Source organism: Harpia harpyja, chromosome Z (genome assembly GCF_026419915.1).
Source record: "Harpia harpyja isolate bHarHar1 chromosome Z, bHarHar1 primary haplotype, whole genome shotgun sequence".
NCBI classification, from domain to species: Eukaryota; Metazoa; Chordata; class Aves; order Accipitriformes; family Accipitridae; genus Harpia; species Harpia harpyja.
This window is the reverse complement of record NC_068969.1, coordinates 21,679,763-21,751,851: the sequence shown is the minus strand read 5'-3', so window position 1 is coordinate 21,751,851 and position 72,089 is coordinate 21,679,763.

Below are 72,089 nucleotides of genomic sequence, written 5' to 3'. Positions count from 1 at the left end.
CACCAGTCCTTTTGTTTACAACACATACGTGTCCTGTTTTGTTTTAATTATATCGTTGTTTTTCCACCCAGGCTATTCACTTAAAAAAACCAACAAAAACAAACCCCACCACCACTGCGTTTATGTCAGCAAAGCTAATAAGCAATCCTCAAACTGGAACTGTGTAAGCAAATGCTCATGAATATTGAGAACTTTCCGATAGATGTGGTGTCTGCCTGTGTTGTTTGGATCCATCTCGATGTGCCTTATGAAGTCAAAGGAAGCAAGAAACAAAATCATCTTCAATAGCTGTCTGGCCAGGAGCTCAGTGCTTCTCTGAATATTTTTATGTTACGCTTTGTTAAATCCACTTAAGAGTCTTACGTGCATGAGGCTGAAATATATGAGGAGGGGAAAAAACCAAACGTGTTCCTTCTTGTCAAAGGCTGTAGGTTTAAGACAGGATTTAACCAGTTTCTAACTCTTTTATTGTCTCGTATACTTTACACTGTAAATGGCAACATTTAATTACAGGTAATAAACACGGCAGCCGCTAATAGGATTATCAACACCAGCTTTCAGTGCCTTGTGCCGTCTGGTAGAGAAGGGAAAGGTGTAATATGTCACCGCAGCCTCAGCAGAGGGCCACGGCCACGCAAAAACAATCGCGGGGGGACCCGAAGGATGCCGACGGGTAAGGAAGAACTCGCTCTTCACCGCCTTCGGAGCCCCGCTTGGAAGAACCTCCCGCCTCTTCCCACGGCTGTCACTCCCTCTAGTGGCACCGAGCCCACCAGCAGCAGCCCGGGGACCCCCCGGGACCGGGACTCGCCCCCCCGGGACCGGGACTCGCCCTCCCCGGGGCTACCGCCAGGCAAAACTGCGGCCGGTGGCATTGGGTGAGGAGGGAATGCTCGGGGCGGGGGGGGGTCTGAGCGGAGTTTGAGGTCTGGAAAAGGAAGGTAAGGGAATACCATCAGCACGCGAACACTTGCAGTAAGTTTGGGAATAAGTGGGGTGAAAACCATAGCTTTGCAGAACATTAGTTTTCCTTTTTTTATCTTTTTTTTTTTCTTAATATAGTGTTCAGTTCAGAAAAATAGTATCAGTCAGTAGTTAATTTCTAACATTGCTCAGTGCTTCGTACTAAACCCCTGAGCTGTTCCAGCCTAGAAATACCCAAATTATAATAGACCTGCATCTCAGCTGTCAGCTGTTAATACTGTTCAGTCAGTCGGTATTAAGCAAGGTTTAACAACCTACTCTTACATAAAAAACCAAAGCAAATATGACTAGTTACGTTTGACTTACTTAAACCAACATCCTTACTGGAACAAAAATTTGAAGTCACCAGCATTCTTATGATGATAAATTCCTTTTGGTATGTTATGTATTACTTACATTAAAATAATGTTTCAGAGAAGCACTCAGAGCCTGCAAACTTTCAGAAGTCTTTACTGTCAGCATTACTGTCAGCAGTATATACACGGTACCTTGTGCATACACTGTATTTCATGCTGGGCTTCTGCTTCATTCAGTGAACACAAGGGACAGAGCCCGTAAAATTAACAGCTACTCACTCTAATCCATGGCTCCAGGCCTCGTATACGTTGTAATCTAACTCCAAATGCAAAATTACTTGGGTTTTGTCATCTTTCTGACTGCTTTGTTGTAATCTGGGGTAGTACAAATCCTCACACGGCTGAGGAAAGGTGTGGGTGGAGGGGATGCCGTATTGTTCCCTTTTGCAGTTCAGAAACTGAGGCACAGTATTTTGACATCAATGGCAAAAATATACTCTAATTCAGATGGCCAGTGTAGACGGTCTATGGAATGATTTTTTTCACAGTACTTAGCATTTCCCAGGGCTGTGGGAATAATTTTAGTCTGCTTCAGTTGCTCTGTTTTTCTGAAATATGACCTCAGAGATCAAGCTGGGAGCACATACAATATAGAATATGTAATCGGAGGCCATCTTTCAAAACTTAGTTTCAGTGATTTACTTGTCATCACACAGTTAATCTGTGTTCCTTCAGCTGCCTTTCTCACAGAAGCAGCCTTCCTCCTCCTAAAATACTCTGCTTCATCCTCTTAATTTCTGCTAACTTCATCAAAAAAATCAGTGAAGGGGTCTAGACACTCTAAGGCCTTCACTACACAGCCTGAGATGAGTTTTGTAGTTCCTTTACGCATGTGCTTGAAGACTTGGAGGAAAAGAAAGAGAAGAGTGTCATTGCAGATGATAGCGTTGTATGTCCAGCATAGCTGGGCTGACAGCCTGAGATCTGCCTTTCCTGTCTTCTAAGGATGTTGGATTGAAGCCTTCTTTCTGTTAGCCTTTTAACAGTGCTGTGTCTAGCTTCTGTGTGTGTGTGTAATGTAAATTCTCAGGTTTTTAGGAGAAAAGCAAGACAAAAAAAGACATCGTGCAAAACCAGTTATTTGCTCTATTTTCCCATCCTCAGCTATTCATTTCTCTTCACTCTCCTGTGCCTGGAGTCCACCACTGGAGCATTTCAGTTATTTCCCTGAAAGTGAAGTTTAAGCAGAAACATTAACTTTTAGAAGAATTCTTTAGTGCATAAATGGGACAGAGGGCTAGATGGACAGAACAGGTTTTTAAACCATTAAATTTAAGATATCATTAAGCTTGAGAAGTTATCAGCCTGATAGCACTACACATATTTTAGTTCATTTCTATTACATAGGAAGCTTGAATGATATGTCTTATTCTGGTATTTTGGTTCTTGGTCTTACTATCAAATTTACTAAGCAATCTCTTTTTTAATACTGTTACCCTCAATTCAGAAAACAGAAGCATTAGTAAATACTCAAGGCTCGTTCTGTGCTGCCTAGTGCTGTACTCTGATGGAAGATACTTGGTTCCTCATAACCACTGTGCAATCTCTTCAAACTCATGGGGTAAAGACCAGATTCTTTTTGCCATTGCTCTCTCAGGATATTCTGGTTTGCCTCTGCAAGGATTTAGGGTTTGTTCTTAGTGATCATGGCCAAGCTCATGTATTTCTAAAATCTTTGGGTTTGGTCAATTGCAAGCCATCAGTCTTTGACAGTGATTTAAACTACTCTACATTGTGTTAGACTGACTGTATGTACACAGCTGTAGGGGAAAGTTGTTGCTTTACCTCTATACTCTCTTAACTATCAGGCCATTTGAGGTGTAGGACAGTGCAGGCTCTAAGACATGGTAAACTGGTCAAGCTGAAGACAAAGATTTTCCTTTATCCATTTTGCAAACAGATTCCTGCCATAACAAGAAGACTTCAAGATTAGCTCACTTGTAGATTACTCCAAAATGTAAGAAATGGATCATTCATAAAGCTTACTTGTGGTCCATATGTTTACTAGCCTTTTGGGAAAAAAACCCCAAGTTGCTCTTTATGTTGCAATATCCCTTAAAATTTTCACCAACTTGTGAAAAAAAGGTTTGGTCGTGAATATCAATGACAGAAAGCTGAATTTTTATGTCAATGACTTTCAGCGGAGAATGGGGGATACACAACTTATTTCTGCAGGGCAAGTCACCCATAGGGGAACTAACAGAAAGCATTCTTCATCAAAAGAACTATCTTTCATTGCAGCTCAGCCAGTTATGTGATTCAATCATTCCCTTGGCACTCCCCACAGAAAAAACTTGAAATGACCCTTAAGCTTTCTCCCTTTGGCTCTCAAAGCCTTTTCAGACTGCCAGGCTGCTGTTGTTTTCGGCATCAGATAGGGAAAACTGGAGCTTTGGTAAAGTTCTCTCTCATTAAAGTACTGTTTTTCAGTCGAAGGCATGAACACTTGACCTGCTTTATTCTTTCAGTTTCTGACTTTACTCTTGTGCTTCGGTGAACTTGCGTGAAGCCATTCCATGTAGTTTTCTAAGAGCGAACCAACCTAGGAGATCTCTATCAAAAATACCAGTAACTTCTATTAAAAGGCTGCTTAGCTGTATCTCTCCACAACAACTAGCATCATAGGCCAAGCCTACTGCTGTTCTCAATCAATTTTTTCTCAAAATGTGGAAACTGTGTTTTCTTCTTGCCCATCTGCCTTTGTAGACCCTTATATTCCTGTCTCTGATCCTGGAGCACGACAGCATTAGGTTTCAGCTAAGACTGTTAAAAAGCTTCTGCTTTGTTAGCCAAACACGATAAGTAATTTTAGGTTTAGTACCCAGGTACTCAGCATGCCTCAAAAAATCCAGTTCAGACTGACCTTTTAGATTTCACTGTGGTCTTGCATACCTCCTCCCAAATGACAGGCGAGCAGCTCGGGTTTTACAGGTTGGGGTAGCCGGGGAACTGCTGCAAACCCCTTCATCCCTGGCAGCAGCTCAGTTCCTCTGCGGTGGGAGCCTGACTGTTTTACAGCTGCAGCCAGTCGCTGTGGTCTGGTCTCAGTCCCCTGCCCTGAAGGGGAAGAGGACAGCAAACTACAGATGGTAAAAACTGTCTCGCAACACTCCTGCGATCACTAGAGCAGTTGGGAGGCATGAGAAATACTGTCCTAAATGAACCAAATGAGGAAAATGTCATTACATTTGATGACACATCCCTGGTTCCATCTCAGCTGCTTAAAATATCTGGATGAAGCATGAATTAGCAGATAAATAAGATAAAATATTCAGTATTTTTAAAGCTTGCATTAAAAAAATGAAGAAAAAAGATTACTGTTTTCCAGTGTGGCACGACGGCTGTGGGATTAAGTGTGATTTTTGATTCTTTGACATTTGCATAAAACTGTACTAACAGTTGGCTGGGTTAAGCCGTATAACTATATTGGTATTGCTAAAGACACCATATTCTGTATGTAGATGAAACCATTTTGTTAGAGAAGTGCTTAACCTGCTATAGCCTATTCTGATTTGGTGAATTGAAACAAACTGAAGAGGCACTGGATAATGATAAAATAGTTATGGTAGGGCATAAGTTGGCACTGGTGTATTGATGCATGCCTCTATTGGCATAATAATGCCGGTAAAGTATTAAGTATATCGATCAGGCCTCAAAATATTACTAACTTGAAAGGTAATGTGTTAAAACAGTGTCAAATGTTCATTACAGTATGAAGTGAAAGCTTAGGGTCTGACAGTATCTTGTGAAATAACACCAGGCAGTGTAGCACTCTCATGGCTATGGAGATTTCAACTCGGGGTTTTTTTCTGGTGGAATTTAGAGCCCAACAAATAGCGAAGCTGAAGAGAGATTTTTGAATTAATAAAAATGGGATCAGATTCTGAGGAGACAGAGTGGATTAGCTGAAGGGAAAGCACAACATTTTGTTATAAATTACACCAACACAAGTTTTCTGACACTTCTGGAAAAAAATCAGCCTACAATAGTGATGGGTAGTGTTTTCCTAGTGGTGTTATCTGTTGTTGGCATGTATCCTTACTTCCATAGCCACTCCCACATGAATAACTTTGCATTCATACCCTTCTAGATGATAGTAAAAGCACATTAATGCATCTTTTTTACCCTGTGAAAAATACAGACTGTCAAAGAAGACTCAGACAATTTATTTTCATAAATGCATTTTTTGCTGTAGAAATGTAACGTTATGAAAAGCCTCAATTTTCTCACCAGTCACAAGTAGTAAATAACTTAACTGTGTCACATTATAGCCATTTAACAAATATTCCCAAACCAGCAACAACATTTAGCTCTGTGAAATAGATTTGTTCTGGATATAAACCAAGGAGAGTAGAATACGTATTTCTTGGCCCTTGTGGATATATGTGATGGAGTCGTGCTAGATGACTTGAATTAAGATGGAGCATGTGTATAACGAGTATCCCCTGGACAGAGATGTTTATATACATTTCCTCCCAACCTCCCCTTTTCCCTCCCTCCCAAATGCTGCTTATTATGGCTTCCCCCCCCCCACTGATAAGTGAATTTTAAAGTTATGTTGCAGTGTTCTCAATACCGGATAAATGTGTGTAATATATCTCTCATAAAATGTTACTACACAGATGGGACTGAGAAAACTTTTTTCAGTTTATGAAGCCATCGTTAGTAATATCTACCACTTATGAATAATAAAAGAAAATGGCCTTTGGCAAATTTTAGAGTTTTGTTTTGCTTTCTGTGGAAATCCTTGAAGAAAACGAAAGCTCAGAAATCAAATGATCAAAGCTTGTGGTATAAAATCTCCTCAGGTGCAGTCATATACAGTCTCTGTGATTCACATGGGTGATACCTTTTGCACATGCAGCAATTCCTTTTGTCGTCTCTTTTTTTTTTTTTTTGCCACCACTCTTATACCAACAGGCAAATCTCAGTCACAGTCAGTTCTCATTCTGTATTTTTAATGAGTAAACAAGGATGAGCTTGGGTACTACTTCCTTTTTATTTGTTTTGATTAATGTGCCATATATACTTGTATATCTTTGTGATGGCAAATGAAAGAAGATATTAATAATAAATGGACATAAACAGCTAGTAAACACAATCTGGAGTAAAGATTGACCAGAGGAGGAAAAGTAGATGATAAAACTCTACAGTTTCACTTTATTAGGAAATAAATGGTGGTGAAGGGTAATTGTTTGCCTTGTACCTGGAGCTGTAAACAAATGGGAAAATCTGGCTGATTCTGGGCTATCAGTGCCTCGGGGAGCTGCCAGGAGGCTGTTCTGAGTGTATAGTGTACTGCCTTGTTCAAAATAGATAGGAAGCTTTGGAGGCAGAGGGGAATAGGAGCAAGTTCTTGGTCTGCTGTCATTTACGTGCTCCCACTGCTGGGTTTTAAAGAGCTCTCATCTGCCCAGTGCAGGGCATGGCGTCTGTAGGAAGGAACTCATGATTTGGAGCTATCTGCCAGGAGTTCCCAGCAGATGAGGCTGGTGTAATGACAGAAAAATGGGAGAAAAGTAACTGGAAGAGTAGGTGAAGTTTGCTGTTTCTCATTTATGAATCCACAGGTGACAAAGAGCTTCTTAGCTCCAAGGTAGTTCTGAGCATGCAGAGTTGATGGAGTTAAGAGATGTCAGTGGGAACATTTCTTCGGCATGTGAATCCTGCTGCACTTTGCCATGCCTGAGGTGCTGCAATCTGCATGGGGTTGCATGGACCATTTTGTATTTGTGAGAATTCAGGGGTATTGGCAAGGAGGAAAAAACAATAAACCTACTGTGGCTCATCCAGAGGTACCAATGGAAATACCAAAGAGGAACTTGTCACGGTCAATGAAAAACTACAACAGGGATATATTGACAGGTGCTGTATGATGAAAGAGTCAGTAAATGAATACTTTGACTTGGAATGTGTGAAGGCTGAGGAGAAAGCATCCTTGGATATCAAACACTAAGCATTAATGTTTCAGTAGGAAGGAAAATAAGAAGTGTCTGAGGTTTGCATCATTATTCACTGGTAATTCTCAAGAAATGGAAAATGATGAAAGGGAATTTTACGAAGAATGCAAACATGCATTGTTGCCTTAGATGTAAGAGAGCCAGGAATTTCCTGCAGACTTTGGAGATTTAAGCAAGTTTGGGATTTGACCCAGAGTCTTTGGTTTCTAAAAGAAAAATGCAATATATGCCTCATTCTGTCTTTGGCAGTGCACAAAGTTGCTTTTGTTCATGTTTTGATTTACAGAGCTAGTCTCTATCAGACATCTGTTGCTGGATGGATTAACAACACACAGTATTTATTTCTCAGCATGGCTGTGCAAACTTCTCAGTAAAAGGAGAGAAAATATCAGTGACTATAAATTGATGCAGTATTTCAAGTAAGAAAAAAACCAAATTCACTAATCATACAGTAAATTATTAAAACATTCCTTTCATTTATCCTGACAACAAAGGACAAGAGGCAAAATGATATATATTTCTAAAAAAAATACATATTTATGTCTATATTTATATTGACATGTTCTGCTTCTATTTTACTGGGTATTATGGTGGAACCTATGATAAAACCAAAGTCATGACTCTGCGAAGCCAAGGATCTGTACCTAATTTTAAGCATATGAGTAATATGACTGACTCACGTAGGCTTACCTGGAGGTCTAAAATTGTGTTGCAAATTCTTGTCATATCTGGAGCCTTATTTTCTTGCTGATCCACAAGTATATAAAATATCAAGCTTTCATCTTATTTGTTTTAATTAGTGAGAAGTGAAATGAATAGTGTCAATACGTGAGGTAAGAGGGGGGGGAGAGGTTAAAAATATGGCACTCGAGACAGATACCTAAGTGTTCTGGCTGAAAATTCAGAGTGATTTGAAACTGTACAGCATGTCACTGTTGACTTCTGATTTATGTCTTGTCTGAAATGGACTTTTAGGACCAGGTTTTACTCAGTTTTATCCAAAGAGTAAATAATTCTTAAGATCCTGTTAATTGAATGCAAACAGATAAAATGAATACCACAGATTATATGACTTTTGCAAACTTCGGATGCTTACTGCTAAAAGCTATCTTTTTATGTAAAGACAATACAATCCACTTGTTTATATCATTTTTCTTCCTATAAAAGGAAACATTTGTGCATGCTTGTGTGTAAATTTCTACAAAAAAGATCCAACATAAATAAAACTAAAAATACTAATATGTATACAGTGACTGATGATGCAAAAATTCAGATGTATGTACGTACAGGATGGGTACAGGCAAGCCTCAGCACTTCATTCTGAGCTGGTTAGACATCACACAGTTCCAGTCTGAAAACAATACACTAATGTAAATGGAGTGAATTAAAGCCTTATCAGCCCAGGGACAGTAATGTGCTCATACAAACAAAAGACTTTCACGAGATCTGAAGAGGGTAGGCAGGCTGGGCCACCTGTGTAAATAATCCTTAAAATTTTTAATCATGAATGATACAAAAATGGGGTTAAAACTTTAGTGTCAAGCTTTTGTAGATTGTAACACTCCAGATCTTGAATGACAGTAAAATACCTTCATGGTGGTGGCAGAGTTTGGTTCCTGAAAGGGTAATGGGCATATTTTTTTCTCACTTGCAGTTTTCCACTCTGTTTTAAAAATCTTGGTTATGAAATTGGCCAAGTACAAAGCCCCCTCTTCTTTACTAGCAAAGCTTTGGAAAAAATCACTGCCACTTACTTAGTGGTTCATAAATAACTTTTTATTGAAGATTCAGGACTACAGTCTGTTTCATTGTTGTTTTAAATATTTAAAACAACATCAAGCACAGTACTGTGTTGACCCTTTTTTAACCATTCACTAGTACACAGGGCATAATCTTGTTTGATGCATAATCTTTCTAAGTCATACTGGTGTCTGGGCATGTTCTTAACTATTGATCCATCAGAAACCCAAGGAGGATTCTACCATCAGCTAAATCAAAGGAGTTAACTGCGTTCACAAGAGAGCTAATTGTATTGCTTTATTCTTTCTGTATAGAGAAATGGGCAGAGTAGCATGACTTTTTACGTCAGGATTTCTCGTAAACCACCTTCTCTATTCTGATATGAATGATTTGTAATAAAACAAAATTACTTTCAAGAAGGGCTACTTACATTGTTTCTAGTCAGTATTTAATCACTGTTAGGTTTTCCTGTATGTCTTGATATAAATTTTCAGTACTGAGAAGATTTATATACTAAAGGTATGGAGATTCTTGTATAATGAATTCCCATGTTCTTTAAAACTACTGATCAATGAAGATACATTTTCAAAATTACTTCCCATAACATAAGTTGTATGCTGCTTGCTTTAGAGAGATTCTTGAGATTTACCTGAAACATAATTTTCAGACTTCACTAACTTCAAAAGTTACAGATTGCCTTTAGAGAGAGTTTTTTTTACCCCAGTTGCACTGCAGTCGTACACTGCACAGTTGTATGTAGACAATCTTATGTCTTATTTACGTATAAACATGAGCAGAAGCCAGGATGTATTATACCTGGCTTTGATAAATTCTGTTCAAATTGAACAGCGGTGAAAAGAACATAAAATTATTACTTACTTTATTAATTTCTAGTCCAGCTAATAAGAAACAAATCTTCCTAGAGCCCACATTATTTTGTTACCACAATAGTATTTTAACAAATTCCTCTGAAACATTAAACCAAAATTGAACACCCTATTGACACATTAGTTTTTAATTTCAGTTCAATTTTAAATTCCAACCCACAGTTTCATTATTTTTTGAAGTAAGTCCATTCCTCTATGTAAGTATTTATGGAATAAATTAGTTGCTTCTTACAAGCATGTTTAAAGATATACACATATGTATGAATATAGAAATGTAGACTGAAATAAAAATTAAAAGGTAAAGAAAAGCACTGGGAAGAAGATGGAATAACCACAGATTCAGCACTGCAATTACAGGAATATTAGGATGTATTTCCCACATCCTATGACTATCCAGCCCCATGTTTAGAGCTGAGATACAATGGCCCCACTGAAAATTCTTCTTCATAAAGAATAGCAGGTTTCGTTTCAGGATTTTCCAATATGTTGAGTAATGCTGGCAATATACGTTGACCAGTAATGCTGATAAAATGTATTTGGAAGCTAAGGTGATTCAACTCCCCTGAAAAAAAAATCCATTATCTCATTAGAAACAGGATGTCAAGGAGAGTATAATAAACATAGCTACCATGTCACATCTGTGCTACATCAGGGTAGGGTACAGTCCTGGAGGTAGAGAAATACATATTATGGGAATATGAGTTACCTCTACATATTTCTTATCCTCTTACTGAGAAACTAGCCTACATTTCCCAGCAATCCAAAAGTTCTACCAGGAGATATAATGTGTAAGTCACATTGACCGTGTATGAAAAGTAGCATGTCATATGCCATAAAGGCAGCTGACTTTTAATATGGAAACTTTTCTTTGACCTTGTATGTCAGCAGTCTTTGTTTTAATGAAATTCATCATTATGATGCCTCATTTTGATGATTCTTATTCAATTGAAAAGGCAATTTTCTTTGATGATGCATATTATTTATTCACTACAGAAAAGAAAGAAAACAACTATTTTGGGAAGCAGGTAGTTTTCCAAGAAACTGGGCATGAGGGATTCATTTACATTAGGAAAACAAGTCTACTTTTGAAAGAGAAATAAGGGTAACTTTACATAATTTTCTCAAAGCAATGCTGCTAAATTTAGATCTGGTCTCAGGGTACATTCTGAAGATTTTCAAATTTCTCTACCAGAGAGTAGAGATCAGTGCACGGGTCTTGCCAGTGCAAATAGTAGTGAGCTAAAAATGTTTGGAAAAACCACTTTTTTGGGGAGGAACTTATTTGTTGGTCAAAGTTCAAGAGTTTTATACAGACACATTTTTATCAAAGTTTCTCTAAACTATATTGAAGCCTTGCAGGCTTTTGACTCCTCTGCAGTTGGAATCCCAACTGCATGGCCAGCACAGCTAGACCTTTCAAGGATGCAGTCAGGGAGCCACTGGTACAGCTCCAATTCCTTTTGCAGAGAGCCAGTGGTTTTACTTTTAATTGGAAGAAAACCAGCACTGCAGTATTACATTGTAGATTACCCAGCTCTAATGAAAGTAGAGTATGCAACAGAATCACTCTACTGGCATAATAAAAGATATTAACTGAAGAAAATGACCCTGCGGGATATACTAATTCTCACTCACTGTTTCACACTGCCAGTTTCTTTTCCTCACTCTTTCCATATGATTAGATAGCTTCTGCAGCATATGCTGGAGATAACAGAACGATTTTGGACCATTTAAAAACAGTAGGTTTTTAATCTTAGCCTATGAACAAAAACTTCAATGGCTAAAGCAAGTGAACCTGAACTACACAGAACTGAAATACTGAAATCAGTGTATGCTACTTTGAAATACATTTCATGATTTCGGGGACTTGAATCCTGCATTCGAGGAGTTGGCAACACTGCAGATCCCATAACCTTCCTTCACCGCTCCTCCCTCTGGTCTCCATACATGTGTACTAACGGCAGTAGCAGTCAAACAAAGCTTTTCCTCCCATCCTGGAAAGTACCTGCCTATGGAAGAGGAAAGCTTCTGTCTTACCCTCTTGCATTACCTCAAAGAAATGGTTACATTCAAACTTGTAGTATCAATATTAAAAGATCTAATTTGATCTCACAGGAGCTTCTTGCAGAGGATTAGTCTTCTCTGTGAATACGGGTAGCAGAATTGAGCCCAAAGGAAATGCTGTGATCAAACTCTTCTTATGTTTTCATAAGCAGTTTAAGTTTTACCACGGGTAAAGGCAGGTGAAGACTTTCCTCCAAAACGCTCTCTCCCACAACGCACATGACTGACAGCTCTGAAGTGCACTATCTGTCACAACAAGCCTAACTCGCAGCTGTTACATGGATAAGCTGGGACACACAAGTGGAAGTAAGTAGGTCATGTTTCATTGAGAAAAGTATAGACTATGTATAGTGTAAAAATATATTAGCAGTCAGGTCAGGCAATGAGTTTAAAAGCATAGGCAGTGAGATGGAAGTGGGATGCCAGTAACAGCAACAACAGTTCTTTTTCCATTTGTTGAAACCACACTACACGTATCACTAGAAAAAGAATTTTATGCGTGGAGAATTTGATGCAACAAGAATATTACTGGGAAAAGTACTTCTAGAAATACATCAGACAATGTAATGCTATGGCTGAATTTGGCAGGTTAAACCTGTATGCAATTTTTGGCATTCTGAGTATGTCACAAGTTTTAGAGTTAGGCGTAGACTCACCAAATCTTGGTGGGGTAACTACCTACCATTATTATTGTCTACATCTCTTTAAAAATCTATTTGTTATTTCTCTGTGCTGAAGCTGTAGCTTAAATGTTTTATTTTTGTCCAATTTTCTTGGAATTTTGTAGATCCTACTGCTATGGAAAATGGTATATAGGAGCATGTAGAAAAGCAATCACTATAAAGCATTGGAAAAGAGTGCCCTGATTACAGACATCATCTAGACATTCCTCAGTGCAGATTTGAAGAAAGCTTTATTGAGTTTTAAAATTATTTATTGGTATCATTTTTCATCATTCCAGCTATTTTACATTTAGCTAGACAAACAGTGGGATTCTTAATTACAACTGTTAATTAAATTCTTAATAAAAAAATGTGGCATATGTGGAAATACGCTGCTGCTTCAGCAGTTTGTACTGGAATGTAAAAAAATACTGGCATTTCATAATTTCCTGCTGAATAGAAATTCTGATTTTTAGCTCTAATCAATATTTGCATATTTTAAACATACTTCTTAAATGTATCTTAAACAATTGTTATTTTTTTTCTAGGTAAAACAGTTAAATATTCAACATCTAAAGTTTTCAGCTTTCTTGCGTTGGATCTGGTGCCATTTAAGGTATTTTCATTTTGAAAAAATTTCTATTAACTATAAAAATGTACTCAATTCTAGCAAGTGCTGTTATGTCAAGGATTTAAATGGGATTAATCGAGATTTATGACAATGAAGGTGAAAGAAGAACCAAGTCCCAATGTGAATCATTGTAAAAGGATGTAACACACTGAATTTCGTAGATGGGAAGCCCTGCTCTATTCAACAGTCAAGCATTTTAACAGCACAGATCCTCTCTCCATCTTAGGGTAGGAAAGATCACTCTGGAGGGTTTATTCCTATCTTCACCCATGACAGAAGACTTTTCACACTATGGAGGAAGCACATATGAGTAATTAAAGCTCGAAACTTGTAAATGGATGAAGTTAGGTTAAATGAATTCAAACCCATCAGTCTTTAGCCCAGTATTTGCTATTGCGTTGTTTCAGGAATAGACTATTGTAATTCACAGAAAAACCTCAAAGTTTCCGTTTCTACTGAGTCAGTTGTTTACGTCACCCTATTGCAAATAAATTTTTGGCAGAATGCCCATAAAAGCAAGTTTATGTGAATCAGAGATCTCACTGGCTTGATCTGAGTGCTTTTTCTTTACTCGATTTGAGAAGAAGCATATGCAGCAGGGGATGAAATCTGAAGACTACGTAATATCACATTCTAGAAATGTTACCCATCACGGTATCACAAGTCTACATGGAAGGTGTTAATGTATTGCTTCAGCTATGTCACTGGTGAAATACATGTTTCGTAGTTAACACTATAAGCATGTAACTGAATCATGAAAGCCTTATAAAGTGGCTTTTAGAGGAAGATTAAAGCTTTTAGGCAGGAATTTGTGTTTTGTTGAATAATAAATTAGTCTGTCATTTCAAACTTTGCATTGCTCACACTGGTCCTGCCTCCATGCACAAAGACAGTGGAACCAAATCCTACCAACGAGTAGGAGGCTGCTCTTACTCCCTTGATTTCAAGAGGTTTACTCCTAATCTACATCATGACCCGTGAGAAGGAATCCAATTCCAGAAATGCACGTTTCTAGCAGACCTTTCATCTGCTAAATCTGACCTTTAGCTTCAGTTTTTCCACACTCTAATATCTCTGTGTTGAATGACAGGTTTATGATTAGGGGACAACAGAAATGTTCAGGGAAATATAAGAGTTGGCTCTAACCTTTGGTATTCTGGTACCAAGAGGTTTTTAGACCTTCAGACATTCTGTGACCCAGTTTAGAGGAAAAGTCCTATCTAAAATTCTTAATAAAGTTTGAATAAGCATTGAGTTTGAAAAAAAAATCTTCAAAATGTCTGGACCCTGGGAAATCTTCCCATCCCTAATTGTGATTCAGTAGTTCCTTCACTGTCAAACGTGTGATAAATGCCAAAGCAGCAAAAGCACGTTCTGCTCAGTATGAAGTTAAAGGCATGTTTGCCTTTAGACCTGTGAATTTAATATACAAGTTTCTAAGTGAGCCCTATTCTTTCTGCCTTAACGTCATTGGTCTGAGTGGAAAATTAAATGCTTTTTTTTTTTTTCCCTTTTCCCCCCCATACACTATTAGCTTGTCTGCTGGGAACAAAGGCACAGCTTGTATGTGAAAGAAAAAAAAAAAACTTCTTTTGCTACCCTAAAGTGTGGGATTTTTAATAACACAGTATTGAAAGTTCAATGTCAGTAGCACTTACTCTCAAGATGATCAAGAATTCAAACAATTTATTGCACCCATTTGCATATGTAACTGACAAAATGTCATTTCATCTGTCCCAACAAAGGAAATGAAAGATTTGAACATTAATTTGTATTTTTTTGAAAATGAAAGGTCTTCTGTGGTGCTTCCATTAATGCATGGAATATGAAGAACTGAAGTTTTCTAGTCTTTTATTCACCTTTTTACTTTCCTTTTTAAATCAAAGAATATTGTGAAAATAAAATGAGAACATCAGAGGCTGATCTCTAGATACTTAAACTTTTCTTATCCCTTATTCACCTTGTTAAAGGCAGCGAGAAGTAAAGAGAAAGACACAGATTCTCTTGGTGTGAACACTGTTTCTGAAGGAAGAATACCCCTTTCCTGCAGCTATTTTTCTGGGCATTTATCAACCTGGAGTAGAACCTCTGGTCAAAGACGGAGAGTCCTCCCAAAATATTCAGGAACAAAAGGTTACCGAAGAACCAAGTTCAAATACAGGCTCTGTTACAGGTGGAAGAGATTTGACCTTGAGTATTCCACATCTCAGGTAAGAAAAGCATCAGGCTTTCAGAATCCTCTGTGCATCTAGGCTGAGAGAGAGAAAAAAAACCCCAAACAACCAAAACACAGGCCTTGCTGATGTAGGCCTATCTATTCCTTTTCTGTCCCTTTCCCCCCATATTTTAAAAACATTTGCAAAAGAACTTCTTATTCCACTGGAAATTGGGGTGTACTTCAAAGCTGCCAACACTTTATAACCACAGCCAATTCTGTAACGCTTGCCTTGAAACATAGAGACATATAGTTTGAGAAACAAAAAAAAAAAATGTTTTTCTGCTATTTTGAGTTTGAAAAAATCTCACAGTAGCAGCCTCCTAAGAAGATGTTATGTGGTACTTGCATTTAGTATTGATCAGTCATTGTCAACGTTGCCTGTATCACCCCGGAGCGTGGTCCCAGTTAAACAACCCGCGTCAAACAAGGCTGGGAAGCCTCAGACAAGGTGTTCCCTCAGTGCAGTGTAGCCAAGAAACCTCCTTTTAATGCAAGCTAAGAATGAAGACTGACTTCTAAGTACTTGCAGCAATTCAATATTTAGTTGAGTTCTTGACTGGCCCCAGCCACAGTAGTTGTGTGTTTTTAACCCTGGTAATCCACCCCTTTCCCTTTTTTTGTCCTCGTTTGCTCTGTAATTTGCCAGAGGAAGATGTTTTCACCTTGAATTGTGGTGTGATGCAGTAGTTGGCAACTATTATTTTTGCCTGGATTTCACCCTTGAAACGTTCAGTGATTAAAGAAGTTACATGTTACGCAGTGGTTTGTATAGTGTTTTGGAGATAAGAATGAGATTAAGTTGCTAACTACTGACCAGATTAATAGCCTGAGCTCTTGGAAGAACAGATATTCTACAAACTGCCAGCTGATTTGCAGGTAATCTTGGTTCCATGCTCTGTTTTAAAGTGTTTAGGAAATTTACTAGTTAAAAGCAAGTGAGAGCCAATGTAGCTCCTCTAGTTTATGTGCAAAGAACATTCTTACTCTTTCTTGATATATTTTGCAAAGATTTAGGAAAAAAAAAAAGTTATTTTAGTGTTGTTCTTTTTTTTTTTTTCTCCTTTTAGAGGCCTGAATGTATTTTGGGTTGCACTAGTCCGTGTCACATACATCCTGACATGCGGTGATGTTTTGACCAAGGGTGATTACTGGATCTGTCCTCAGGAAGCTGCTGCTGCAGAGGTTCGCCCCAGGGAGAGCTGTGAGCCCTGACCCTGCCTCAACAGTCCATCCCTGAGTCTTCCCGCTGGGATTTCTTTTCTTTTTCCCTTCCAGAGAAGTTTTCTTGCCTGTCTGAGCTGTCTCCCTAGAAGCTTAACCCAGCTGCAGACCAAAATCCATTCAGATACTCAATAATACAGCATGGACCATTTAGTAAACAGGCACACACTTGAACATACGCTTAGATGAGCCCCAAAACCTGATTTTGCTGTGGTTTTTCCTCCATCCCAATAGTTAGAGTATAAAAGCCTAAGAAGAGCGATCAGATGAAGAAGAGGCTGCTGAAAGTGAAAAGCTCGATAGAAAAAGAAATGCAAGTTGTTAGAGGAAGGGAAAGGGCTGATACCAATTTCCCCCAAAGGTCTCACCTTTGGCACCGGTGTGTCTCCGCGGGCCGTTTGTTGGGGTAAACAGGCTGATAAAAGCAGATACGTGCTCTGCTCTTGCTAAATGAAAAGCAAGGAATGGGAAAGGTTTGTCTCCTCCGATTACCTGAGAAACTCTATCGAGTAATGTTTGTTTTCAGAAGAGACTGCTAGACGCAAGTTTAGAAATAATCTGCAGAGAGGTTAAGCATCCTGACAGCGGGGGACGGGCATTTTCCTTGCCCAGTCTTCTGAGTTTTCTGTTCTTTTCCACAAAGCTGTACAGTTTTGACAACGGAGAAGCAAGATTACTACTAACAGCACCTCCATATATCTGTTAAATTGTTTATTAGGATGTGCTCTGGGAGGGAGGTATTTGAATCTTCTTAGGCAAATAAACTTTTGTAAATACTGAGAAGTTTTGTAAATGGGAGACATAAACTTGGCTGTTGTTTAAATGGAAACAGCCCCTTTCTTTTATATTTGTGTGCTCAGAAGTGCCTGGTTCATGCTAGGAAACCCTCAGGCTGCAGCAGGGGTAGGGGAGGGTCAGGCCTCCCGCCCTCGGCACCCACTAATTAAAACCTCCCAGCTCCCCACATTAATAAAGGAGGCTCTCACAAAATGTCCGCTCCCCTGGCCTGGACTGCCACTGACCAGTGTCACAGGGTGAGTACCCCCCCTTTCAGTCCCCCTTCAGGTGCCTAAAACAGTTTGCGGGCTGCAGGAGAGGGTCAGAAAATGTTTTAGGCGCTTTCTCTAGGTTTTAAAGAAAACTCGAGGTCATTTGGGGCTCGCTGGGGCAGAGGGACGGCGGCAGCCACTAGGCCCAGCCCAGGCGCTGGGGCAAGGCCTCAACCTGCCGGCCTCGTTGTTTTGCTGCCGAGGGAGCCCTTGCTATTTCCCTTCTTCCAAGGACGCGCGATTTGCCGTTTGTTTGCCATGGCTGTGTGCGATGGGAAGGCGGGTGGCAGGAGCCGGAGGGCACTGTGCTATTTGTGTAAGCCGCCATGTAACTCGCTACTGACTGGTGTTGGCATGCGTGTGTGTTTTAGGTTACTCTATGGGGCATCGGAGAGAAATCCCTCCTCACCCGGGCAGCCCTGGCCTGCCTTTCTCTTCAAAAACTTCAGCAGTGAGCTCCCAGATATGAATGCAGGGACAGGAGGGGTATGTAGGCACTCCAGGAAAAAATAAAACCCCCTTTCTGCTGTAACGAGGTGTTCCACTAACCCAGCTCTGCCTGAGGAGCACTGCACATGGAGCCAGTTCTTATAATTTTTACCAATACCCTGCAGCTCAACCCTCTGTATTATCTTCTGTCTTCCCAGCTCTCACCTGCAGCTCAAGGTATATGGCTGAGCAGTGGCCCCAGACTTCATTAACAAATAAAAAAGGAGCTAGTTTTATTTTAGTTTCAAGAAAAGAAAAAAAAAAAAACCCAAACCTTCCACAGCTTGCTCTCTTGCAGACAAAACTTCCTTAAGTGATGTGGAAACTTGAGACAGGTAGGGTTCTTGAACCTTCATTTTTCCTTTGGCCTCAAAAGATAATAATGGTAGTAGGAAGGCACATAACAGTGTAATTGCACAAAGGTGTGTTTTATAGCCATTTGCAACAGCAGGTTGAGATCTCTGAGGAAAGGGAGGATTAACCAACTCCCTGGGAAGAGACCCCCACTTTATCCCACAGAGTTAGTACAGCTGTCAATTAAGGGCAAAAAAGAAGTTCAACCCTATTAAATGTTAGGAAAGAGGATGGATGGTGGGGGTTGGGTTTCTTAAGTACTTGATTGTTTTCATTTGCAGCTTGAGGTGTCCCTGAAAGGGAGATGGTTTTGGTTTTCCTGCTGAGAAGAGGAGTGTTGATGGGTGAGTAGCTTGCCTGGATTTTTGTTTGACCTTTGGGGAGCTGTTTTAAGAAGACTTTCAGCTTTGGGTTAGTAGACCTGCTTGTTGTTAAATTGGAGGCTGTATGATGTTTTGTATTCCTGCCTGCTTTTTATGTGCTACTCTCAAAGTGATTGGGTAACAATTCTGATTCTCCTGAGGTTAAAAACTATAACATTCTCCTTTACAAGGTAATGAGAGAAAATGTAGCCACAGGAAACACCATCCTGGTTATTTTCTTTTGGGATTAATGACCCTGATGACAATAACTGGAAAGGTAAAGCAGGCAGGAATTAGAATTGTATAAGCAATGAAGCCTTGGGTTACCTTTACCTCTGAATACATGCCTTCCCTGGCACTGCCTTCTTGCATACCATTCCTAATATTTTCACTATGTACTCCAAGTTTTGTCACTCGCATATTCACAAACACAAAGTGACAATTATGTAGATTCTGCACTGCCTTGTACCCTCTGCATGTTTAAGCAAACTGGATTAAGTTGTTCTTTATCTCTGGCTTCTGTGACTAGTTGATACTACCTGACCTAGATGACACAAGCACAAAAGACTATGGGAAGCAGCTACTGAAAAAATGGGATGCTTGCTAAAGAGCGTTCACTTTGGAACACAACAGCCTGAAAATAATTTTGTGTGTGTGGTTCTCTTGGATGTACATTTCTATGGACCTGAAGGGGTGCTGCAAACCTTGATGCTATGAGTTGTTTGTATTTCGCAGCCACTTGCTCTCTGCCTTGCTTTGCTCATTGTAAGACAGGGAGCTCCGGTACTTTAAGTTTGTTGATTTTGCCATGAAAACTTGCACCTTTGCTTTCTGATATCATATTGTTTCTTTCCCTGTGGTGTCTGAGTGGCATTGTGAAGCAGAAATTATTAGAAGGGATTTTTACCCTTGTATCGAGGAGAGCTCAGAGGCTCTTCTGATCTTGTAATGAAATGATGATCCAAAAAGACAGGTCCCTGTTGCTCTGAAACGGTGAGCTTGTTTTGAAGCCTCTGGTGAGTAAAAGGGTTGCCAACAGAGCTGAGCCCATAGCAGTTCACCCAGAGCATTCAGTTAGATGGTGTCTGTCATGATGGGTCACAGAGGATAAGTCATCTCTGAGGTTGTCAGAAGCTGCCCCAACATGGAGTTTGTACACAAGGACTGAGCAGCCTTGCTGCCTCCTAGAGTAAGCTGCTCTCTGTTCACACCAAACTGGGTCTAGACTTGCTCAAAAGTCTGTGAAAAACCCTTTTTGTGTCAGTAAATCAAGTTTCAATTTGCAAAGAAACCTGATGACAGCTAAATTTTATCTCGTTCTGTATTTGATTTCATCTTAACTTCAAGATTCTGGTTGCTACACCATTCATTTTTGAAAGAACCATCAAATACCTCTTGCAAATAATTCAATAGAGCATAGCCACATGTGAAAAGATCTCAGTAGACATATTTAACCTTGTGAATCAGTTTCATTTCCTACATGTTTAGTGCTTTATGAAAATTCATGTTTTTATCTGCATCTTGCAAATTCTTCATTGTATTGAGGTTTTTCACTGAAAAAAGTTCAAAAAACTTGACTGATATTCTAATGAGTTCTTCTCCTGAATGCTGATCAGCTCAGCATTAATGGGCAGACATTCTTTGTAGCTGCTGTTTAACTTGAAAGCTGTCAAAATAATAGTGGTTGCTACTCATGCACCTCCAATTTACTCTCGTTAATGGTGCTTTAGTTGTTTCTGAAATCATCCTTCAAAGATGATTTTAAGTGACATCTGTGTAGGCCTAAAGACCTGAATTGCCTTGTAAATCATATCCACTTGTGCCCAGGGATTTAATTAAAATATTTTGAAATACAGAAAGAGGAAAAAAGCTTTGGAAGATTTAGAAATAAGATTTCCCCCCACCCCCATTCGGCAGCCATGCTCAGAGAGACAGGGGACTGTTCATAAATATGCTGTAATTGTCTTAATGAAGTGCATAATCACATGATATTGGAAAAATAGGATGGAGGTGATGTTTAATGGGATGAAAGAGTCTCTGCTAGTTCTAATTACAAGCTACAATTTCAAGGCTCTCTGTCTTGAAACTTCTAAATTTTGGATGTAGGACAGACATTTTATACTTCTGGGTTTTACTTTTTAATTAAACACACAAGCATCTTAGCAGGGTTTGCCCCATTTAAAGAATAAAAAAAACCATTGCCAAAGCAGATTATTTAGATTTAGAGCTAAGGAAAAACAAAAGAAATGTAGACATGCTTAGGAATTTAAAGCAGCCCAGGCCTTTACTGTCCTCTAAATTAAGGTAAAGCGTTGACCAGAGTGGGGTTCTTTGCAGGCTATTTAAAAAGAAAACAAAAGGAGTCGAGATGCAGGACTGGGCTCTTAGTTGATACCTATACCCTTAACACTGTAAGGGTAGCAAACTACTGAATTCATGTGACTGTATAAACTATGTTCTTCTAGTGATAAAGCTCAGACTGAATCCTTTCTCCTGCTCTTGTCCTGAATTGCTGAGAATTTGCATGATTAAGGGGGGAAAAGTTCTTAAGCTATTGTTGCTAGGGAAACTGCCACCTTCATATTTGCCTGGTGAGAACAACTGTCTCTCTCTGTATCTAAGCAAAGGAAATCTGAGAGCAACTCTTAGTAGTGGCAAGGTTGCATGTATTATGAGAACTGTGTGGGATTAATGAAAATGCTTGCTTGGGGGGAGTTTGCCTGCTGCAATGTGTTGGGGTGGAGGGGTGCGTTTTCCCAGCAGTGGTCTGAGCAGGCTTTGCATCTTTCTTTCTAATTATTCTTTTTAAACTCGCAGACACTGTAGATCAGTGTCCACCTGTAAAGCAAGTCTTTTTTTTTTTTTCTTTCCTCCCCCCCCCCCCCCCTTTTTTTTTCTTTGAATAATGGTATGCAGTATAAGCCAGCCCCCCCCCCCCCCAAATTATGGTGCTCTCCTGCTTATTTTATAGCTCCTGTCATGTTGGTTTGGAAATACATTAGGATGTCGGTGGTAATGTCCACCTTGCATTCACCTCGATCTTTTCTCTTGCAAACCTGTCATTTGTTCTGACCCAGTGTATCAACCACTCAACTTGGAGGAAGTTACATGTTTTGATTTAGTGACTCTGGCCAGAGTAAATTTAGTACCATCTCCCATGATAGAAGTCATACGATTGTTTAATCTCTAGTTTATTCTTTCCTTCCTCCCACTAAGTGTGACTCTTGATAAGTTAATACTTGGCAGCTTTGGATTCCTGATGATGTAGGTCTCTCTAATGTAATAATAATGATGTGATATCTATTTCAATCATGCCCTCTGTATTTCATACTGTTGGAGTGTCAGCTGTACAGCTCAGTTTTGTGTTCTGTCCCTGATCTAGTGTGTTGCTTTTTTGTTTCAAGTCAGTGATCTACCAGGCATCTACCATATATACATTCAGCTGCTCTGATAATGCAACTTTTATTCTGGAGTAGCTAAACTAAAGAAACTAGCCGGTTGTGTACAAACTGCAAATCTGGTATAAAGGTTAGGTGCACAATTGCTTCCTGTAGTCTCCATGAAGACTGCTGTTCAGTTTTAGAAATATGCAGACTGTACTAGGTTGCTCAGTGAGGCTGTGTGGGTAACACTGAGAGCAAAAGCTAACGTGCTATATCTAATGATGGCATGCAAGAGGGACAGCTCAAATGGTCTGTCATCAGTCTATACAGGAGACTTCCCCTGGTGATGTGGTGATGTTTTTATTGATCAATAGAGCCCATAAAATGTAATTCTTCTCGTTAGAATCAAGTGTATTTAACAAGTCCGATAAGTCTTTTATGATAATAGCTGTATTGTGTTCATAAGGAGATCTGTAAGCAAACAAGGAATGCTGAACTGGAGATTTGGGTTGTAATAAGTGACTGGGATTTTTTTTGTGTTGGTGGCAATTATATTGGACATCTGTCCTATTTATTCAAATATACTGGTCCTACAAGTCACTGTCAGGGCTATTCTTCCTCACGCCACTGCCTTCCCTCACAGCTAGCCTTTGACAAAAACCATCCAGTGCAACATCGTGATGACAAAACTTGTATTATTTGTTCTGAAAGGCTTGAATTTGGATTGTGCTACTGCCCAGTTAAAAATACTAGCAGTTTGTCTTGTCAAGCTTCCATTATTTCTCTGGAAATCCTTCAGATGAGGCTGTGGGACAGAGGTCTGAGAAAAGCTGTAGGAGCCAGCTGTACTGAGAACATCCAGTTGAACTCCTGGGCTATGGTGGCTGCTGTGATGTGATAAAAATTGTCCTGGAGGGGAGCTGATCTTTTTATTTCTATATCTGCATAAGAACACAGTAGGGGGTAGATGCAGGAAAATGGGCTGTAGCAAAGTGGCATGAACCGAACCTTTTGTGTGGCATTAAGGACCTGAAGTGCTTCCATATAGTCACACAAGTGCAATCATTAAAAAGTGCAGCTAAAAATTGAAGGGAAAAAGCTAAAGTGATGAATCAATTGAAGCCTGTGTTCTGCCTCAAACATTGCATTTGCCTTGCTGTGCTCTGTGGCAGGCAAATAATGGGTATGTCTTCACTACGTTTTCAGAAGCGGAGAAGATAAATTTGAGGTAAGCAAGAAAATACTTTCTTTCCATATTTACATGTTGCTTCTGGGAGTTTATTGGTATTCAACCTTCATCCTAGGAGCAAGTGTTGCTTTTCTTGGAAACTTGGGAAGATGTTAATATTGTGTACTGAGCTGGATCCACTGCGGAGTGTGCCCAATTGCTCTGGGAAAGACTTGCCTGCTCTGGCATCCCATTTCATGTTCTTTCTGCAACAAAGAGAGGAATTGGTTTAAAACTAGTGAACGTAGACGAGATAGTTGAATTGTCTTAGCTTGAAGTTCTTAACTTTATAGGTGCTTCTTTGCAAAAGTCTGTATAATCTTAGTTAAGTTTTCTTTCCTACCCCTTTACTTGTTTTTTTGAGGTAGAAGCACTTTGCATCAGGTTCTTCCTGGTTACAGTAAACTTAATGGGTATATCACAATTAGGAAAAACTGGACAAGGTCTGAGCAAAGCTTGTCAGGCAGCTTATGAAAATCTTCAACCTTGTTGTGTAAATTAACACAAACAAACAAACAAACCCACCAAAAAAACCCCAACAACAAACAAACCCAACCCAACCAACCAAAAAAGGCCGCAACCCCTAAACCCTTCCTTCAACCTTCCGTTTCTTAATGAGACATCTCATTGCATATCCCTCTCTGTGTTGTAGCATCCACTAGTGGTTGTAGCATGTAAAAACTTTCTCTTCTATTTGAAAAAGAAGTATTAAGGAAAGAGGTAAAGCATTTTTCTTTATAGTCTCATCACATTTCCAAGACGATATCTGCCTTTTTATTTTTTTCTTCTAATGGTCCTGTGTAGCAAAACTTTCACGATTGTGTTTTTCAGGCACTAACTATCAGTTTAACAGAAGTCCTCACAGGGTATTATATTCCCGAAATATATATTTTTACCCATATCTATATAACAACATTAATTTTTTAAAAGTTTGGATGTTCATCTTATCAGAGAACTGCTTGAAATAAAATAAAAAGAATAAAAGATTCAAGCTTAAGATACAGAACACTTTTTGTAGAATATGGCACAAAGAAGGATATTAATGTTTGAAGTGATTTTGGCTTTCCTGCACTCTTTGTGTGTCTTCAGCATTCTCTGGTCTCTCTAATCTCCACTGTATCACTCAGTTCTTTTAATCTTAATTCTTTGTGCTGCACTTTGAGCATCAAAAAGCACATTTGATACCCAAAAAACCTTCACTCTCAAACGTTTGCTCTTCAGCAGAATAGTTTTGATACCTGGATAGAGAACAAGAATAAAGAAGTGCAAACAGTGTAAGGAAAGTCAGGAGTGAAGAGAGAAGAAAGGGGCTCTAATGAGAAAGACGGTGAAGGTACAAGTGATTGCATTGTAAGAAAAAGATAAAAGTCCATGTAATGCCGAAATAACACTGTATTTGTTACTCTGAGAAACTTATGCAGTATCTAATGGCAAGCAGTGGTCCTGGAACAATCCTAGGCCCACCCAAAGGATTTCAATTCTATCTCAACTACCATCTAAGGAAGCAAAAGATTTGCTCAGGCTTGAGCAAAACTATGAAAAGTGTGAACGTTGCCTTCCGTGATCTGATGAGAGGCCAAGTAAAATTCTGCAACTAAACTCGACCACAGCCCTGGTCCTTGTCAGAGCTTTCCTCTGGAATGATGGCCAGTGACTTAAGTCACCTTTGACTTCCCTTGATCTGGTTACTCTCTAACTTAAATTTGAGTAGTTTTATATCCTTTGTCATAGGTACAACTCCCTGTAACTGAGAAAGTCTTGGCATTAGGGAAGCAGCCAGCCATTGTCTGAATACCTTCCCTTGTAGTTTCTGAGGTAGACCTGTACTGCTAGGCTCTAAAGATTTTTCCCTAAAATAACATCCTAAACCAGCTTTGCCATCTCTGAGACTGTTAGCATTTTGATAACTGTACGCAGCACAGCTGTGAAAAGGTGTCTGACTGCAAGCCCTGTGTGAGATGTGAGGCTGAGTGAGTCCTATACCTCCAGACCAGGATAATGGCTGTGTGAGTCTCGCCTCACAACTGAGTGTTCAAATGTAAGCACTTCTTTGGCTAATTTAATAACTGAAACACAGTGGGTAGCCTCAGTATTTCTACCTTTAAGAGACAAGCCATCTTTCTTGCAAATAATCTTTTATAAAAGATGGGCATGAAGTTAAGAGCTTAGGAAACTTTTAGGAACCTAATTAGGGTCCACAGAAAAGGCATATCATCCAGATTATAAAGCTGATCATGCTTGTGCCACAAGAAGAAAATACGAATTAACTGAGGGAACTACAGTTTTTAATTGTACTTTTTATCACCTGGAAGAGTCATTAAAGAAGCCTTACAAAAGTCATAAAAACCATTCCAAGAGATTTTACTTTTTAAAATTGAAAAAGGAAGCAAGATGTGTGGGGAAAAAAGCTAGTGAAGCTTTCTGCTTCTCTGAGCTTGCTATCTACAGGTGAATGTTTTACTGGGTTCACTTCACTTTTAATTCTTAATCTTGGTGTAACAGCAAGGGGAAAAGAGGGGAGCAATGGAAGATATGTCTTCTGAAAACATACCACTAGGTGTGGTGGTTCCCACCCCCCCGCCCCCAACCTGGAGTGAGAATTTGTCCATAAACCAAAGGAGCTTCTAAACCTTTGTATTAAACTTGACACCAGATTTTTCCTTGCCAGGAAAAATAATGATACTAGGAAGGTATTGTAATAACACACATACATTAGAGAAATAGCACAGAAAGCAAAAAGAGCAGAAGAGCTTTTCCTCCTCCAGGAACAAAGAATGAACCTAAATGAAGAAACTACTGAAAAAAGGGCCAGTCAGTTGATTCTCAGAGTCAGGGTGTTCCCTTGAGAGAGATTTCTTGGAGCAGGAAGGTTAGAACACCAGATGTAGAACACAAGTGAGTCGCAGCAGGAGAGACAAACATTAGTTCAGAAGGTGTTTGATCATGGTGGCCGCTTGTCTAGCGTAAAATGCTGAGTGCCTGCAACTCCTGGTGATTTCAGTGCCAGCTGAAGGTACTTGGTGAGGCTTTCCAAAAATGCTAAGCATCATTCAAGGTGAGCAGCATGCTTTTAATAGGCTTTGGATTAGACTGAAAGCATTAGGTGAGATGCTGAGACTCTTTACTTCGAAAAGGTCATATATGGAGTCGAGTGCTTTTTAATGTGACACTTGGTGGTATGTGCGTGTTTGAACACCTTAATGTCAGTCCCTAAAAGTTATCACTACTTGCTTTTCCCAAGTGTAGCAAATAGATTGTTCTTGATTGTGTATCATCCTTCTGTTATATATATCGAGACTGTTAGAAGTGCATGTTGTAGGTTTTGTAATGAAATTATGCCCAATGAATATCCTCAGAGGTTTGAGTACAGTAAGATAGGAATATTATATGGAATGAAATTGCTCTGTAAAGTCAGCCAGGAGTTGCTTCTTTTCTAAACACTCTGCTGTAAAATGCAAGAGTTTTATAGATGAGAATTCAATTAGCCAGGGCTTTTCGAAATTTATCAACTCTTGAAGTCAACCCAAATCTAAGTTCTCAGACTTCATGCATTTTTAATTAGCTCTACTAACAGTGGCTAGCAATACTGAGAATTGGGGGTGGTGGTGGAATTTTGTATTTTTAACTATAATGGTAATGACTTTGTGCAAATATCTCATGCAGTGTAAATAAATTTTACAAAATTATCTAGCAAAAGGTAAGCATGGAAATACTCTAATTCAGAAAGTCAAGAACAACTATGGTTCTACCATTTATGTTGATTCTTCAAGGGGAATGTCAGCTTGAATATTGATCAACTGAAAAACTGTAGGTGTTTTCAGATATTAACAAAACTTTCTGAGAAACAGGTTACTGTTTATATGTTAATAAAAGCAAGGACTAAGTGAAAATTCCTTTAACTTTTTTACCTGCTGAACATCATATTATGACACTTCAGGAAAGATTATCCTGCTGAAACCTTCAACCTGTTCCATGAACAGGAATCATGCTGTTTTCTAGCTTCTAACACTCTCCATTCCTTCACGTTTCTGCTTTTGTTCACAGAACAAAAAGAAAATTGCAAGTTGATTCATAAAGGGCTGTTTTTTCTGTCCGTGAGCAGCCTTGTTTTAACTGACTGCAGTGGGATTCCTCTTAGTACCAGAGAAGGCTTTGTGTGTGCAAAGGAAACAATTCAAGAAGGGAGAAAGTTATTCTTTGCATGTTTGACTCTACGCTGTGTTGCAGTACTTTCCTCCCAACAGTTGGCAAAAAATACTTTAAGAAGAGATATTTTAAATGAGTATCCATTGGTACCACTTTAGCATGTTAGCTCTAGTGGAGGTAAATATAAAGATGCTTGGGGGAGTATGGATTGGGCCTTTCCCTTGCTCTATGAGCTTCCAGAAGATAATGTCCAGCATTAAAATTTGAGGAATAAAAAGATAGAGTACTTCAATTCTAATTTACACCAATATTTGAATAATACCCATAGTATGCTATGTAGTGTATTTACATTTTTATTTATAGATACAGAGAGATCCCACAGGATTTTCTAGAAATATTCTTGAACATTCTCTATAACTAATATTAGCTGTTCATAGATGGTCCCAAATGTACATTATACTCATTTTTTTGGATATTGCTTTTACTACCCAGAGAGTCCTCCTTCCTCTCCATGTTCAGTATTCCAGTGTGCCTGAAACAAAGCTAGCTGGCAGCAAATGGTACCAAAAGTTTGTTCTTTCTGTAAAGAAAAGGCAAAGGGCCATATATTTTAAAGTAAGCTTCCCTACTTCTCAGTCTGGGAATATGTAGAAAGGTATTTGAAGCTATAGCTCAAGACAATGAGTAGCACGATTTCACTCTATGTGCAATCCCTCCTGAGTGTCAGAATGTGGAATTAAGACATGTTTCCATTGTGGCCTCTCAAATATGCAAAATAACCATGTTATGGAGCAAAAATAATGATGAAGAAGCTGAAATTAATTTACTGGCACATAAAACCTTCTTAGCTGTCTAAGCTGGTTATAGTGAAATGGTTGCCGTTGTTTTATATACCTATATGCATACACTTATAGGATATCCAGATTTGAGTTTTAGAAAACAATATTCAAAGTAAGCAAGTAGCCAGCAAACTCCAATCCGGAGTATAAATTAAGCATATGTTAAAATTTGAACATACTAAGGGTAGGTCAAGAAGTAAATCTTACTTATGGTCTACGAGATGCTAACTAACTCTTTTTCCCAGTATCCATAGGCCCCTCAAAACAGATACCCAAGATACTTTGTGGCTCCAAGTATATCTTGTTGGTGAAGTATTTAGGAGGAGTTGCCAAAACTTGGCCTGTGGGGCCGGTTGTGACTAACAGCACTTTTGTATGTTGCTAACAAAGGAATCTTTCTCATTCTGCTGTTGAATACAAAAGGTATTATGTTGCAGATGAATGGTATCTAACCCAGTCAGTATAGTCCTCTGTGAATAAAATTGAATAAATTTATTGCAAACCTGAAGCTATCAGGTAAGTGGGTGTTTTTTAAAGTAATGGGTGGCTTCCTGTTCTGCCCTGTGTACTTACACTATGTACTTACTGTGTGCCTTAAGAAGGCATTTCCCTAATTCAGAAAAATGCTTTTATATAAGGGTCTACATTAGCAGTCCCTTAATTTCTACTTCTGATTGAACAGAAGGAAAAAAAGCATGGCACAACTGCTGTCCTAAGTACAGATAAGTTTAAGATGGTTTAGAACAATTTAAATACTTGCAGCTCATTGATAGCATGTTTTATCAGACTTGTCCAAGCTGTTTTTGAGGATGGTTCTCAGTGTTCAAGACAAATATCATATTTCTACACAATTAACCTTATCGGCTTAAATATCAGAATGAGTTTTAAATGTTTTAGTTCAGGATGTAGAGTACTTTCTTTGCACGTTTAATAAGAATCTGCAGATCTATATCAAAAGCCTATATTCAGATACTTGCATTTCTTAGGGAACATGAAAAAGCCGCTATCGGTTTTCACAATAACTTGACCAGATGCATTGTACTTATGTGAAGTCTGTTTTCCCGAAGTATGAGCTTGCTGAGGTGGTTATATTTAGCTGATAGTAGACTGTTTGTTCTTAAGGGTTTTTTCTTCCCACCCCCCTTGTTGTGTAGGCTCTTGGTACAAGATTGAACATGACTGTTTTATAGTGGTTTAACAAGTTACCACTTGCCAGCTGAGCTTCTATCACTGTTTTTGCAAGTGCTGTTAGCTCTACCTCACTGAGCAATAAAATGCATCCACCTAAGCCATCTATGGCAATGCCAAAGTGAATGTATTTCACCTCAGAGTTGCAATAGGCAAGTACTGGCCATGTGTTTAGTGAAGGCAGCTTAGTAGGCCAAGGAGAATTGTGTTGAATCCTGTGTCTTTGCCTCGACTTTGATAGACTGTAGTTGCTTGAATTTTGGGCAGGGTGTGGGGGGAAGTGTTTTCTCTTTGGAAATTAGCATTTTTTTTCTTTTAACTCTGAAACCAGCGTGATGAAAAATCCAGATGCAGTTGCTGTAAGAATGTAGGCAGCTGGCATCTGGGCTCCGACACCAACAACTATGCTCCATATGGCCCAGTTTTAACACCAGAAAATTTTAACAAGTGAAAAGGACAAACAATCCATCAAGCCTAAGTACTGTTATTTCTTATTTTTTAAGGAAAGCAATTTGTACTGCATTAAGACACATTGTTGTTTGCAGTGACTTCTCTTGAGGAGCATTTCTTCTAGCCTGAACTAGAGAATAAACACAGGTATGACTTTCTTTGCAAAAACATTCAAAATTTTGCTGGAACAACAAGTTTGAATAAATCTTGAAAACTTGTCTGTCTTATGATAGAATACACAAATTAACGCCACAGCTGAATAAGCACTGGAGGCTGACTGGGGCTATTGCAGCTTCAACACAGCAGCTGAGATACTGGCAGAGGCTACACACCATGGTAAGGGGCTTGCTGCTAGCACTGCCCAAGCTAGATCTTTTTTCATACCTCTCTGAAGAAGACACAATGTACTGCTGGGTAGCCATCCTTAGTGTGGATGTTCCTTCTTACTGTAAGTGCTTCTGATGGTAAATACTTCCATTAATGAGCCTTGGTGCACTCCTCTGCAGATTGCAACTACTCTGAATCAGTGCTATGAGAAACAAGCAATTCTTATTACCAAATCTGAGAAATGTATGAGCAACCTGGGAGGGGTGGTGGTGCTGTTATACATTTTATCCTGGGTGTGGAAATCTGATTAGGGTGGTGATATGGTGTAACTTCATTGGCTCTGTTTCAGTGGGGAATTCCCAGTCAGGTGAAAAAAAATCCTCCCCATCTGAGTTCAACAGATACTTCTTCCTCTGCATCCCAAGAATAGAGTAATTAATTGCAGAAGACATAACGCATCCCTTTTCTGCTTATATGAGTTGATACATGAATATGAGAGACACAAAAACTGAATTTTCCCAGTTTCAATGTCTTCATCTTCCTTTGTTGGTGTCTTGTTATTTTACGGTTGTGACACTGGCCTTTCAAAGCTCTTTCAGGTCAAAACCCACTGTTCTTAGAGCAGTTGCATAGCTGGGCAACTTTATAGGTGATGAGTCAAATTGCAGATAGTCTGAGGCAAATAACATGTGTCTGCGTAGGTAATAGTTGCTTCTCTCTGCAAAATATTTGGAAAGTGAATTTTGGAGGCAATGTAGTGAGGCCTCTGGTTTCCTGAGTACCTGGTGACTAGGGAGCAGTTGTTTTTCAAACATCAAAGTCTCTAATGAAAATAGCATTTTCTTTTTCTTGCTTAATCTGCAAAAAATCTGGGAAAGGAAAGTAATGCATTTGAAATAGCAAATCTGTCCAGAGGCTATGTCGTCCATATCCCATCTTGCAAGGTAAAATGTTTTTGAATGAGAGTGTGACTATAACAGTTCTAGCCAGTTGATGCCTAGCACAATTCCAGCAACTATACTTAGAAAAAATAGTTGCTACTGTAAATGGGCTACTTCTTTCCATCCTGTGTGTGACAGAACTACATGGATGGGGAACCAGAAGGAAGTGGAAATGTGTATGACCATGCAGTTTGTACCTACAAGCTACCGTGAGAATTCCACTATGGTGAAATAGAAGTGTCTTGTAACCATTTAAGTGGTACAAGCTTTAGGCTGGAGATACATGTGACTGCAAATATATCCCTACAGTGACATCTACAAAGAACTGTGTTCTCAGATACCTGTTCACATTGAACAAAGTTGGAAACCTACCTATACCATGGAGGCAATTTGGGATTCTTTCCATGTACCTCTGGGGACAATTTTCTGAGAAACTTGGAAATTGAAAGATGAGAAAGGGATAGTGCATAAGCTGCATAAATACACACCAGCACTGGTTCAAATCAGGATTTAATGTATAGTATTGTCAGGAGAAGGACTATTGAAGGGTGCATGCATGAGCAGCGCATGGAGGAGATGAGAGGGATGTGTACCAGGCTTGGAACAATTGGGCTCTGGTCTCTGTTGCAGAGTCAAACACCTCCTTTGAAAGTACAAAGAAAAAAAAGTGTTTAAAGGAGAGAGAGATGGGGTAGCTAGCTGCAATATCTACTACCAAAAGCAGTTCTACATTTTGGGAATCTGCAAAAACAACAACAAAAATCTTCTGTAAATCTGTACACAGAGATTAAAAACTGGTGAAAAAAACCTATTTTTGTTTTACTTGTAGTATATGCAGTAGATAGCACTGTAAATACAGGGCTTCGAATAAAGTAACAGTATGGATAAAAAAAAAAAAAAACCAAACCAAATGAAAACAAGTGTATGGCTTGAGTAATACTAAATTTTGCATCTCTGTAGCATTCTAGTAGGAGGTGCTCTGAGGATTAAACTAAGCCTTTCTGATGGAGGTAATCCACCTTGCCCTGTCCCCAAAGTTTTTAAGTTTCTAATATGAGCTGATTGGATTTTTATCTCCAGCCTTCCTTCAAGAGCTAATGTGTAACAAATAGATGACACGGAGAAATGTATAAGTAAAGTCTAGAGATTATAATTTTTCTATCCCACTACAATAAAAATAGCAGGTGTGAAGTAAAACATCCAGTAAAACTACTGAGAGAATGGAATTTGCTGCAAGTAAAAGATGACTACTAATCTTCTCTCCTCTGTCCCAACTTAAGTGTTCCTTTCTCTTTAATAAAAAAAAAAAGGCACAACACCTCCCCCACCAGAAGTGCGTGCACACACACACCCCCCCCGCCAAAGAAAAAAAAACAAACTCAAAACCCCACACTGTGAAAATACTTGTGTTTTTGAACCTTTCTTAAGCCAAAAGTACAAATTCATTCTGGAAAATTGGTAGTAATGTTATTAAATTTAAAAAGTCGTAAGTCATTATTTGTATATGTGAGGTGTCACTGCTTGAGCTCTTCTAACAGCTTTTCCGATGAAACAGCTATTCTTTCATTTATTTCCTGTATCCGTGGAGATGTCTACTGGTATGTTAACTTAACTAACAATGAGACATACTATATGATGCAAATATCTGCTAAGTTGACAGATGGAAAAAATAGTTTGAAGTTCTTAAATTAACTAGCCTCTTTTCAACATCAATACCACAAAGAAAGCATTATTCTACAAGAGAATATATTTTCTGCAATTTACAATAACTGAGTAATGATGTGGTAAGGATGCAATTAGATCTAATTTGCTTATGTAAGTGAGCTGAATAAAAAAGATCAATATTCAATCTACACCTAGTGTGAAAAACAATTAGTTTAATTGACAAAAAACCTTCTGCTTCAGCTAATTACATAAAAATGACCTAATACTCATGCAAATTAGGATTATTAATAGTACATGAGTATTTTAATTACATAAATCATCTTTACCTGTTAACTGGTATTCTCTCTGTTAACTTGGGGATTTAATTTTCAGGAAAATTTCATTTATCCTTGTTTTCACAAAGTTCTGTATTGCTTTTAAATTACAAACTATGCCATTTCTCTCAGGGTCTCAATCTAGACTGAGATCCTGTGGAAACAATGGAACATCAAAACTCATTGTTCTGACTGTCCAGCTAATTATTATTCAAGAGACTAAGAGGACAAGCAAATCTGATGTCATACTGATGCTTGGTGTGGATGATAGGAACACAGACGTAGAGGCTCGATGTTACACAGATCATTTCTCACTATTGCCAGAGCAGTGATGGGAAGGGGGACAGGACTGCTTCATAGTTGGTTCAGAGCATGCAAATTAGGTTTCTGTTCTGAATCGTCTTTGAAGGAAACTCTTGCTCCCTCTTCAGTCAATGGAGAGGAGACATCTTAATTTATGATTTTTATCTATAATTAGGCTGTGCTGTACTCCCCATAGCATGGTTGAATGTAGAGACTGCAGCTTTAAATTATTTTCTAATTTAAAGATAAGTGCCACGCATTACCTGGCTGCATTGAGTCTTGATACGTAGATACAATCTTGCACTGGTGACAGAAGGATTGGTATCAAGGTAATGTCTTCTTTAGACTTTTTGGCTTATCAATTGAGTAGGGAACAAGCCTCCCAGCCCAGCTCTTCCTTTGCACTAAGGGTAGTATGTGAAATAGAGAAACAGAAGTTTCCAGAAGTTATCCAGAAGTGCTGCTTCAGGAGTGGCATCCAGGCTGCACACTGCATTGCTGAAACTCATCTACATTCTTTTAAAAGAGTGGTGCTGCCATGGAACTGACCAAGCCATTGTGGCAGAGGTTGCCTAACAAAGTCCTTCTCCTAGCTCAGCTGCTTGCTGGTTTTCTAGCGCAGAGAAAGAGTCCTCATGTCTTCTGGCGATATAGAGTAGTGTCGTGGAGTCCCTGGTGGCTACCCTGTGGAGGTGGCTGGGTATTGGGACCCCCATAATCACCTAAGAAACTAATCAATTGGTCATAGCAAACTTCCAGTGTTATGAGAGAAGGTCATGGCAAACCTTAGACGCAGCGTGTGACTGATGTGTTCCATCCATTTTCCTTCCTCAGTCTTCACTTCATGTGGACAAGAGGTAACCAGAGACCATGATGCTAACGGCAGAGTAAAGTAAAGGCAATTGGGCTTTGGGGAACGCTGCCTTTGCTATTAGGTAAAAGCTGTTGTTACTCACGCTGTTCTCCCTTGTGGTTTTAGTGCTTACGGCACAGTTTAGATTAGGAAGCACTGCAATTCTGAGGGGCAGGATAAGTGATGATTTAACCTTTTATAGGAGCCATTCATCAGTCCAGCGAGAATTGGAAAAATTAGTGCTGCTCTAAGCCCTTCACAATCCCTACTAAATGTCACCATTGTGAGCAATGGATGCTGTAAAAGGTGCAAAGTTTGGGGGAGAGAGGGGATTGATTAAATCTCTGTAGAGAAATAGTGCTCTCGGTGACCCTTGAAGTTGAGACTTTCCTTGGGATACAAAGGGGTTTGGATTAAGTCCCAGTCTGTGACTCTCACCTCACCTTCCAGTTTCATGGGCACACTCTATACATTTCAGTAAATGATGCAAATATAGGTCAATGCAATCTTTTTGGTCATTATACAGACATACATACGTTTCTGGGAAGTGCTCAGATCTTGACACTTATAGATACAAGAGAGCAGGGACGTATCTTAAATTTTGTTACTTTTTTACAGCCCCTTCTCACCCCAGTTTGTAAGTACATTCAATCTATCCTTTGAATAGGAGACTTCATAAAACCTGTTTAACCCTTCCCAAACTACCATCATTCATTGATCCATAATATGCTACTTCACATAGAATTCAGGACTCAAAACTCTCCCAATCTCGCAGTCCAAGAGTGTACTTTTTTTTTTTTTTTTTAAACAGGTCTGAATGCAATTTAATAGATTTTTACCCTGCAGAGAACAAAATCCTCTGCAGAACAGTTGGTATTTTCTGGCTTTCAGCACTGTATGGTAATGTAAATGTCAGGACAGCATAAGGTAATAATTATGAAATCATATTTTGCTGCTTAAAAGAACCAAAAGGTTTCTAAAAACTAAATAAAACTTGTCTTTTACATTGTAAGCTTTCTCAGCCAGTGGCTCTATTTTCATTTGTTTGTGGACAGTATTTAGTGCTGTCTGAATGCAAATGGTATTTATTATAATAATAAAAGCTGTTTCCTAGTTCTCTTCTTCTAAAAGCTTATAGTGTTCACTACCTACAGCATTTCAGCTACCTAGCAGGACAAAAGAAGAAATTTTGGATACAATGTCTGGCTCATCTTTGTAAAAATATGCCGGATTAGTTAAATTACTCTTGATTCCAGAAGATAGGCTAAGCAAGATAGTTAAACATGCCTCTGTCTTGCGTGGAGTGAATGTTGGTTACAGCCTTTTAGCCTTTTATTAAAGGCCAGCAGCAGTACTTATAGCTTCGTATCTCAGAAAAAAAGTATGAAAATGGTAATCCTCTTCTAATACAGTGAAGTTTGTTTGCTTTATTAGACCAAGAAATACAGATAGAACTGTTAGGTGAGATGTAAGAGGTCACAGAAATCAGGCAAATTTGGTCTTTGAATCCTAGTTCTTGTATTTTATCTGCTGGAGTACACTGACTGCCCATAATTCTCTCTTTCGTAAGAATGAGCTAACCTTTGAAATTAGAGCTATCCCTGCAGAGATGTGTAGATCCTATGTTGGAGCAGATACTAGCATCACCATTCGCTAGCATTTTTGTGATCATAGGTAGGTGCAAGGATCTTTACTTATATTTCTGCTCCTCATTCTTCCTCTTTATTATCTAAAAATGTTTTACTTAATGCAATCCTGCTCTTCTGCATAATACGTCGTTAGCATGCAGTGGAGATTTTGAGCATATTCCCACAAATTATACGAAGGCATTGAGCATGAATCTTCACAATGCCCAAGTGCATTTTACAATAGCTCCAGTGACAGTGTGAGCTATGTTACATTTTTGTTCTGAAGGCATGTTCCTCAGAGAGGAGGTAGAAAGTTATGGGCTGTCAAAAAGTCTTGATGTGTTTCTAGCCATAAGTTTTACACTTGGAAAAACAGAGCAGGGTGTTTGCAGGGAATGCCATGACCTTGGGCTGGGATAGGGGTGTGCATGCATACCAAGAAGAACTAGCGTAATGGTAAGACCCTTGGGTTCTGTAGATTAGTTGCCATAAGGGGATGAGCAAAATAAAGCTAGAGGTGTCTTATCAATTTTTACCTACTGCACCAAATGCTTAGCATATTAACTCCTGCTCAGCAAGCTGTGGTACTATTTTGGGCATGCTGTTTAATTCCTCCTCCTGCTTATGGTAAATAATTTTCGTATACCTGCCAGTCTCACAAATATTTACATACTTTGAAATAAATCTGGGTGATTCCCTTGTCAGTCTCATGTGGAGTTGTGACCTAGTGTACTACTATGCAAGGCTGTCTCTGGGGAGATGGCATTTGTCTAATGAGTCTAAACAGAGTTGCTCAGCTTCTTTGCATGCTCCAAACTCTGAAAACTCACAGCTTCTCTTTCCACTGTGATTGTAAAGGTCTTTGCTTCCTCTTGATTTGGAGCCATGCAGCATTTTGTGGGTTAAAGCTAATGCTCTGTGGATTACTCAAAACTAAACACATGCCCAGTTGATGGGGAAGAGGCATGTGTCGTGCCTTTCCAAAGGTGTCTAATAGAAATTGGAATGTACATGCCAATAATATCTATTCTACAACCATTACTAACTGCTGTTCATTTTGATTCTTCAATGTATGCATCTCCAAAACATCTTTAACTGCCTTACGCAGGGACTCTTGTGTCACTGGAAGTTAACCATATTGCGCTGGTGGCAAAACAAGAGAAACTCTAAAGTATATTTTCAAATTTTGCCTCACTCATGCCATCTGTGTACGATTGTGTTGAATCGGGTGAGGAATGGGCAGCAGTGGATTGCTAGCTGTTACTTGGATGTGACTGGAGGAGCTGTGCCTTGAATAAGAACCATCGTTGATCATTGGTGGTCATCAAAAATACCATAAAGCTCTTCACAAGTACTACATCCAACGGCTTGTCCAAATTCTGAGCCAGGAATACCCTGATCATCTCCCACGCACTAAATAAATTCCCTCGGCAGTTTCAAGAGTCAAATGTTCATGTGTTTCGTAACCAGAGATGGTTTCTGAAGCATGGCATTTAGATTCAAGGCTAGGGATGAACCTCTGCAAATGCACTGGACAATGAAGTCTGGTCGTTTTGAAGCTAATGTAGCTGAAAGTAGCTAGTATCCATCATAACAGCAGCTGCACATTGCCTAGGACTTCACTAGCTGTGAAGAGAGCTGGGCATTATATAAAGTAAAGCCTGTGATGTTAAAGGTAACTGCAGAGAACCAAAAAGTGTAATGTACTTCACTGTGGTTAAAAACCAGTAATATTGAGTTGCCTGCAATTTGTGCCATTTTGATGACTGATTGAAAAACATTATCTTTAACTTTGACTCTCTCAACTTTTGCTCATTTTTTAAATTCTAAATATAACTTTTGTGCTTTATTCCTGTATGTATGCTTTCAAGGTGTGTAAAGCTGTAACATAATTGCAGGAGCCTATAACCCTGTGGTTTGAACCCCTGGAATGAATGATGTACACAAAACCACTTTAAAATGTAAAGCAACCTGAATTCAAAGGCATAAACAATATCTGCAGTCACTGAGCTGAAAATGTTAACAGAAGATTTTTGACTAAGGACAGAATACATATCTTTCCAGAGTTAAAGGTTTTCTGAAAGAAAGTATGTGTGGGGGGAGAGAGTTTGTGTGTATGGGGAGGGGGCGGTCCCTATATTACTTTTACAGACTGCAAGGAGTAAATCAAATTTAGTGCCACTTCTTTTTGATTGGGAGCTGTTGTTTGCATCTTTTTTTATGTCTGTAAATAAGAACAGATGTGTTGTTACTCATAACGGTTTTGATTAGGGTTTTCCCAAACATAATCTATGTTTGTGGGTGTGTTGGTCTTGAGAAAACACAGTATTTTTCTGTCAAATCAAGAATTGTCAGATCTGTGTACTTCCTTCCACACCACTGAAATGGAAAATGTAGATTTCATCTTCATTTGAAAACTAAATTGTTCATAAAATACATTAGTCAAAAAAAAAAAAAAAAGGCGGCATAGGGGGCAAGTCAGAGTAACACTTCATTACTCTTATTCACTAAAAAGATGTTTAATCAATGAAGAGTGTTAATATTTGAATAGTAAGTTCTATCTGAGTTCAAATTAGTTGTTGTTAGTGACAAATACAGCATAAGTGCTTAACCCCCCCCCAGGTGTTTGTTTTAGGAAAGTACTATTTATTAATAACAAAATCAGCGCATTCAGGGACAGTATTCTAGCCTATATTCTTTTGCAGTAATCGTTCTCAAGTCTAAGCAGACTTTCTTTCATCTGAAATGCACGTGTGTTAAGAACTAAGAAAAATCCCTGGCTTTCTGGTATGTTTTGATCATTTATTGTTCAATCATTTTTAGATGAAAATGCATGCTTTACTGCTTATTATGTATTTGGTAGCAGCATGCTATCTTGCTTGACTACTTAAGTTGTTTTCTAAATTCAGCCTGGTGTATGTTAAAAGAGGGGCTGTATAAATGAGGATTCACCATAGCACAAGTCTCCTGACTTGAAAAACTTTCAATGGCCTTTAGATTAGATGCAGGCCAGCTCTCATTATTGTGACTAGCTTAAATTTCATGGCACTGCTGATGAGGTACTTAAAAGCCACAACTGCAAAATGCTCATTCAACAATTTTTATTTCAGCATTTGGGAACTAATGACCTATTTTATCCCAAGAATTATAAGTATTTAAAAACAAGAGCAATTATATGTACAAACTATAGCAGGTGAATGCAGGTGTCTATAATGGTCAGTAACAAAAAATCAAAAGTTGGCCACAGTGAGTCTAAGGAAGTCACACTCTGAACAGGCACCCTGAAGCTTAATAAATATGCTTTAGAGGATGATTGAAATAGTATTAACTGTGCAGCAGAGTGGCATTTTCTGGAGTAAAAGCAAGTATTAGTGAAGAGCCATTAGGCACTCAGAAGAGAAATGTTTGAGAGATTATTCTCAGAGAAATCTGGTACCAAGCCAGGGGTAACATATCACAGAGAGGGATCCAGTGCTTTCAGCTGTGCACGTTGTGTGTCGGACCTCAGAGGAAGGTTTTGCGCGTACACTGTCCTCTACTTCTGCTTCTGAGTACGTGGTAGTTTACAGAATTGGGGAGGATGACAGGAAAATAAATTCATGATAATTCTAGTATTAAGGTGTTTGCAAAAATTGATAGGAAAGGGTATTCCAGTGTGGGTTTGTGGGTTTGTTTTGAGGTTTAGGGTGGGGTTTTTGTTGCTGTTTTTTGTTTGTTTTAAAAAGGTCAAATCAACATAGCCCTGACCTCCATGTTAGATTGAACTATCTCCTCATCTTTAAGAGCAGCTATTCTTAATTTATGGTTTAGTTCATCAGTGCTCTGTTGTGTGAGTAAATTAATGAATAACCAAAACTCAGTCTTGCTTACTTAAAACTTAATTTAGGCCAAATTCTAGGTCAGCATAAAGTATGAGCTGAATGATGCCATGGTGCTGTGTACTATGTACCCAGTTTTCCTGACTCAGCCTCCAAGGTCACGTTTGGCGCTTTGGGACTTTATGGAATCTTTTGAGAATAGCTGATAATATGTTATTAGATATTAATATGTTAAGTATTAGTAAAAATAATATTATTAGATATTAAGAAAAAATACTTCAAACCTTCCTTTTTCATTTTCAAAGTTGTGCTTGGAAAAGGCAAGGTTTGACACAGAAAATAGTAGAAACTGAAGGACACTGTTTCCATGGGCAGACCATCTTAAGTACATCCTAATACTCTTTGTAGAGATTGGTTGTGTGTTACACTCTTGTTTGCCTAGCTCCTTAACGCTTTTTAAAATGCTCTTCCTTCTCTCTTTCCTTCCCTTCTCTTTCCATGAACATTTGTACTGAATTTAAATTTTGCAGACTGCAATGAGCTTTCCCTTTGTGTGTAAGCATGCAGGTCACATAGGCCTTTCCACATTGTAGCATGTAGGGAAGGCAGTCGTTAATGAGAATTGTCAAAGTGAGAAAAGAGAATGTTGTTGTGAGCAAATTCCAGAGGCACACTGATTATAAAGGACTTGGGTCCTTTATATGTACTTGCAGGCTGGTAAATGGTGAATACAAGCTTGTAAACTTGCTACATAGATTATTGTTTTACAGTCAGCCTTTTTACTGTAGATAAATTGGACAACTTTCTGCGTGATGTGCATATTTGTATTGTTCCACCACCATGTTTGCCTTTGTGCATGTTCAGACTGGTAACAGGCCCTTGATCAGAGGAGATGATATTAGCCTTTTATATTTGGTAAGTCAGGAGCACCTTGAGAGCACTTGGTCTAACCTCTGCTTGAGACTAGTTTACATCACCACTGCTCACGTGAATGCACCTGAGCTAGACTTGTGTCACAGAAAATGTTGGGAGTGGTCCAATAAATGTAATACTGAAAATAAATGGAAAATTCAGGTTGGCTGGTTTGCCAAGTAGTTCAGTTCAAAACAACAACAACAAAACAGCCTCAGGTTTTCCTTGCCTGTCTACTGTGTTTGTCTCTGAACTAGTGGAAGCTTTGGAAGAGTGCGCAGCACAGACTGTAAATCTAGTTCACCTATGAAAAGACACATACATTCATTAACTTTCACTTGGCCCAATGGATCATGCTAGCATATAGCTACAATTGAGGTTATGAATATTGGTATTGTGTGTTGATAGCTTTTTTTATATGCTTTCCTCTAGCAAGTGTGTCTGAAACATCTCACATGAAATGAGTAATCTTAGGAGGAGAGTCCTCCGTCCACCATTTTACTGTAATTTTACAGTGGTAATCAGTGGTTTTACAATGGTTTTCAATCAAAGGTATGCACACGTGCAGAGGCAAGTTAAGTTTTTTCAGAAACATTTTTAAACATGTAGATAGTTTGAATAAAACTTCTGTTGGAACTCTTTCTATTCCCTTTCATAGTAATCACCCCTAAAAATGTCAAGGAAACATTTCTTAATGCTTTAAAAAATATGGTTTATTTTAGGCATGTCTATTTAGTAAAAGGTGCAAAAGAATTCCTAAAGGTTCACATTTCAGATTTTCATCAGGATGTTCAGAATGTTTCTTTTCATCGTAATGTGTGGCTTTTTTTTTTTTTAACAACCAAAAAAACCCAAATATCCCAAATGTTTTCTTTTCAATTACTTTTGTGTGCAAATCGCTCAAATTCAGTAGCAATGGCTGTCATAAGACAGAAAGCTTTTGGCAGCAGTCACCAAATAAAAGGCTTAAATTTGTTTTAAATGGATACCTTTTAATGTGTATAGTTACCAGGATTTCACACTTCTATGAAAATAGATCTGTTCTTTTGAAATCTACTGGTTGATGTGGCATGGGAACATATGACTACAATTCCCTCTATCTAGAGGGAATTCTGCTCATACATCACAGTGTATTTCCAGAGGATTTACGGTTTTCCTTAATTTTTATTACTGAACTGATTTGCATGAAAACAGGATCTTTGTTCTGTAGGGATTCATTGGATCCAGATGTTTATTTTCTGTGTGAAGTCATAATCTCATTTGTGACATTGCATTTGGTTGTGGCAAAATGGTGATGATGACAAAGAAGGGTTTATGACTTTTGTAAGGGATAAGCACCTGCAACTGATAGATTCCAATAAAACAAAGACCTTGTTTCCATGCAAATTTATTCTGTAATAGGAAACTTTGTAAAGGGGTTGAGGCAAAAGAAAGCACAACTAAGGAAGTACTTCTGTAGAGAGAAAAGAGCCAAGCGTTGCTTTTAAAAAGCCTGCTTTGCTACTTGGTAGGTCTTTGCCCGTATCAAGGGAGCCCTCCCCATCTCCTCACCACCCGCTCCGCTTCTCCAGACTTCTTGGTTCTAACATTGTCCTGCATTGGGTAGTTTGTCTTTAAAGGTGTAGACTATACTAGCACCATATTGTTTTGACCTCTGTTCAGGCTCTTTTCCAATGTCTAGCTCAGGCCTTTTGGAGTTAATCCAGATCTGGGCAGGTTTTATGATTAAATCCCATTCCTGTTACTCTAGGTCTTAGTTTTCTCTGGCCAACATCTCTAATTCAGAGGAACTGATGTACAAAATTTTCTACTAGTGACACAGGGAAGTTAGTTTTGAAATGTTTAAGACTTCGGGAATCTTTGCCTGCTATCTATCTGAAGAGGCTTACAAGCAAGACCTTTCATTACTCGTTCAGCTGCCTCCCTGGGTAACTTCTAGACATCTCTTGGAATATTGCACCAGGATCAAGGGGATGCTTTCTCTGCCATTCTAGTTCTGTTTATTTTCTCTAGATATTACTTAGTTCAGCTAGGAAGAACACTGCTTGCTTTTTTTTTCCTAACAAAACAACAAAAAAAACCCCTTCCTCTTGAATTTTAGCAGGAAGTGGAAATTTGGCATAGATGTTAATGTCCAAACACCCCCACTGTGTACTGGGGCAAAGAAATGGAAAAGAGATGTCCGAGTGGGCTTCTTGTGAAGGCTGGATTACTGAAACTTCTTTAGTCATCCTTGTATTTGTAGTTGGAAATCTTGCTTTGGAAACTAAAACTATACCAAACGCACTGAAGTTGTTCATCCTGCCACCTCCATCATCTTGTCCTGGCCACCATCTCTCTTCAGAGAAGAAGGTGGTAAAGTTTAGTGTTTTATTCAAGTCTTTTACAGTCTCATTTTAAAGTAATTTTTCATCTTTATTCTTTTCTACTCTTTTTTCTCTCTCAGTATAACTAAACAGCTATCTGCCCAACTGCACGCCTGTAGGCACCAGTCTCTTGACTCTGGTCTCTTCCACTGCTTTGATTGCAGTGTACACCTAGATTTTTTTTTTTTTTCTTTTTTTAAACTAGTATCCGTTTTCTGGCATGCAACAATACTTAATTTTCCTGCTACCTTTTGTGGGAAATTCCTAGTTTAGTTAAGTCCTTTGGCCTCTTCATTATCTATGTGATCCTGTAGAATAGAAATATGTTTGTTTATGGATTCCTTTCAGGGTTTTTTTGTGAGACATAGTATCTCAGTAAAAAAATAAGACTGCAGCTTCTTGAATTATTCCAACCACTACATTTGTTTTAAATGCTGCAAGATTCCATAATTAGTATAAAACTGGTGTTTATGCACCTTGAATTAATTTTTAGCCCTTAAATGTGTTTGCAGTAGCTGTTAGTCTAGACAAAAGCCCATGTTCTGAGACCATGCTAAAAGCTTATAAAGGCAGTCTGTTTTAGTATCATCATGCAGAAGATAAGTCTTGGGCTGCATGGTATAATTTGCAATACTGGATATTTAATCTTTATTAGGTTTAATGATATCAAATATTCTGATTGTTTTTACAAGTTTGGTCAAATGTCTAATCTAGTTAGCATCATTTATCAATAAAATTTAAAATTTTTGCCTCCAGCTTTGGACTGGCAATTTTTATGTGTGTGCATGTCTCTGTATAATATATAGATATTCATTGTTAGCTGTAAAAGAACAGACATTAAGGCTTTAAAATATAAAATAAGAAATTGCACTCTACAGAAGGCTTGAGGGAATGTTAGCAACAAGGAGTATTTGTCACTTCCAAGCTAAAGCAAAGTGGTTATAAATACATTGTTCACATTAACATCACACTTCCTTTTGGGTAGACTGTGCATAAAGGCTTTAAAATTATTGAAATGAAGAAACTAAGTTACCAAGAACAGTAGAATTACTGATCATAGGCGGAAAGGTAGTGTTTAGGGACTAACCGAGTTTAGCTGATTGTCACTGTAGAAATATGAAGCAGGTCCTACCCAAAGAGTGGTCTGATAGATAATTCAAACTGTAGGTAGATTATATTCTATAAGCAAGGTGAATAATGAAGTGAATGAAAATGTCATCTTAATTGCATATTTTTATAAGCATAATGGCCCAGGAGGAGAAATTTTTGTACTCGGCCACTTACTGCTGCATAAAAATTTGGAATAATTATGGCAAAAAAAGGAAGCGATATGAATGGAATTTAATGTTTGAAGAGAAGAACTGGTATCGTGGCAACGCTGGAAAAGTGGGAATGGGGAGGTGGAAGGAGGAAGAGCTTGCCCCACTACAAATCACCACCACATCCTTTCTCCTACACTATTGTCCCTGAAAAAGCTTATAACTTGCCTTAAAGATAGCTTTACAGTGCTGAATTAGCTAAAAAATATATCTGTAAAGGGAGCTACAATATCACCCACGATGCAGAAATGTGGGAAACTGAGGAGTGTGTTTTAGGAAAGATCTAGGTATCGTTTGAAACTCCGTTTCTATAGTGGTGTAACTGCTGCTCTGGGCTGCATGCGTCCTACTTCAAAGTACAGCATCCATTTGGCTCTTGCACAGAACCAATCAATTTCAGGGCATCCTCAGCCTTTCACAACTTACAACACAAAAGTAAGTCTGACTCTCTTAATCCTGAATCAGGTCCAAAATGTTTAACATTTATTATGTAGCCACTTAATGGCTAGTGGCTATCCAGTCAAAGGAGATTTATGTCTCCTTACTACAGCTTAATGTGTACTTAGGCTCCCCCAGGGTCCCTTGTCCAGCTGAATGGCCAAAATGAACGTGTTCAGGACTCTCTTAGAGCAAACTATAGACCCAATGGCTACTCGCACATTTTTATCTGATATATCTTGTCAAGGATAATGCCAATGCCAAACTAAGCTGTAACAGCAGATCTCATGCAGGGTCCTGCCTGCAAGAAACTCTGTTTTCAGAGACAGTCCTGAACTGTCATAACTGGTGGGTTTGCTGTGCAGAGGATTATGTGACACTGTGTTAGCACTTGGATACAAAGCAAAGCATATCTCTGTCCAAAATATTTGGCTTGGAGGGATTACTGAACAGCACACTCGTTATTCTCATTTGGAGTTAGGAAATGTTTAACATGGTTCATATGACCTTCAGGTATCCTTGTGTGAAGCCCAGATTCAGAGTTACTGAGCATTTGACCTGAAGAATAATATTGGCATTGAGTGTACAGTTCATGTAACTGTCCTTATTTTGTGCTAAGTATAATTTTACTATATTCTTGACTATAAGTACAGACAACCCTACTGAGGTAATAGCTAAGCATCGCAGCTACATAGCATGGCAAATAATGCAGTTAAAATGAGCGTACTTAAAGAAATCACAGGAGTCAACATTTTCTTAAAGGCCTACTCTGAAAGTCCACAATATTTGCTTATTTTTATGCTCTTTATGATGAGGGAATAATCCTTATTTATGATGGAAACGTTCTCCAGTCAAAGCCTGTAACTTCTTCATGGGTATGTAGCCACACTATCCTGGAAAAAAAGATCCACTAAAAATCCAGAATAAAATCTAATAGTAAGTTCTAAGTTTGACAAAAACAGTTAGCCACTGTTTTGTCTATTGCTCAGAAGACAGGAGAGTAATCTGCTACTTACATGGACAAACAACTACATGAACACTTCATTCTTTCTGTTGTCTTTGGCTTGTGCTTTGGGGGTAGGAAAGGGTGAATCTAATTCCTCCACAGCCTGTGTAAAGGAGCTGTGTGTCATGGGGAATGATTTTTAAATTGTTCCCTTGCCCTGATTCACCTGTCTCAGCAGATGAGGTGATTGCTCTTGCATTTAGATTGTTATCCAAAAATGCTTATCTGGTCTTTGCATGCACTCCTGCATGAAGTTGCGTAGTAAAATGTCTTGAAAGGCTTGCAGAAGTAATCTGTTAAATCAAATCTTGTCTGTAGTCAAGTTTCTTCTTGTAGGATCATTTGAATCCCAGGCCTTTTTAATTAGTGCAGTCTAATCAGCAGTACTCAAAGAGCTTCCTGGCTCCCTTTGATTCCGTTCTCTGTTGTCCCACAAAGACAAGTGCCTTGAATTTTACAGCAATCAGGGAGAGCTATGGCAGTTTTACCTGAGACTTTGTTCTGGGAAGTAAACGGGCTCCCAAAAGCATCCGCTCCTGTGCTGCCTGTAGCAGAACTATTTTGATGTGAAGCATAAATGACATAAAGTTGTATTAAAAAAGACAGTAGCTGTCCTGATTCCAAAAGTAAGTAAATGTGTTGAGCCTCAGTGCTCTGAAAGAAAATAGAGTGAACTTTGTGCCCATAATCAGCATGTTTCCAGGAGACTAGCAAATGTTTTATGATATTATTCACAACCATTGCACCATCAGGAGCAGTCCTGCATTTCAACTTAATTGAACCACTGCTATGACATAGCCAAGCTTTTCAAGTGGTAAAATTGTAATTATAGAGAGTGCTTCTCTGGCACTTTCTATTGGATAGCTGCTTTCAAAATATTAAGCCTTCCGAATAAATCTGTGAGGAAGGTTTTCCTGGGGAAACTTTAGATGCACTGTTCCTATGCCAAGCTCCTGCCTCCTTAGGAGAGAGAACAGCATGTATCGTGTCTTGAAATGGTGCATTCTAATCCCATTTTCTTGCATATCTACTGTAGGGCCACCTGTTCCCTTCAAGGTAGGGATGGGTTGTGCACCAGGAGCTCAGAGATAAGGTGATACCCATGCTATTTCAAGCACAGGCCCTGTGCTTGCTCTAGCCTACAGGGCAAAGTGGAAAACTTGTCATGTGCTCACTTTTGTCTCCTATAATAGGGCCTGGAGCAGCCAGTTATGGAGCGTGGCATTTTTCTGAACCTTAATGCTAATAATGTACATATAAGCAGAGAGTCTAACAATTGAGAGAGAACAGCACAGAGCTGGCAGTGATGTTGGAGCTGCAGTTAATCATAGATTTGTAGCAGCTTCTAGGAAAGGTGTGTTCAGCCAAAGGTCACAATTTAAAGCTGTCAAGAGTTGATTCTGCAGAATCTATAGCTCAGATGTAACTTTCAGGGGAGAGGCAGAGTGGCTCAAGTGCCTGTTTGCATCAGATAATATAGAACAAAAATTAAAATGAAAGGTCTACCATCCCCTTTTGCCACACTGAGCCAAAAGAGCAGCATTTATATAGCATGCAGGTTGGAAGAGTAGAAGTAAAATAATAAAAATAAGGAAAAAGAGCAGCATGTGTAACAAGGGATCTCTTCCTTTTGCTTTACCTGTTCATGTTGGAGAACAAAACCATTGTGCAAGTTTTGATTTCCAGGGGTGCTGTGGAAACCATGTGAAACGAAGCTCACTTTACCCAAGTTCCTCAGAGCATAGATACCATGAAGGCATATATTCAAATTAGCTGCCTGCATCTTTCCTCCCACTTGACAGAAACCACTCTCTTTTGGTTTAAAAAATACTCCTGCTTTTGTTGTTTTGGTCTGGATTTTTATGGTTTGGTTGTTTTGTTTTGTTTTTTCCCTCTTTAACTTCAGCTGTTTTGTGCTGTGATGTTCCATTGCTGTGAAAGGCTCTGGGACATCACCTGACACGCACTACCCATGGTGCTGTATCAATGCAAATCATTGTTGGCTTTCCCTGCCTTTCATGCTAGACAAGCTGGCATTATAATTGCTTGGTTCTAATATTTCCTGTCCCAAGGCTCTCAATTTGTTTTCAATTTCTCCACCTGTTGGGTTGGCTCAGGTATCCCGCAGGGTTTTGTCCTAGGCATCCACTACTTAATTTATTATGCTCCCAGCTCTGGAACATAGGCACCCTGAAGCATTTGTACAAACAGGATTGTATTACAGGGTTGTTTTTGTTTTCCAGAGATTTTGGCAGAAATGTAGTTGAGTTTTCTTCTTTATTTTCTCCATGTAAGCCTTGTTGTAAATCTAGTTGTTATTGCACTGCATAAATCTAAATTCTTTGACCAGTTTTCTGGTCAATAGTGTGTTGTGTCCATCCACTGCCACAGTGCATGCTCAGCAAATGGACAGAATGGGGAAAAGCACCTGAAAGAAAGGTCTTTGCAGATGATTGTTTCCATGTAATTCATCTGCCTTTCTTGCAGTTAACCTTGAAAATTACTTTGTAAGATGATAGAAAAAGGCCAAATTTTGCTTTCTGCAGCATGGCTTTCAAAAGGCAGAACATAGCCTGGGGGAGGCACTGCAAAATAAGCTGGAATAGCATGGCTAAAAAGAGCAGGAAGAAAAAATGGTCTGTCCTCTTAGCCAAAGCTCAAGGCCTGTTGCTGTACTGTCTTGATAGAGACTGGAGTAAGAATAGTAGCAAAAGTAGCATAGAATCACTTTTGTGCTAGGCATTTGAGGCTTTTTAGAAATGCATCTGCAAATTCGTGTCCTAAAGGCTGGTGTAACAGGTTGTTGGCTGCAAAAGGCCTAACAACTAGAAATGTAGAAAATACTGAGACATGAAAGCCACACACCTTTCTACCGTGTCCTGTTTGCTGGCTGAGGCATGTTTACCTTTGTATAGGATGTACGATGTGCTTTGCATAAGGGTAGTCTTCAGACAGCATTTACTGGGAGAGGGGCAGAAGCAGTTGCTATTACTGCTTGAACAATTTAAAACATCCAGAACAGGGCCCCAAAACTTTCTTCTAAGCTCTATGTATTACATAATTGTTCATATGAGCCATCTAAGGAGAAAGGTTGCTCCTTATGTGTTTAATAACTGGACGTAGGTGTGATTGAAGAAAGCTTGTAGGGCAGCATGGATTAAGCCTTTAAACACCTCGTTGTGAGTGTAAATAAGCAGGAGGATGGATCTAGTGTACAGTATAATTTTTGGTCTCTTCAGGTTAGAGTCATGTATAAGCAGGAAAACCTGTGTTTATATGAAGAGCAGTGAGGAAAAAAAAATAAAAACACTCTTTTCAGGATCTGCTCCATGGTGTCTTGATAAGAATGTTAAGAAAATAACCTCTATATAAGACAAATCTCAGTCACCTTGTGACAGAGTGGCCACTGCTAAATTGTGTTGTATATAACCTACAATTTTTTATTCTTCCTACTTTGATATATTAATACTAAAATATTGAACGCTTTGTCTTATCTGTCTTCCCCTTCTTCCTAGCAGACAAAGAAAGTAAAAATAGCCTGAGCAGTGAGTTTTCTGTTTTTGCTATGGTTTAGTCAATTTAGTTTTTGATTTGTGTGATCCAAGAATGTTTGGGGCAGGAGGTCTAAGTTAGAGAGGGAGTGAAAGCAAACCTTAAATCTCTTAGTAAAATGCTTGTTCTACTCTTTCTGCTGGAGGGGAAAAAAAAAAAAAAGATAAACAGCAGAGCCATTACAACTTGGCCCGAGTCCAATCCCTTAGTTACATCTATGCCTTTAACTCTGCCTGAGAAAGTCATTTTAAAGAAATACAGTTATTACATGCATTAGTCCTCGCATCCTGGGAGGTACATCTGTACTCTTCAATCTTTCTGGATTACCTCAAATGTTTCCTAAAGGCTTTTAAATCCAGTGAAGACCAATCTGAGAGAATTCTCTCTACAATCCTTTTCTTTTTCTGGCTTCACAGTCAGAAAAAATCTGCAAGTGGCTCACAAACTACATTTTAAAAAACAGGAAACCTAGCAAGAAGATTCAAAATGCTCTGTAAAAACACTGCAGACAGGGAATTTGACAGAAACAGAGCTTCCCCCTAGACTGAAGTGTGATTAACTTCTCAGATTCTGTTCTCAAATCAGTGTTTTCTGAGAATAGAGGCCATCGGCTCAGCTGGTCAAAATTATTGTGGCTTCCCTGATTTCAGTAAATATATACCAGTTTACTGCTCCTGAAAATGTGACCCAGCAGGATAAGTGTGCACAGCCTTCAAAATACACTCTAAATCATACACTTGATTCTGATAACACTTTTTATTAGTCTTTCACTGATGAAAGTCAACGGTGCTGTTCCTAGTTTACATCAATGTGAACTGAAACAGAATAAAGTCCAGCATCACTAATCATTTGGATTCTGTCTTTGGGCATAGGTCTGAAATACTGTCAGAGATAATTGCCCACTGTTTGGTGTTCTGAGGTTAAAAATAAGCCAAAACTGAACTCTTTGTTATAGTGCATTTCTCAGTAAATGCCCCTCTATTTGCTTGGAGTCATAACAAGATCACAATTACACTCTGTAAAATGATTAATCCAAAAGACAGTTGTTAGCTAATGCTGCTGGTTCTACTGATGCCACATGTAATGTCTATGGAAGTGTTCCATGTTGCATCCCCTGCTATTGGTACTACTGTGCATTTGACTTCTGGATCTGGGCCACAATGAATTTGCCATCTGCATAGCCTCTGTGGCTTGGCTCCTCTCTTTGATGTTCTTCTCCAGGAAGAAGCCAGTAATAAGCAGGCCTGGTGATGATCAATTGAGCCTATGGAGAAAGTGGTTAGGACACTGGGTTCCCCACCATGGCATACAGATCACTGTCCTAATGGTGCCAAGAACAATCTCTGAATGGCTCATCTGTTGTTGAAAGCAGATGGTTTGCCTCAACTAGTGGAGAAACATGAATTAAAACACAGTCCTTAGTGCATTATAAATGGAAAGAATGAGAAGATCCATAAAAATTGCTTATTGTGTTAAATACTGTGTGTGCTTTTCCTGTGCGAGTTTCCCCATGCCAAAACTAGCTGTAAGGGACTTGAACTTATCTGCAGCATCACCACTTTCCAAGAGTTCGTTCTTGACTCTTCTTTCTTTCACTTAGCAGTAAATATCATTGTAGTAAATGAAATTCAGATGTTGTAGATAATATTTTCTTTTGGATGATTATCTTCAAACCAGTATTGACCATTCCATGAGAAAGATCCTGTGGCAGGTTTTTCAGGCATTGACATGTATCCTGCAGGTCCTGGAGTCTCAGTAGAGAGCTGAAGTGTGTTTATATGTGAAAACTGTTATAGCACCAGAATCACAGTAGCTGCAGATTGACTCATCTGTATGGAACCACAGAGATAAAAAATGAAAGCAATGAAAGAATGGTAGAATTTGTTTTTAAATTAGTATCAGGGAATTCACGCACAATATAAACTTTTAGCAGGCTTTACAGACAACCTTTCTTACAATGTCAGCATGAAGCTTTTCCCCTTTTGGTTTAGCTTACATGCAAGGCAAAACCCCTTGTTTTTTGCTCTCTTATAAATTGTACAATTCAAAGGTCAATAATGGTATCATGTATCACAAGTCACTTGCCATGCCACCTAGAGCTTAAGGGCACGTGTTTTAATGTGATCTGTCAGCCCCTTCTTAACAGATTTAGTACGTACTTGTAATATATTAGTAGTTTCATTTTTAGATTCAGCTTTCAACCCAAATAACAGTGGGAAATTGATTGCCAGCTCAGTGGTTTCGGAATGGAACCAGATTGCTGAGCATGAGTTAACAGACACAAAAATCACAGCAAGATCCTGGATGGGACATGATAAATGGGAGATGTTTTGTGCATGGATGTACCTGCTTTCATTAGGATAGTCTAAAGGATGGTCTGAATTTTCAGACCAAAAGAAAAGCTCAGCTGGGTGGCTAGATTGCCACTCTTTTGCAGTGCAGCACCGTGAGAGACAGTCACTGTTTGCTTCCCCTTTGTGCTGGGCGGCAAAAAGCTCAGCATACCTTAGAGCTCGAGACATAGTTATCCATTGTGCTATGAAGTCAGTATCAAAAATCCATTAACTTTACAGAGGCCAGAATACTTCTTCCCATGCTTACTTTAATAATTTCTCAAATTGTGAAGAAAAGGAGAGATCTTTGCCAATGACCTTGGTGTGTCCGCTCACGCTCTGTTGTGAAAGGATGGGTTATTTACTAATTTCTATCATGGAATCTTAGTTAAAAGAAAAAACTTGTTCTTCTGGGCTAAATAGTGTTGGAACTTAGTAGTAAAATTGTCCCTTAGTGGTTGATCTACATTCATCTACAACTCCAACTAGTATGTGAGTTCTCTGTTACGAATACTGAAGGAATAATGATTACATGTCCATGTAACTAACATTAGTCAATCATATCTCAATGATACAGACTTACTGAAACTGAATTATCAAATTGTTAAGAAGTACATTCATTAATTTGCTTTTATGTATTCCAGTTTCTCTTAGGAATAACTGTTTTTTAGTTCTGACAAATCTTATTTGCTCTCTAAATCAAAAGTCAGGTATTCAGTAATAGCACAGAAACTGAAATGTTCCAGCGTACAGCAGACATTATTATATCTGCAGTAATTATTTGACACAACCAAAACAAAGTCATTGTAAAATAACATTGTCAGATCTTTCTCCTAAAATTGTCTCAAAATTGCAATCATTTTATAGACTATAAATAGCTTCAGAATATCTCACCCTTTCTAGTGGGAGCTGATGTCACCCTGCATAGAGTTGGTTTTTGTACAGAAGATGTCTGTCTTAACTTACTATTTTTAAATGTTCCCTGACTATTAAAACTGCCTTTATGTCCTTTTCCAATCTTTGTTATTTGCTATTCATATTCAGTTTTCTACCACCTCATTTTCTGAATTTTGCTACACAAAGGAACTGTTAAAAATAAACATCCCAAATTAATTCTTTGTGTGGAACTTATAAAATTATCTAAAAGGTGTTTGCAGTAATCTTTTTAGATTCTTATCTTGAGAGTTTATTTTTAAAATTTTGGGGGGTTTAATTTCAAAAGTAGAAGCTTTGGAGTGGGTTGTCTGAATAACTTTGAGGCTTTCAATGGTAAAGTATCCAAGTGCTTATTGGCTGGATTCCTTACTGAAAGGTAGAGTCCTCGAGCTGTTGACTGGTTTAGTTGTTAATATACTGTTATGAGCAAATAGGTTTTTTTTTTTTGGAACCTTTCTTGTTTACCTGTTATACAAAACACAATTATAAATATAAATATAATTCTATCTTGCCTATAGCCCTCCCATGGGAATGCAATGCTGCAGCAGATCTAAGAAAACCTACCAGAATTATGTATTTAATATTTCTTATTTAGCTCAGGTTATCAACTGGGCTAATAACAGCCCAGCCCTGTTTCTTTACCTTCTACTAGCTTTTTCTTGGAATATTTGCTATTTTCAAGCAGAACAGGGTAGAAAGTCTATGAAATTGTATAAAAATATCAGTAAGTTTTCCTTGTAGGAGAAGGAAGAAATGCACTCCTACTACAACACTTAAAACATTAAAAATGCCTATGTTCATCCCTTGTTTACTGGACAATATTTGTTCACTCCTTTCTTCTACTAAGGCAGACAAATTTCCTGGTAAAAAGATCTGCTTTCTAATGGTTGTTACTGTTCCCACTGGCTGAAAAAAAGCCCCTTTATTTTTGTTTCATGGCATTAAAAAGGCTTGCACTTTTATGAATCAATATAAAATATAAACCTATCCGGAGTAAAACTTGCTGAAATTAATGTTATTTGTCACTCATTTATGCCTGTCTGTATTTTATTCATTTAGCTTTTTTAACAATTTCAGTGCTTCACTGAGCTAGGTCTGAAGTGCTTCTGACGTTATAAAATGATGACATGGAAGCTGCAGGAACTGAAGCTTCTGCCTGCAAAATGGCTTTGTATATATTTGCTTTTTGCATTGTATGTAGTTCAAGTTAGTTTCTGAGTCTTATGCCATGGAGGGGGAGGGAGGGGAGACGAGACACCCCAAAAAGCCTGTGGTACAGCATTCTCCAACATGGCAATGATAACTCCATCTTCTCTACAGCAGCAACATCTTTCCCCTGGTGGACAGGCACATCATTCCAAGAGCTCAACTGTTTTGTTCTCTGACCAAGAAAAATTAGGGCAAAACTTTAGGTCACAGTAGTCTGACAAACCCCGCTATCTGCTCTGTATGGGATTGAAGTCAGTGGGAGTTCCTCCACTGACTATATTGGTCTTTGGATCACATCTTTGGAGCTCTCTTGTGTCTGCAAAGTAGCCTGCAAAAACCCGGTGTGGATGTCTCTTAAAACTCATGATTTCTTATTGTTTTGTAAGATAGGAAATCTACCTGTTTTCAAAATAAAATGATTTTTTTCAAAAGCTAGTTAAACTGTAAGCAGAGCTTTCTTTTTTTGAGAGGCAAAATGATCATATTACAGAGAAGGAAATAAAGATGTTAGAGATGGTTCCATTTTGCTGAAATTAAAAGGCTCCTGGCTAAGTTTACAAAGAGGAACGTTCCCTCACAAAAGAGAAGCTTGTGCCAAAGCCATCCACCACTGTTTGGCTTCAAACTCTGTTTTATCATTTATGCTCTCTTTTCTGCTGCTGATCTTCCTTTGTACTGTCAGCTCATCCTCTTTCATGAGCTGACTAGCAGGCTCAAAGATCTTGTTAGGAACATAAAATCCTGTATAAATTGTCAGCAATAAAATATTATTTGTTTACTTAACCATGAAAGTCCTATAATATAACTAGTCTGGCAGTAACACACTTGAGCAATTTTTAAAGACCATTGCCCTCTATCAGTTGTAATGGCTGGATCTTTCTTGCCTTTCTTTGACTGTATCTTTTACAAGTTAGGAAATGAAAGATAAGCAAACATATGTTCTTCATTGCAGATGTTCAAAATTAGTTTCTGATTATTGTGGGGTTTTTTTCTGCTCTGACTTTGTTCTAAAAAAACCTATTCACACCTTTGCTAAGGAAATTTAAGTTGCAGATCTGAATCCTGTAGCAAAAACTATTTCAATAAACCAAAAGGTTTTGGTGTACAGTGGACTTTATTGAAGCATGCCTTATGTTAGGCTCAGGGTGTGCAAACTAAGCTGGGTTCTCGAAGGCCATGACTTCAGTAGGAGTGAATTCTTCCTTCCCCTGCCCGCGGCTGAGATGCCCCCATGAAGAACAGCAGCAGTGAGGAACAGATGGGTGACCTTCAGAACTGACCAGCAGATGGAATGCACACTGCGGAGGGAGGTGCTGAGTTGTGGCTGGTGGTCTCTCCTTGGCCGTCCTGGGGCTGGGACGAGGTGACAGAACAAGCGATGTTAGGAGACCTGTTCTCCTGGGGAAGCCACGGGTGCTCACGGGAACAGGAATGGGGCTGTGCTGGACAGTTCAGCTGGAGCTAGTCCGTGTGTTTATGAAGCCCGGTATTGCACTAAGTTAGTGACCACTGCTTAGAAGTGAGACATGCTCTTTGGTGAGTGGACTTGCTTTCCAAGTCCCTGCAGTGAGTGACTCAGACTATGTGTTTTTTAAGAAGTATCGCTAATATCTCATATGTTTGTTTTGCTTCTGGGCAAAGCACAACCTTTAAAATCCCAGGTCTCTGCAAGGAAATTGGAGAAAACTGGCTTATCTAGAGTGCCATAAGTCATTTGTTCTCCCCAGATTAGGTCTATTCAGCAACTTGGAGTCCTTAACTATCAATTATTTAAGAGCAGATGTACCAAAACTATTCTCTTGTGTCCTTAGCATAAGAAACATAAGGCACAATACAATAAAAGATAGTCATAAGACAGTACAGAGTCACAAGATATAAGAGTACAGGTAGTTCATAAAAGCACAATGGAGTTCCATAAATCATATTTAGACAAGTTCCTCCAATTCGTCACACAGCCAAACACTGCTAAATGAGATTTTTATATTGGCTTGGGGGACTGAAGTTCGTAACTTCAAAGAAGGTTGCATGTTCTTCTGTCACTGCTGACCTGCATACTTATTAATAATGAATACTGCATGAAGTCCTTGATGGTTGTGGAGTTATTGTTGCTTTCCTTAGAAATAAACATTGATTTCAACCATATTGGGTGTTCTCCTATGACAGGCAGACAGGGCACAGTCTGAATTTGGAGGGGCTATTGTTTGTATTGAAGTAACTCAGGATTACCCCTGCTGTAAACTGAGAGAAGTAGGAATAGAATATGTGCGTTCAAGGACCAAACTTGTTGAAAAACATTTAAATCTCTCTCTAGAGTGGTAGCCAAGCATTTTGACATTCAGGAGAGTCTAGTCCAAAGTAGCAATAATTTCTTCCTGGTTTAGGCACGCAAGGGAGAAAGAACTTGCAAAACACAAGTGTGAAGGGATGCCCAAACACTGCAGGTCCGTGCAGCAATGGCTTAGCTGCAGCCTTCCCAGTCTGATGGGGAAGAAGGGGTAAAAATGCCCAGGCAGAGGCCTGTTCGTGCTTTACTTGGAGGTAGTCCCAGCAAAGTGGCTGTTCCAGAACAGAGACATATGCCAGAGATAGCAAAGCCAGACCAACCAGCACCTATGGCTGGGAAATCATGCCCATGCACACAGAGCACACAGTCAGCAGCCAGGCACGGGGATTACCTGCGGCACTGAAGGTGGTGCAACATTTTTGTGCGACTGGGAAAGGAAACAGGGCTACTGAAAGGGAGTAAAAGAAAAAAAAAAAACCCCAAACCAAACAAAACCCAAGCAAATTGTGTCTCAAAATGTGAGAGAGCCTGAATCATAACTTAAATTTGTTATCCCCCGACAGCTATGGCCATAGCTCAGTGCAAAGTGGAATGAACTAAAAATACGTAGTAGTGCAGCAGTGCCCTTAGCATCCTTTTGGCAAAAGAACTGGAGCTGCTACTTTGTGATGAGGCAGAAAAGGAAGAGCCTGTGCAGAGGAGATGGAGAACATGCAGCTTTGCGGAGCTCTGTAGTGGAAGGAAATAAAGCCAAGACAGTTACCTTCTTTAGTTAGACTTGCCTCCCTGCAGACCAATTCCTTCAATTATCTCAGAAAGCAAACAATCTCACTGAATGTGTTTTGAGATGGTTTTGGAACAAGGAAGGAAGTTGTTGAAGAGCTTTTTGTTTAGAAGATGTTTCACTGGGAAGTGACAGTTCCTCTCCACAAACAGGGAGCTGACACCCCAGGAGAGACTGGACCATGTGGCTACAAGGAGCGTGCCTTGTTGCAAATTTCCTCCTCTTTTAGCAGCACTTATCTCTCTTATTCATTACTGTTTCCAGATGTAGTGAGCTCTGATTCAGTGAGTTTTATTGACACTTGGCTGTGGAATTGCTATGTTTTCTTCCTTTTATTGTAGTATGTATGTCTCCCATAGGGAGCAAAGGGGCGCAAGGGCTCTTGGTGATCTCCAACTTTGAAGGTTTTGCAAAGCTCACCTGGGTTTGCATTGCCTCATGTGCTCTAAGTCTTCACAACTAAGAAATTAAATTCATCAGACATCCTAAAGGAGTCTTCAGAGAGAGAGGAGAACGCCCCAAACATTAGATTTGGGGGGGGGGTGTTACACAAGTAAGAAGGGGATGATCTCGTCTCAAGGGATCTTCCATGACACTGACTAAACCTGTGACTTACAATGTGCAACATATGTAGAGTCATGCTGTGTTATCTATAAGTGTTGTTGCAAAAAAAGACCTGAAAGAATTTTGAAAACAAACATAACAGCATGGCCAAGAGCCTTCTGTGTAATTTATGAGGTATTGTGAGCATGATGTCAGCCTGCAATGTACATTTATAGTATTTCACTCACTGTTTCATTCATCCTGAGCAAAACATGTAAGCTAAAAGCCAAGTCCTCAACTGGTGTAAATGGACAAGGAAACAAAACTCAGTTTTCCTGAGGTGACTACTGAAAGTGTGAATTAGGTAGGCCTTTCTTCCCATCATCCCTGGATTCAGCACGTGCCTCAAGCCTTGTCCCGGCAAACCTGCTGGTTATGCTTCCCTGTCTGCGTGCTTCTGGTTAAAGTTGCATTTGCCTTGCATAGGTAGAAACGTGCATGCAGGTTCTTCAAATGTGAAACTATTGAACAGGTTCTTGTTGCCTTGTTTTTGTGTATTTTTGTTTTCTGTATTCTTCTTGTATCGGGGCTGTCTTTCTCGTCCCTGTTAGCATGGGTAAAGGGCAATGATTCTGTTGACCTGAGTAGTGTAATCCACCCTGTGGTCTAATCTCCCTTGTATAATAATGTGATTCGTAATGATGAAGTGCTTTGCTCAAGGAAACTCGGAATAGGGAGGCAAATGAAAATCCTGGCTTTAAGTTATGATTCCTTAAAGAGCAATGGGTACAGCATGTGCAGTTAAGCTGAGGATGTGATATAGGTATAATGTTGCTTTTTTTTTTTTTTTTTTGTGAAGCAGAAGTAACTACCAAGTGCCATCATTTTAAGACTATAAAACAGTGTAACCTATAAAACGTTTACTGGGAATCTAACTCTTCTTTTGGATATCTTAGTGAAAGGAATAAACATAAAACTGATATCAGATGCTTTAGGATTTATGAAGTTGATACAATTTTTTTTTTTCTAGTGACTGTTTTAACAGCCTATTAACATCTTCCCCACAGCAAATATATAACAAAATTGATATTACAAAATTGAGTTGGGATGGGTCCCATGAGTGTACTTAAATATACCGTAAACATCTAGCGCTATTCATCTGTATTATGGACTGTGCATATAAAGTACATCTCTATAAATTCTGCTAAAGCAAATTCTTCCAAGTTCCTCTTGCAGAATAAAAATTAAAGGTCTGATTCTGCGAAGGGTTGAGTGCTCCTGCTAAATTCCCAGCTCTCTTGTAAAAGGATGGTTCTTGCTCAGTGCTTTCAGGGCTGCTCACAAAAGACTAATTTTCTTCCTTGCAAGTGATGACAGCTGAAATCAGTTGTCACTGTAGTAAAAGTCTTTTACAGATGATTTGTGTCTTGTTAATTTCTTAAGTGTCAGACATGAGCGCATCTAATTCATTGCAAAAGTGTAAAGGCCATTAAATATTACTAATAAAAAGGAACTTGAGGACTGTTCTGCTCAACATTGCTTTACTGTTTGTCTGTACCTTGCAAGCTCTGTTATATAATATTAGTGGAGGCTTATCATGGTAGATAAGGTTTTAATTGTACGTGTTTGTTTCATTTCTCATCCCTCAAAAAGGAAAAAGTAAACTTTTTGTTTAGATAACCCTGAACTTAGAAAACAGTGTCTCTCTTTAGTTCTTGCCTGAATTTTTAAGAGTATTAAGCTTGGTGGTAGGGACAGCATGTTAAAAATAATGCAAAGACCTAGTCTGCAGCGACGGATGATTCAGCATCCATCTCAGCTGGTCTCCTTTACCTTCTCTGTTTATTCTGTTACGTTTTACTGATCTAAAGAGAAAACAATCTGAGAACAGTAAGCTGTTTGGAATAGAAATAGCTGTGTTGCATCCAAAGTGGCATATTTGAGTGTTTGTAGAAGAGGATTTGTAGAAAGGATTTAGCTTTGGCTTAGCTAATTTTGCAATTTCAAAAGAGTATATTGATTTCTGTACAATTAAGACAGGTCTTCTTTTGGACATATATATTATGATGTCTCAGTTCCATTTTATAATTAAAAATAAACTGCATGACTGAAGATTTGTAAATATGGGACATTCGTGAAGTAAAGCAGAAAAACTCCAGGCCCTTCTCTGAAAATAAATTCTGAATGGAAAACTGTCCCTGTAGCCAAACCGAGTCTATTAATTTCTTCAACAGTTTTTATGTAATACACTCTTTAATCTGAACATAGCCTTCCATTGAATTGCTTGCAGTTCATCTCTGATCCATTGAACATAACAGAGTGAATTGTGAGACAAGATTAATTTGATTTGACAGAGTAAATTTGTGATCCAGTTGGCACCAAAGTCTATAAAGTACCCAATGAGGTGAATTTTCTTCTGTGTAGAATAAGTGTAACTATTCTTGCAGTTTCAAACAGTGAGAGAAAGATACTACTACTAAAATAAAAATTGATTTATTCACTTAGGACAAAGATTGGAGACTAAAAGCTCCATATTCAAGAATAAACTGAGATTTATTCTGGGTTTTGAAGTGAAAACACATGGTATTTAAAATTTGGCGATTTCAGGGAAGTGGTTATAATGAATATGTACAAAAGTAGAGTAAGGTATAATGACAGCAAAAAATGCATCTAGTGGGGAAAGGAGTACCAGTGCTTCAGGCAGTATCTTTCATCAGTTGTATCCTTTTGCCTGATACAGTGTGGAGTTTTCTCTTAATGTTCAGCCAACTATGAAAAGGTCAAGCAAACCAGAGAAACAAAAGGTGCAACTGCTTGTCGTCTCGTTCTTTTTGATTTTTAAGTAATGCCAGTATAGTGGTGGAGAAACTTGGCTGTCTCGGTGACAGTGAGATTTGAATGGTAGCTCTTTACATCCTTATGACTCACCTTAAATTAAGACATCCAGAGTGATCAAGGAATAACCAGTGTTGGCAAGTCAAGGGTACCACTGAATTACAAGCATTTAAGTACACTTTTGCAAAATTATCAAAAGTCTTCATAGGAAATTTTGTGAATTTAGTTCATGCAAAAAGATTATTTCAGTAAGGTTTGGATTCAGTACGGTACTTTGGAAAATGATTACCCTGAAGGACTTCTATGAGACTACTCAATATGAAAAAGTTAGAACCCGGCAGGCCTAGCAAAATACTTAAAGTATTTCTCAAAGTATTGATGCTGCAAGTTTTTCTACCTGCAGCTGATGCTTCAACTGCACCTGTCCTTTTTTTCCGTATGCAAATATTCATGCCACTGCCTAAGAGTTAGGTTATTTTGCAGAGTCTAAAAATATTGTGATGTCTAAGTATTCACTGCGGCACAAAATACCCCAAATTAAGATGGCAGAAAAAATTGAGATAATAGTTCAGATTTGACTATTCTTAGTGCTTGAGAATGCCAGAGTAAACAAAATTTCAAGTGCTAGACATTTCATGTGATTGGATTGAATCTCCTTTATTCTAAACATTCAGACGTTTTATTTCAGCAAGGATCACATCCACACATTGTTGTGCTCTGGTTACAATGAGATGCTTAAGTTTCAGACTACTTTGAGCTCATCCTGGGAAGCAATGGCAGCCGCGCATTGGCAGGAAGGGTGGGTAATCCCAGGCGAGGCTGTACTCCTGAGTTTTTGACCAATTTGACAAATGCAGAAGCTCTAGAGAGATCTGGTGAAGTTTATATCCACCACTCCTGCTCTATAGCAAACACAGAGTCAGCTTCCAAAGCACTTGAGTTTGCCCTTCACTACTTCTGTGGATCATTTCTCAAAAGCCTGAGAGAGATCTCATTTTATAATATCAACTTGGACCAAAGTGACATTAATATCACACTTCAACGGCCTACATTGGTCATTTCACATTTTCCTTAAACAATAGTATTTTTGTAATTTCAGATTACAAGGTGGTAACCAAAAATAGATTGCTCTCAAACTAATCTATTTGCAACATGTATTGCAATCAGTCTACCAGAGAAAGACAAGATGAATTGTAGCAGCTGGCTTTGAGCGTGGTCCTTATTTCACCCCTGTTTCTGGCTCAGTGCGATTGTGAAACAAGGTTGTGTAACTGCTTCAAGGTCACCAAATGAGTTACTCATAAAAGGTAATGAAGGATTTGCTCCTTCCACCCTTTAACATTTATTTACAGAAACTGATGCTGAACCAGTCCTTGGTGATTTGAGGCTGGAGGGGGAGGCAGAGGGGGATTTAAGCTCCAGGAAGGCAAACGTCCAGAGGGATTATTCCTTCATAACCATCATTTCTGTTATCCCTAATCTCTCACTCTCTCTCTCAAAGCAAGGCTTATGGCAGATCTGTGGGGATTCAAGGTAATGCACTGGCTTGTCCTTTTTTCCAAAGACCTTGACATCTCTAGTTTCTGCTCTTGGGGCTAACAGGACATCTGAGAGAAAGTGTTTACTGGCTCACTTTGAAAATACACAGGGGGTATCATCAGCCATAGCTGTATCACCAAAGTAGTGGAGGAAGGACACAACTGGTGAAAATAACAATTATTTTACTTATATTTGGAGAAGAAAAGGCCTGACTGAATTTCATTTTATTGGGGGGGGGGGGGGGGGGGGGGGAGTTTTGGGTTTTGTTTTTGGGGGGGCTGGGTGTTTTTTGTTTGTTTTTCTTTTTTTAGATTTAAATATTTTACCTTGGAATATGCCAGCTTTGGAAAAACAGAACTATTCTCTTCCCATGCTAACTTCCAGTTTTTTCCAATTTTCTGAACTCTGTGGTACATAAATTCTTAATTTCCTAAAAATACAGTAAAACACAATACAGTTATGTTTTCATTTGCAGTGTCTTGTTTCTGATCTTTTCGGGTGCTAATACACCTTTTACTCTGGTGTCTGAGCACAGAATAGTCTTTTAATATATTGATCTTTATAATAGTCAGGGATTATCTTTATTTTGCAGGTAGGTCCATGAAAACACAGAAGCCTAAGAGCTAAATTTTCAAAATGGTCATACACCTAAATATAAAGATCTGTCAAGTGGAATTTTCAAAGGAGCTTAGGTGCATAACACCTGTCTAGAGCACTGTAATGACATGTTTATTTGTATATGTGGTTGCCTGTGTATCTTTAATTATTTAGTTTTTATTACTCAAATAGAAGTACTGATGCTAAAATGAGTTAATCAGGGAGCTGCTTTCGAAAGTCCTGTCGAGTACCTTTCTGCATTTTTAGTGCCATGATATCTTGGAAGATTAGGCTTAGATGATTACTTACTTTGAATAAAGGTGACAGAATCAAGCTTGTTGTAATATGTGGAAGAATTTAACTTCAACTTATATGCAAATGTGCATCTGAATGCTTGATGTGCTTTATGTTAAAATTATGGTTCAGATTTTTTTTTTTCCAGAGTTCTAAATGGTTTCAGATGAAAATAATAGATATACCGAATGGTAAATGGGAAGGCATATTAATTTTAACAGAAAATTTTCTAGACTGTGGATTAAGGGGTTATTTATTGTTTATCTCTTATGAACATGGTTGCTTTAGAAACACATTGATCGATAAAGCATATTCTAAAGATAGTTTATTAAATTCCAGTTAAATTCATAGTTGTTCTTGTTAGATTTTATGCTTTCGCAAAAAAATACTATTCATTATTTCTCATAAGATTTACCACTGATTTCATGGAAAAAAAAAAAAATTCTATCTTCTGCTCTTAATAAGCTTCAATACATTCTTTGAAATGATATCAAGACCAAATGGCCTTAATTTCTTCAAAGTGAATTATAATGCTTTCCAGAAGGAATTATAAATCCTACAAGCATGTTACTGTTTTTCAGATAGCTGTATTGTGAGTCCAAGACAACATGTTAAATCTTTAATCACTGACTGTTTTATATTACTAATAACTACCTCATTTTATTGTGAGTGCTTTCTGAGATTGTTGTTTTGAAGTGTCATAATATGCTTCATCCTAATGTTGCTTAATAAATTCTGGGAGCTCTGTTCTACTTAGTTATTTATCACAATACAACCTGAACTGAGCCTCAGAACAGCACAAAACTAGTTTATATCGCTTTTAAGCACGCACACAAGTTGTATTATCTTGATGTTATTTCTGAAGAAAAACGTACACATTTTATGCCTAATTTAAAAGTTTTTAGCTAATGTTAAACTGAGCAGCCTGAACAGTAGAAGCAGATATGTAGTTTGTTGATTATTTTCAATGAAGTTAACCTTGACTGTAAATGTGACTTTATACATGCTAGTGTAAACAGAAATGGGCCATAACGCTACATCCCAAGCTTTCCTAACCAAAGGTTTGTCTGTAGTCTCTACCATCTCTTTGGCGTTCTTCCCCTGCCTATTTGATGGAAGTTATCCCTTCTGTTGTGGTTTGCCATAGAAAAGCAGCAGTTAGTGGGTCCTGTGTGGTATGGAGCAGCTGGGACTAGGTAGGTGGTACTGGGCACTGAGCGGGGCGAATTGCCTGTGTTTGCACAGCTTGTTAAATCTCTGCTCAAGTGCATGCTTTTGTGTACTGTCAGTGAGATGGACATAGATAAAGCATTCATCGGTCTTGGGGGATCATTTTGAGGACAGAGACTTATAGGTGATGGTTGCATTATCAAAAGTGGAAACTGTATTTGGCTTTACAAATTCAATTACAAATCAAGAATAAAGCTTGTGGATGATTTGTAAGTATATTTAGGTAGCCAGATAAAACTTGTAGTTGTTTTAAAGGGTGTTTTCACTTGCAAAAATAAAAACTGTAATTGTAGCATGTGAGGAGAATTGAGACTCATCTGCCTAAAAAGTCATAATGATATTTTGCTCATGTAGTGCGATAGGCTTACTTCATTAACCTGCTGTAATCTCTTTGTGTCATTAATCACAATGTCCATCATTTTGTCAGGCATCAGATTTTTCCAAGGAAATAACTGTCCATCATGTTCATGATCTATCAGACAACTTACCCTTTTGAATGACAAAGATGGTTTTATGTCTGTTTTTTTCATAAGACTCCAATTCCATAAAAAGACTTGGGGCAAAATCCGCAACAAATCTGGTCCTTAGAACAACTCTTTCATATTTTGCCAGCTGTCAATCGCTTGCTGGTACTGATATAGAAGTCTGTCCTTATTGTGTCCTTCCCACACTTAATGCCTAGCACTGGGAAGGGTATACCACTTGGAATAGCAGACATTGATGCAGTGATCTACCCCTTGAGCAAAGCCTTGGCCCAGCTTTAATGTCACCACCTATGCTGATGCAGGCTGTCTGCTGGTAGAGAGGGCTCCCACTGGAAAGAATTAAACAAAAGCAAATGCATTGTTATAAAAATGCATGGACAGCAATGAGGAGTTTGGCATTGCTCTCCAGAACACACCAATCTGCCAAAGCTCCAGGTAGCAAAAATTAATATAGTTCAGCTTGCAAAATCAGAGCTATTCCAGTTTATGCAAGCTGAGGATGTGGTACATAGAGTGAAAATTGGCAAATTGAAGGGAATTATAGAATCATAGAATGTTTGGGGTTGGAAGGGACCTTAAAGATCATCGAGCTCCAACCCCCCTGCCATGAGCATGGACACCTTCCACTGGACCAGGTTGCTCAAAGCCCCATCCAACCTGGCCTTGAACACTTCCAGGGATGGGGCAGCCACAGCTTCTCTGGGCAACCCGTTCCAGTGCCTCACCACCCTCACAGTGAAGAACTTCTGCCTTACATCTAACCTAAATCGACCCTCTTTCAGTTTAAAGCCATTACCCCTTGTCCTATCACAAGCTCCTTGTTCATCCATGCAGGCCTCCTGGTGTTTTTGTGTGATTTCCTCTGTTGGGATGCATTGCTCCTGAGCTTGGAGGAGGTGATCCTTGAATATTAACCAGCTCTCATGGGCCCCTATTCCCTCCAGGGCTTTGTCCCATGGTACTCTACCAAGCAGATCCCTGAAGAGGCCGCTGTCTGCTCTCCTGAAGTCCAGGGTAGCGAGCTTGCTGTGCGCCCTCCTTGCTGCCCTAAGGATCTCAAACTCCACCATTTCATGGCCACTGCAGCCAAGGCTGCCCTTGAGCTTCACATTCCCCACCAGCCCCTTCCTGGAGGCGAGAACAAGGTCCAGCATAGCACCTCTCCTTGTTGGGTCACCCATCACTTGGAGAAGGAAGCTGTCATCAATGCATTCCAGGAACCTCCGGGATTGCTTACGCCCCACTGCCTTGTCCCTCCAACAGATATCGGGGCAGTCAAAGTCCCCCATGAGGACCAGGGCTTGTGAACGTGAGGCTGCTCCTATCTGTCTATAGAGGGTCTCCTCTGCTCAGTCTTCCCGGTCGGGTGGTCTGTAGCAGACCTCCACTATAATGTCACCTGTCTTCAATCCTGACCCATCCCTGCTTGAGGTCACCTCCTCATCCATCCCCAAGCAGAGCTCCGTGCACTCCAGCTGGTCACTGACATAGAAGGTAACACCCCCTCCTCGTCTCCCCTGCCTGTCCTTCCTGAAGAGCCTGTATCCTTCCATTCCAACCCTCCCGTCACAGGAGCCATCCCACCATGTCTCCGTGATGCCAGTAAGATCACGGCCCTGCAGGCGTGCGCACATCTCAACTTCTCTTGTGTATTCCCCACGCTATGTGTGTTTGCGTAGAGGCATTTTAGTTGGGCCCCGATGAAGCTGATTTACTGGCTGGAGTGGCTGGAATTCCTTTGGGCGGCTCTTCAGGTGCTCTCCTGACCTATGATCCTTCTCCAGGCTCTGGGCATCTATCTTCCCTTCTTCCATCTTTCAGGAAAAAATCCTCTGGAAAAGGACATAAAAATGCATTAGGCTGTTACATGTTCAGGTTTTCTGAATAGTGCTTTGCTATTTAATATATATATTTTTTTTTTCCCCAGAGTTGCACTTTCCCCCCCACCTTCTTTTGGAGCTCCAAAAACATGCCTTGAACATTTATATATAAAACCTGTAATAGCCACTATATTCCCAGTTCATTTACAAAGAACTGCAAGACTGAACACACCTTCTAACATATAAACCATTTAATTTTATTTATGAACTAAGCTTTTGATCTAAAAAACATACCATGTTCATATTTTGTGTGACTGAAACATAGACTAGCCATCACCTTTTGAAACGTGCTCCCCTTTATCTGCATAAAGAACAGAATTGATGACAACCCCCCATGTTGTTATGGTAGTAATTAGCAAAAATACATACAATTTTGTTACCTTTATTTACCCAACTGATTGGTGTGAATGCTTCTAACATATTTTGCTTATTTAATCTGCATTCAATTAGGCAGAAAACAACATAAAACCCCACAGTTAAACATGAAAGAAAGGTGATAAATTAAGCTATCTTTCCATTTCTACTCTCTCATATACCCTGCAGAACATGTAGGAGTTTGGGATTTTGCCTTGATAACTGTAGTCAGAAGGAAATCTGAGAGGAGCTTTAGTAAACATGTTTTTTTTTCTTTTCTTTCTGTAGATATTAATTCCTAAAAAGACATGCCTTTCTGTACTTGTTTGTTCCAGATTTACCCAAATCATTCTGAAAGTCATTGTAAAGTTGAAGAAATGCATAGCTGCTGTAAATCCATTTTCTCTGAATTAATAAAAAATGCTAGCAAATGCTGTCAGGATGTGCAGGAGGAGGCAGACAGCGTGCCCGTCCACGTGCAGTTGCTGCACTGGGGAGGTAGGTGGCTGCTGTGGGCCCCCTTTGCACCCAGGGACACCCCCCACCTCCCCATTGGGAATGCCAAAACCAGGCAAAATCAGCTGCACTTGGCAGGGAGCAGCACAGAAGTTAAAGTAACGCAGGCTCAAAAAGTTTAGGGCAGAATCAATCATGTTATCCCAACAGTAGCTGCTTGTTGACGTCTTTGCTGCAGGATTTCAGTACAATACATCCCAGCTTTGCTCTTTGCACTGTTTCTGCTAGCTGCAGAGTAATGTAAACATGATTTTTTTTTTTTTTTGGCGGGCAACAGATCCAGTATGGTACCAGCTTCAAAATTAATAATTGAACACCAATCCCTGAAATACCCGGGACTGGATAACTAGCAAACCCTGGAAATAACTTCTGTTCTTTTTGAAAGGTGGGAGTAGTTACCAGGTCATGGGTCTTACTCAGAATCAGTGGAGGAATTAGTCAGGTTTTCTCCCAGATTAGACCCATCTTCTAAACATAGAAATCAAGACCTTAAGTTTGGTGAAAATCTCACCTCTTACCCCAACATTTCAAAAAAACCAGCTTAGAAATTGGCATAGAAGCAACACAAACATAACTTTTTCACTCACCGGCATTATATCTTACTTCCAAAGCCCATAAAATTGCAGGGGTTCATGGTAGAGTTCCAAGCCAGCTGCTACTTTGTTAAAAAAAAAAACAAAACAAAAACAACAAAAAAACCCAACACATCAAAACGGAAAAAACCAAACCCACCACGTGTTATAGTTTTCGGTTTGGTTTTTTGTTTGTCTGTTTGTTTGTTTTTTTCTGTTAAGCCAGTGAGAAGGAGTTTAACAAGTAAAATTAAAAAGTTTTGTCATCTTATGCATGGCTTGAAGATAGACAGCTAAGTTTCTCCTTGCTGAACAGATCTTTCTAATTTAATTTATCTTTTGCGTGGTTAAAGAAGTACTCCAGCTGTTTAGGCTGAAATACTCCTGTAGAAAGTGAGTCCCTTTCTACAAGTACAAGGATAACAGAGATCAGTAATCTGCAAAATGCATATGCTGTGGTTCTTATCTCTGCTACGGAGAATTGGCCAAATAATCAGGTGGAAAAAATAATTTCCTCAGATATTTTGGGGGGAGTGGGGGCAGTGCTCTCTGAGTATCCATAAAGGAAGGAGACAAGCCTTACTCCTGGAGTGGGTCCAAAGTTCTTGGATTGTTTTATTTACACACAATATTAAGGTGCTTTCCAGTGAAGAGCTCTCAGCTCCACTGAAACTTCTGTAATTAATTGCTTCCACCTTAGCAGACAAATGTGAAGTCAAAGCACCGGGAAAAAAAAGACATTTAGAGGTGTCCTGATTTTGTGAAAAAGGCAGGATTCTCAAACAGGCTGCTGCTAACTCCCTGTGCTCCTATTTGTGGGAGAAAGAGTAGTCAAACACTCAAATATTCGAATTATTAAATGACAGGACATAACAGCACATGACTCTGAACTGGAAACTCCTTCTATTAAGGCAGCCAAACCCCTGTCTAGTGAAGCTTCCCAAATTTCAAGACATCCTCGTTTCAGGCTCTTGTTCTGTTATGACATACTATTATACATCATGGTTTTCTCCTTGAGGTATTATAGGTCTGGAAATTTTATCTAAATATAATAGATCTAAATATGGTTATTTATTACCCAGTGTTTCATAAGGTAATGCCTCAAATTTTAAAGCACTTAAACACGTGTGGGCTTTTTTTTTTTCCAGTAGGAAAGTTAAGTAACAGACAATGTGCTCCCTGGAAGAGAAGGTAAAATCTAGATCACAGTGGAAGATGCAGGTGCCTAAGAACATGTCTGTGATGGCAGGGATGGGTCTGTAAAGGCACCGAGTTAGTTCAGGCAGAGCTTGCCTGGGCACCAAAAGGAACAGGGTGTACATGGTTCTCTGTCCACTCTTTTCTGCTGAGGAATTGGAATCCAATATAAAATATTAATGACAACAATGTTTCTGACATGGAACTCAAGTATTCACACAAAACCATAATTCTGTGTTACATCCACTCCATTTAATAAAGTTACTGAATGCCTGTGTTAGGAGCTTTGTACTCCCTGAGAAGTTGGAAGTGAAAAGAAGCCTCCTGAGATGGTGACCATGTTGTTCTTTGGGTGGCTGTGACCCACACACGTGAACGCCTGTGAACTGTGGCAGCCCTTCTTGGTGACTTTCTTGATTTTTCAGTTACGGTGCTGGTAAACTGGAAACCTATGGCATGTCCCTCACCGACTGTGACTGCCCACATATCCAGTATGGCTGTAGGTCCTGTTGGATGGTCTGTGTATTTAGGTAGACATGTTTTGTCTGTGATCAAAAAGAAGCTGTACAACACTTCTTGAGGATAATCCTGATCTTTCTTTTGGTCCTAGGCCACATTACAAGTAGTCACTGAGTTATAATAATGCTTTCAGGTTCAGAAATATAGTTTGTAAAACCTTTTGTGAAGCTTACAAACCGCCATAGGGTAACTGCATGATCAGCATCGTATAAATGTTAGTCATTAAGAAAAATAATCATCATAATGATCACTGATATAATAACAATTAGCCTGTTCCCTGGCTTTTTGAATACTGTGGTACCTACTTACAACTCATCGTCAATAAGCTAGAGATGGTACAATGACTGAAGCTTTGTATAAGCAATGCAACTGATCAACAATGTGAGCAGAAGCAATCACTTTCATTGACTTGAGCAGGTAATTTGTGTTCATCCTGCAGTGCAGCTGCATATGAACATGGCAAGCAGCAAGCAGATAAAAGTGGCAGAACATCAGTTGCTGGTGGCTGGGGCCAATTACTGGAATTAAAATAACTTTTTTCAGACTGCAGCAAGATTAGCTGTTGACCCTGTTGGCCTAATACAGTTACTATTATACTTACTATCATCAGTCCCTTTTCCTACCTTCGCTGGTTATTCTCTGTAATTGAAGGCACCCACTTTTGTACGTATGATTTCTGCTGCAGCCAGATTCTTTGGATTTGAAAAATGCCAAGATCTTTCTATTAACAAAGCTGGAGGATGCTAGTGCACAAAGTAAAGGGGATTTAGTTCAAGAGTTAATGGACAAAGGAGGAAGGCCACTATAAGACTATACTCATTGGTTAGCTACAGTGAATCTAGGAAGTATAAAAACTTGAATAATCTTTATATTATATGAGGCTTGATTAATCTCTTTTATTGTAGATAATTTTTCTCCGTTAGAAATACTTTTTCCTGCTCTATTTCTAATGATGTGCACGTAATTGTTGAGATTGCATACAAAATGTTTGAAAACCTACAGAACTGGTGTTAATCCATGTCCAATCTGAAGATTCTGTAATGGGGAAATTGTTGCTAATGAGACCTCTCTGGGACAGCCCGGGGAAGCAGGGCTTCATCAGCCTGTGTTCAGAGCCCTGCCTTGCACTTACTGACTTCAAAGTGGTGTTCTGGAATGAATTAAGCCTCCTGATAATGCCTATATGTTGGAAGTTTTTACTGTATTATCTGTTCATTATTATTCTTAATTTGCAGGAAACTATACATAGCCTAATTGTCAGAGGTATATATCAGACCTGGCATAGGGTCATAGTACAATTGTCATCACAGTTGCAGGCACAGCCAGAGCAATGCCAGTCCTCAAAATTTAACTCTGAATTGCCATAGTTGACTGACTCAGTGATATGTGTGTTACATAGTTTCAGTGAGGATGAACTATCTCAAATGCCTTAATGTAGAAAGCTTAAATGTGTATTCCTATGCCTGACTGGAAACAACATGCTTTGTAGTTGAACTGGAGAAGGTGCCTAACTTTTCAAATAGGATTTCCATAACTATTACACAGAAACTGTAGGACACTTTGCCTTGTAGATCTTGTTGCATGGAAACTGAGCTCATACCAAGAGACCGCACTTTAAATGGTGAAGAGCAAATGTGACCCCTACAAACATTCTGAAATTCTCTGTGCATGTTTCTCTTCCTTCACTGAATTGCAGGTTGCCTTATTTAAGTGGCATTGCGTAGTTTGTAACTAGAAGGTCAAGTGGCAATTGTCAGGCCTTGGGTGGATTTCAAATAATTTATTTTCCTTTGTTCAAACATGTGGGAAAATAAACCCATGATGCAAATGGAGTATCAAAAGGGTGCTTAGCTCTTCTAGCAATATTTTTCATCAGTTGAACTCACAGCCTTTCAGAAAGGAGGTAAGCAACTCAGTTTCCCGTTTATACAGGTAGAAGATACAGACCAGCTCTACAACTGTTCCCTAAAAGAATCTATCTGATGTACAAGGCATTGAAACTATTGTTAGTGGCGACACAATAATAGTTAGACCAAACATCTTCTGGGTGATCAGTTTTCTCTCAAGAGGAAATGATGCCAACTGGGACTAGAGCACATGTAGTGGAAATAAGAAACCATGAGACATGCCTTTGCAGTGACTGTGAAATGAGCGACCACTGGGAAATCTGTGAATACATGTACCAAATATGCTGGGAGCATGAGTGGGGTCTGAAAACACTTCCCCAAAGGGAGATCCTGTTGAAACAGCATGACATAATATTGCAAGAGGAATAAATTCACTATGCAAACCACCCAGCTTTAGGGAACAACCAGCTACTGTGTCATTA